Source organism: Ciconia boyciana, chromosome 3 (assembly GCF_034638445.1).
Source record: "Ciconia boyciana chromosome 3, ASM3463844v1, whole genome shotgun sequence".
NCBI classification, from domain to species: Eukaryota; Metazoa; Chordata; class Aves; order Ciconiiformes; family Ciconiidae; genus Ciconia; species Ciconia boyciana.
In genome coordinates, this window is record NC_132936.1 from 122,248,584 (window position 1) to 122,319,918 (window position 71,335).

General features: G+C 43.1%; 2 protein-coding genes across 3 annotated transcripts; both read right to left on the reverse strand.

Annotated features, from left to right (window-relative positions):
* Nucleotides 1-11,437: 11,437 nt before the first annotated feature.
* On the reverse strand, nt 11,438-25,177 carry ANKEF1 (ankyrin repeat and EF-hand domain containing 1). The gene is made up of 10 exons (XM_072858570.1): nt 25,138-25,177; nt 23,372-23,758; nt 22,706-22,905; nt 21,084-21,233; nt 20,221-20,344; nt 18,499-19,321; nt 15,353-15,579; nt 13,905-14,086; nt 12,573-12,716; nt 11,438-11,542 (listed from the first exon to the last, which is right to left on the reverse strand). The coding sequence occupies exons 2-10, from the start codon at nt 23,715-23,717 to the stop codon at nt 11,438-11,440; spliced, it is 2,301 nt and encodes a 766-aa protein (XP_072714671.1). The 5' UTR covers nt 23,718-23,758; nt 25,138-25,177.
* An 8,608-nt stretch (nt 25,178-33,785) lies between these two features.
* Nucleotides 33,786-51,976, reverse strand: LOC140649770 (D-beta-hydroxybutyrate dehydrogenase, mitochondrial-like). 2 transcript variants are annotated; one of them, XM_072857448.1, is made up of 4 exons: nt 51,611-51,976; nt 42,960-43,112; nt 40,012-40,142; nt 35,987-37,192 (listed from the first exon to the last, which is right to left on the reverse strand). In XM_072857448.1, the coding sequence occupies exons 1-4, from the start codon at nt 51,939-51,941 to the stop codon at nt 36,845-36,847; spliced, it is 963 nt and encodes a 320-aa protein (XP_072713549.1). In that variant the 5' UTR covers nt 51,942-51,976; the 3' UTR covers nt 35,987-36,844. The 2 variants fall into 2 exon arrangements, with proteins under 2 accessions (XP_072713551.1, XP_072713549.1); XM_072857450.1 differs by lacking the exon at nt 42,960-43,112 and having other exon boundaries at nt 33,786-37,192.
* Between the last annotated feature and the right edge of the window lie 19,359 nt (nt 51,977-71,335).

The following is a 71,335-nucleotide window of genomic DNA, read 5'->3' on the forward strand; positions in this document are numbered from 1 at the left end:
TACCTCTCTTCGTCCTGCAGCCCAGATGATTAAAATGACCCCTTCTTAAGGATCAAACCTTCTTAAGGATAAAAAACTTACATCAGCTTGGAGAAACCCTCCACTGCACAACCCATAAGCCCTTCCCTGGGGACCACAGAGCAGAGAAGCGCAGGGCAGCAGAGCTCGGCGAGGGGTGTTGAACTGGCCACAAGTCATACAAGCAACAGGACTGATGGGGAATGACCTGCTTTAGGGGCTGCCATCACCCGTTACTTTTCACAGAGCTCATCAGAGAAGGATATCTCATCCTTTTAAGTATCGCATGAGTTACATATGGCATTGGTGGTTGTGTTTTTCACTTGTTGCAAGCACTGGTCCAAGGGGATAGTACAAAAAGAAAGAAACAAGCTTATATTTGAGATCTAATTTAGACTGTAAATCCTCCGGTGATCATGGCCGATGCTCCTCTCTCTGTGCAGCTCTGAGTGCTGGGGTCCTCCTCCAGAAACACAATGTCCAGAAGCTACCGAAGGGCCGGTGTTAGTTAGCCGGTAATAGCGGCAGGAGCCACAGAGTCTGCGAAGCAAAATCAATGGAGCAGGATCTAAAAGCTGTACTAAATAACTCCTCAATAATCATAAACCTTGTTACCAACAGCTCTCAAGCTGCTTTACGGTGGAAATGATGCCCTCACTTTGCGGAGGCGGAAATTCAAGCATCGAGGAATGAAGCGATCGTTCCTAGAGATGCAGGAGAGAAAAAAGGGTCTGGATTTCTGGGTCGGTGTGTTATCTACAGGGCTACATTGCCTCCCTCCCGTGACCAAGCGAATCGGCATGGGAATAGCCTGCTGGCAATTTTCGGCTCTCTGGCTGGCCCTTTAGGGAAGCATTTCCCTCTGGGCTCTGCTGAGCAGCACTGGGCCGTGGAGGTCGGCGAGGATGATGCTAAGCAGCAGCAGAGGAGCAGGTTTGACACAGGGCTCACGGTTTCTTCAGCCAGGAGCCTGCCTAATGGGTTTTGTCTCCTCTAAACTGGTCTCTGCACATGCAGGAGAAGCAGAGCAGTCTATGCATGGTTTAAAGATCTGTTTTGCGGCAGGTGAAGGGAACAGCGGAGCTTGGGAAAAAACAACACCCGTTATACACATGCAGCAGTCTGACTCCATCCTTGCTCGCTTGTCACGGCGTCTATCTCAATTAAAAAAGCAGCTTTTGTCTTAATTTATTTAAAAAACACATCAGGCAGGGCTTAGAGAATATTCCCCCCTCCTCTCTTCCCCCAGAGACCCGCACAGGGTCTGGCCGAGCCCCTGCAAGAGGCCGTCTCTTCCCTGGGTAAGGGACACAGATGCCTGATTGAAATGTGGGGTTGTGAGCAGCAGTGCATGGGCCTGGGCTAAGTTTCCCAGAATGACTTCTGGTACAGGGAGAAATTCAAGTGGAAAATCCTAAGTGCAGGGACCCCATTTCAAGCCAGAGCCTTTAACCCTCACCTTCCACCCCCCCTTTTTTTTTAATATTGAAGTCTGTAAATTGATTAAACCAGTATTTACCTGATATGAGGTAATGAGGACCAATTAACTCCTCCTAAATCATTGTGCTGTGATTAAACAAGAAATCCTTCCCCCACTGACATGCCTCATGGCTTCAGAGTTTGTGTTGGGGACAAAGAAGAGGAAACCATAGGCTGTGACTATGCTGGTGTTTTAATGAGGATGAGGATGAGGGTGAGATTTGCAGCAAAAAACTGAGGCTTTGGCTCATCTCAAGGGCTCTCCTCTCTGCCGTGGCTTTGCATCAGTAGAGGGCAGCAGAGATTGGAAGAAAACATTGTTATGAAAATCCTGCAGCAGTGGCCAGAAAGGGGGAGAAAAATATTCCTCCTATATATTCGCATCAGCAACTTGTGTGTGCTAGGTGGGGGCAGAGGTGGGTGCGTGTCCCCCGGTCCCTCGCCAGCCGAGAAGCACCGGCGAGGGCTCGCCAAGGGCTCGCCCCTGCACTGCTGATGCACTTTGAAGGAATGCAAATGTATTTCTGTCCTTCTGGCCTATGCTTTGCACCAGGATCTCACTCCGGTTAGCTGGCTGGCAGAAGGAAAATAGAGCGGTTAAATATTTGCAAGGAAGGCGAAAAGGAGTTCAGAATGACATCTGAGCCCCAGGTCTTGCTCTGGGCTGTGAAGAAAATAGAGCATGCAAAATGCTCCATTCCTCTTGCCCAGCCGAGGCAAAAGCCTTGTGGAGGGACCTTTCCCCTGACACCAACTTTTATTCATGGCGTGTCGGCAAGCTGCCCCTTTCCCTCCTCCTGCCGCAGCCGCCGCCGTGCCCTCAGCCCCCAGGAGCAGACCTTTGCTTCCCTTACGCCAGCAGACTTGTCTTTCTGCCTCTGACGTTACCGGCGGCTTTCTCTCTGCACCCCTTGCTCTCTTCATGCCTTCCCCTCCATGATTAAAGCCTGTGGGTTATAAAACCAGCCAAGGGACAGCGTGAGCCTGCCCACGCACCAGGTTCCTGCCAAACCCCTGCCCTGTGCTCTCCTGCCCACCCAGGGATCAACATCAGCAGCAAACGCCTGACCTTGATGGTGCCAGGAAGCTTTACTTTGCCTCCTTAGATCGATCTTGGGCAAATTTGCAATTGAGGGCCAAGTTTTCACAGCAGGGTTAAACACGTAGCAACAGTGGGTGCCAAAGCGCATCACCATCATCCCATTTCTCAGGCTGCTGGGGAGAAGTAGACTCTGCGCATTGCTTTCTGGGGGCATCGCCCAGCAAAACAGTCCGATTTTACCAGAAACCAAAATGAAGGGGCTGGGTAGAGATTGCCCCCGGCTCCGCTCCACTAGCTGCCTGCTACCGCAAATACGGGGCCTTTCCTCATCGAGTACTTCAGCTTTATGGATGGGGAAAGCTACTTGCTGGATCGTGGCTCTCCAAAACAGAATTATTAGGGATCCAATTATTTGTGTTGTATTGCAATTATTATTAATTACTTAAATAAGTATAAGTTGTTATTATTAGGAGCTCCAGCAGAAGGAAGGCACCAACATTTGCTTTTCTTTGGAGTGAACCTCTCACTGAAGCAAAGCTGCCTGCTGAGGACTTGCAGGTACATATTCGGCGTATATTTGAAGGATTAAACAGTCTAAAATATCCACCGGGCTGCTGACTTCTTTGGCACGTGTCTTGCCTGTTCAGATGTGACTTTCAATTGTGCCTTTCACTTGTGCTTTATTTTTTTGGCTTAGTTTATTGCTTCCAGGCAAAATTCTGACTGTTGTCAGTACCCCAGGCAGAAAAGCCAGTGAAAAAGTACTGATGTCTCAGCTGCTGTAGCGTAAGCCTTTTTAAATTATAAGGCATTTTTTACTACAAAAGGAAGGAGCAGGGTGTTTCTTGCCTCGCTGTGCTGTGATGGTGTATACCAGGGTAGCATCCTTCCTCCTCCTCCTCCTCCCAGGCTCACCAGGAGGCCTTTGCACTGGTCCTGGTGAGACGAGAACGCACTTTATGTGGGGAGGGAACCGGCAGCCCATCGAAGCGTGAAGGAAAGTTGGGTGATTAGATGTGGTGCTAATGCATGCTGGCATGGTCCAAATCCTTACCTGCAGGGATTTTTATTTTTTTCCTAGTGTCTCTAATGCAAGATTCACAAGCAGTCCCTAGATACAGACCTCCATACAAGAAGTGGGCTCAGCACCTTCTTTACCACGGTTTCTTGCTGCAGCTGAGTTTCAGACTGAAAATGTCGGCAGCTGAAGACATACTGAAGACAGGGGAGCTGGAGAGCTTCTCAGGCATGTTCTCTACTTGGTACCAAGCTGGGCCCCAAGGCGTGGAGCGTGAGATAAACAACCTGCTCTGCTAGATGGGGAGGCACATGGGGTTGAATGGTGCTTACTGACATCTTAGAAAAGTTTTTGAAGGTTTGGGGTAGGTTTTTAAATCTAGGAGTCTAGCAAGGATCTTGCTTTACACCTCTTCCAGCACATGTAAGCGGCATAATTGTACACCAAGGCTTCCCAGCTAGCACCAGGACCAAAACCAATAGAGCTCATCAGTGCGGCATTACACACAAACCCGCTCTTCTGCCAAGGGCTCAGTCATTGCTTGGAGGGATCTGACCTCTCCCAAGCCCCTGAGACTGCTGCAAACTCTCCCTGTAAACAGGCAGTAGTTAACATTCAGCTTTGCAACTGAGGCGTTCGATGGTGATGGGTCAGACGTGTCATGAGCAATTGTTTGTCTTCCCTGACGGGATAAGCATGCAAAGAGAGTCAAGTAAACAGAACCGTCCAAAGTCCATGGATTTTTTTGTTATTTATTTTAGTGAAAACTATTAATGGCAATTCTGAAAAGCCTGTTAGAACAGAGACATTAAGGATAGATTTTCTTTTCTTTTCTTTTTTTTTATTTGCAACCCTATCTGGAGCTTGAAGGAAAATGGTCAGTTTTGAAGTTTTCATTACAAGCTTCATCAAAATTTTATTTAAGAGGAAAATATTTCAACATTTTTCAATGTTCCCCCAGCAGATCTTGCTGTGAATGCTCAAGGCTCATTTTAAAATTGGTTTCTGTAAATAAAGCAACATGCATCTCTGAAATTAATTTTCGCTGAATATTTTTTGTATTCAGGAAAAGTTCCCTCCCACAGTTGTTCACCGAAAGCACACAGCACAAGGTTAGGAGCCTGGCCTCAGCAAATTCATTTTTAAAAAGCTGCAAATCAGTGTTTCCAATGCAGATGGTGCCTTTCAGTACACAGAAAGAGGTTTCACTGTCAGAAGGTGGTTTACTGATTTATTAAAATCAGTAAACCTTGTTTACTGATAAATTTCCTTGTTTACTGATAAATTAAAATCTGTTTGCCCAGGTAGGCTTTAAGAGTCACACAGCGACTACAAGAAACCATTGAACTATCAGGCTGGGAAGGGAAAAGCCCAGCTGTTGGCAACTAATGGCCAATTCAAGTCTGTTGGGGGTGGGCGGGCTGTGCACTTTATAAATGCGATCCCCTCAGCTGGGATGGGAGAAGTTGGTGGGGGAAGTAAAGGGATGAGCAGCTCTAGCAAGCTCAGAGGGGAGTGCTACCAGGAGGAATAAGGTATTGTGAAGAGTGGGGGGGTAAAAGGCATGAGGGGATGAAAGTCATGATGAAATGATTCTTTAGCTCTTTCTTTTAAGTAATGGTTATATTTGAGTTCTTCCTTTTCTCTTTAGCAGATGCCAGGTTGCTCTGGCCCCTCAGATAATAACTGCTGATAGACATTCAGAATTAATAGGCAATCTGAAGCTACTTCTAGCTCATGTGAATGTTTCTGGTTGTCCCTCTGTAATGGTTGTGCGGCTCAACAGCAATTCCCTGTGATGTGCTAGGCTTCTTTTGTCTTCTTTAGTCACTAGGTAGGAGCTGGGCTGCACAAAATTAGCAGGTTCCCATTTTTATAGTCTGCTTTTGGGCTTTCTACAGCTCTCCCATCTTTTCCTTCTGGGGTACCTGGACTCCACTTCTCCTGTAAGCAGCATATCATACACTGTAGTAATTGGACAGATGTGGCAGCTCCGTAGTGTTTGATTTCCCTGCAAGTCCTGTGCTACAGAAGAGCTGTTGGGTTGTACAAGCGCTGCTGGTAGTAGAAGACTTACTTGCCCCATCCTTTCAGTAAGATCACACTCAGCAATGCTCTGTTGTTTTATTTTACTATTTCTTTTTTTTTCTTCTGGGGGTCTCTAAGGCTTATAATAACAACATACCATGACTTAGCCTTGTCCCAGTCAAGTTTATTTGCAGGGGAAGAACTGGAGCCCTTACTTGGGGATGAGGAAATCCTCCTTCCTCTGGCCCTTTAAAGCCAATTCAATTCCTCTTGCTGGAACTCTTCCCTGATTTGTTACTACAAATGAGATGTTCCTTGGAGTTTTGGCAAGGGATTTGTAGCAGTAGTAAGGCTAAATGAAATTTCCTGGGGTTCAGTCTCAAACAATTGATAAGCTGGGCTATTCAGGAGCCATTCAAAGGTCCTAAGCTGTAACCATATTTACTACATCTGCTGCACTTACAGCAGCTCAAGAATTCCACTTTGTACCACCTGTTCTGCATTAGCATAAGAACATAGATTGCTGTGACTAGAACAATATTTGTGTTGCAATTCACCTTCCAAAAAAATCAATTGTGAATGGTAAATGCATTAAAAATGGGGAGAAAAAGCATGCTCTTGTATTTCAGTTCATAAATATGTATTTCATGGAACATAGGGTAAATTGGAAAAAAAATATGTGTACTAGATGTAGGAAGTCTGTAAGATAATCCAAGGGCAGAGGTGAGAGGACTTCTTGTCAAATGTATCTTATTTTGTGGCCTTTACTGAAGCTGTATTAGCGTCGTCATATCAAAGTGATGATTTGTTGAACTGTTTGCTTAGCATAAGATAACTCTGATCATGTCTTCCTCCTAGATTAACAGTGACAGTAGGGGCAAGCTGGTGAAACTATATAGTGGCTTAGAGAAGCCTCAGGGACAGAGGAACTGCACAAAGGGATGCATCGTGCATGGTTGCATTTTGGGTAGAAATATGTGGGGTGCATGGATAATAATGGGGAATTAGGTGTGCATGAATCCAGCTGTCCCCATATGTGAGAAGAAAGGAACCCAATGGTGAGGTGAGTTTTTAAAAAAAAAAAAATCAGTTCAATATAGGCCTGAAGCAGTTGATCATTCACTGAGGTCTTTTCCATCAAGTATCTCTTGGTACACAGTTTCTATCATGTTTTGTAGTATTTGATAAATTTTGAGTCTGTTGTTCAGCACTGAGGCTTCCTGCATAATGAGGAGCCTTTGAAAGACACTCTGAAGTTAAAAAACTGAGGTTTGAGCACATAAATGTGTGCCAATGGTATCTACAACAGCAATACCCAGCCCCAACTAATTTCATGTGTTTTGCAAGTGAACTTAAAATAGCACATGTTAGAAATAGGGGGATGAGAAATACAATCACCTATGTTCTGCAATGGAGTGGTACGTGAAGCACTTCTGGGTACCAACCGCAGCTAGACTGAGGTACCTGCATTAGTTTGAAACAATACTTGAAGAGCTCACAAGTGTCTCGAACTTTAAAGGCAAACAGCAAAGGGTGACTAAGGCTAGATTACAGCCTGATTGTGAACCAAAACTAGTATACAACTCATCTAGTCTTAGGTTGTGTAGATGTGCAGAGTTCATCTTTCCTTTTCCTTTCAGTGTTGCTGCCCTCTGTCTGCTTAATTTTTCTGCATTGGCTTCCCCCTTTATTTTTCACTTGTGCTACCTGTCCCAAGAGATTGAGTCACAGTCATAACCCATTTGAGCTCCCACCTGCAAATTTCCTTGTTCTCAGTACATTTTCTGACATGCAGCCGATAGCCTTCTGGAAAGTTGTCTCTCACTTGGGAGAGTGTGCTTTGCTCTCTATTACCAAGGTGTGTCTCTGACTATCACTTGGTACCTTTTAACGCTGTCTACTGAATATCACTCAGCTTTTCTATGACCAGTCCATCAGCGCAGACTCTTTCCCTCCCTCACAGCTTGTTCCCAGCTCTTTACTCAATACCCTTCCTTCAGCTGATGTCAATTTTAAACTCTGGAGCTTTATCCCTTGACTCCCCTCGTGGCATCTGCTTTCACATCCCTAAAAAATTCCTGTGCTGCTAGCGCTGCTTCATGCAACAGACTCTCCTAGTCCACGTCTGGTGTACAAGTGGGGAGTCTCTCAACACATACTCATCACCATGCTTGAGGTGGGCAATCTTGAAATGTGCTCCTTGACTCCAGCCAAACCCCTCAGTTTGCTCTGATATCTGCCTCTGTGCCACTGGGACCTGAATGAATTGACTACTCATGCAAAAATGTCTTCTGAGCACTGGATTTTTTGATTGGGTGTTAGGTATCAAAACATGATTAAAGATGGTGTTAGGTGATTATTCTCTGAAAATGCCACAAGGTAGTTAGTTTTTCAATATGTAAATATGCACACAAATACCACTGCCTTTCTCTCACTAAAATGAATATAGGAACTGTAGGGAAGGCTCAGACATACAAGAGTGACACCATTTATCGTTTGATACCCTCAACAGACAGCACTAAGGCCACTCAGTTGATAAGATCTTAATGCTAAGACAGACTTTGAAAGCCCAAAACAATACCATAGCCCCATAATAGCAGCAAAAAGCACTAAGGAAGCTAGCCTGAGAAAAATGATTGGGGGTGGGGACAGAAATCCCTGGGACAGGGAGTCCTGCGTAATGTTCCTCATGTACTTTTGGTAGAAGTTTCCTCTCTTGCACGAAATGAGACATCTTCACAACTACATGTAATTGAGTGGCTAACCTTGTGCTGTGTGTGATGACGCTGTGTCTCACCTCTTCTGTTGGTTTGCACTGAGCTTCTGCAGAAAGCCAGTCCCAGGCTGAGGGCTGGATGAGAGGTGGGGTGGTAGCTTGTGAGACAAGTCTGCCAACTCTTTGGGCAGCCTGCTATGGAGAAGACCAGGGAGCTATGGAGAAGCCAGCAGGCCAAAGGAGTGCAAATATTTCTTTTTAGTCGGCCATCATGTTGTGTACAGCTGAGGCACAACTCTTCACCCTCTCTTTTTGTGGGATAACATGTTGTGAAGACTGTGGGAGTCTGCAGCCCATTCTGGCTGAGATGAAAAAAGCACATGGGTGATGTTCATAGGGATTTCCTATGGGAACAGAAAATGGCCCCCTCTCAGTGCTCTCTTCTCTGAACCACCTTTTTAGAGACTACTCGCCAACAAGCCTAATTCTACAATGTGATCCAAACTGATGCAGGAGACAGCCCCTTCTGCTGGCCAGGTTAGCTTGTTTCCTTTCCATTCAAGTTCTTGTCAATTTGCTTAGTTACCCTAATGAACAGAGCCAGCAGAAAATAGTCCATACCCTAATGCAGCAGTAGTTACCCAAGTGAGGAGTACTTCCATGGTACTTTCAGAGAGGACAGCTGAGCAACTGGCTCTAACAGCGAACTCTCCTAGCTCATCTCTGTCATGTAACTCTGCCAGAAACACAGTTTTGCCTTACAGGATGAGTTAGGAGTTTCTGACTGTGCTGCTTGATTTTTATTTTGATGGCTACTGTTTTGCAAATTGACCCTTTGCCTCTCCTTCTTTTAGAGATGCAGTTTTACTTGCAACTGTTCATGGGCATCCTGCTCCTTGCCTGCACTGCCTTCTGTGACTAACTTTAACACTATTATTTTTGTTGTTTACAATTGTCTGCAGCCAGCAGAAGTTTTATGCTGACAGGCAAAGATGATATGCTGATATTAAGAATTCCAAGACAGCTGGTATTTGAAATGGTATCTCGCTTGCCTGTAAAGTCTTTCTTTATACTGAACTATTAAAATGCTAAACATATCAGGATATTTTCTCAATGTAAGCAACTTGTCATAAGCTACTTGTGCACAACCACATTCATACAAATAAGTTCAGTAGCGGTATTTGAAAATAGTATCTCACTAGATATATCTACTTGCTTTGCATTTGTCTCGGTTATCTACTAAATATCACATTTACATTTGGATGTGCAGCTAGAGTTAAAAAGGGATCACTGCATGCAGTGTCGTGCAGGCAGTGGTGGTGTCTTTAAGAATGTGATGGCGCAGGCTTTCCCCAACAATCTTCCACTCTGCTCCCTTCATACCTAGGCAAATCCAGGCATGGAAATGCTACATCACACACATCAACAAGGGAAAAACTTGGTTCTTATTACAAGAAATGATGAACCAGAAGGAAAGAACCTAGTTTGAAGCTCGGATTCTGGAGTCCAAGACTTGCGGAGTCCAAAAAAAAGAAGAGTATGTTTGAAAATAAATTTTCACAAGTAGCTGTACTCTTGAGCCAGACAGGTCTTGAAGTCTCACAACATCAAAATAAATCTGAAGAATGGGTACTATCAAACCAGAAGCTGATTGATTTCATTTACAATGTTTGTCTAGGCCAGTGTCATCTTCTCTCCTAAGGGACACACACATCACCACACTGGGCAATCAGGGAGTGAACTGCATTGCTAGAAAACTTTCTCTGTCATGTGCCAACAGTAATTAGCTGAGGTCCTGAAACACAAGGGATTTTTATCCCTTATGCATTAGCTAACTAGACTCTTCTCTCAATCTATGTAAATATTTTTTTTAAGTTTCCAAGCATAATTGGGCTAGAGGGTTCCACAGGGTATTTGCACATTGTAGAGTATTTAATATCTGTGTGATGCTTTCTCTCTTCTTTTTGGTAATCTGAATGTTCTTGTATCCCATGAAAGAATAGATACGAGGTTTCAGTTCACTTCTCCACGCTTTTTGCTTCTTTAGATCTATTTTATGGCATTCCCTAATACTTCTTTGCTCTCTAAGCTAAACATTCCCAGTATTTCCAGCCTCTGCTTACCCAAAACTTATCACCTGTTACTGCCTTTTTGAAACTCCAAACTGGGCTCACTTCTCTGCTGCTAACCATTTTCCAGAGGTAATCAACAGAACTCAGAGGCACTGAGCCTCTCAGCAAAACACAGGCTGGTTTGGCCTGGTCCTATCATACAAATCTGGACATTATACACTTCCTATAATGAACTTTCAGTACCTTTTCTTCATACTAAATTGATGCAGCCTGGTCAGGTCACTTCTAAGACACCAATTCCTTCCCACCCAAAGAACTCATTTCAATGGCAGGGACAATATCTGTTGACTTCACTGTTGTTGGGGCAAGCACTGATTTGGGTTAGCTGTGGATGTAGCTCTTAATACAAGAACCTGCATTCACAAAATCTCTAAATATTTAAGTTTGCCAAAAGTATCTAAAGGTCTTGATAACAGCTTTGTAACACTGCAGTTGGGGAATACATGCACAGTGAGTGAGGAGAAAGGTTTCTGCTCTCTCGAGTGTATGAGAGAGAACATGAAAGCAGTAAGCTAGACAGTAGTAGTCCTGGCTGGAAATTCTATAATTTCTGTTGCCTCTGCAGACAACCAAGAACACTGGTGTCTTAAATAATTTCTGAATTCTATCTTTATATTTAATACCCTTTTAATAGGAAGGGTAACACTTATATCTTCCAGGAAGAAGTTTTATGTTGAGGTGAAAAATAGCCTCATAAAGCCATACCTTTTACAAAGAAAAAGGATGTGTGTGTGTCGCAACTACACTGAGCCAGCTCCAAGACTTAGAATCACATGAGGATAAACCTTTTTCCAAACTAAGCCCTTAACAGAAGATTGTGTGTGAGCAATATAATCCACAGAGGAAAAACTTGCTACATTTTTTTATCATAACTGAGATACATTTACTGAGCACTGCATGATTCCTTGCTTACAGAGGAGTAGCCTTTTAGATTTTTTTGTCCTGTCAAAATAAGTGCTGAAGTAGCTTCTTCTGGCTGGTGTGCTTATTCCATAACTTTTCTATTAAAGGGGTTTGTGAAGCTTTGAGTGGCCATCAAGGGTAAAGCGTTCACGGAGCAATTCTTGCTTCCTTACTAGCTCCTCTGTTGCAGCTTCAGGGACCCAAATCTAGAAAGTAAAGGTATTTGTTGTTAATTTGGACACAACTTCTGCAACTGAAGCATTAAGAAGATACTGTTAGCCAAATAGAGCCATGTTCTAGCACTCCTGTCCATCCTGAGACATAGAAGAAAACCAGTGTGGCCTCCCAGTGGAAGATACCACCACAATTTGTGTATGTAAAGTGCAGCATTCTCTTGTTGTCACTTCCAATCTGTAATATGCCATGGGCTCAGATTAGGGATAATGTGGGAAAGAAGATCCAAAGCTAATTGTTTAGAATGACTGACTCAGGCCCAAGATCCTCAGAGTGGAAAATAGTAATTAGCTGTAGAGTCACTGGCAACATAGCCTTATTCCCCTGAGACCATTGCAGAAACTAGCACAAATTGGGTTAGGGAAATGGTAAACAAACTCCAAACAAAACCTTTCAGTCAGCAATGGTGGTATTCTCCTTTTTAAGGGGGGGGGGGGGAATTACTTCTCTGATCTTCTTTTTCTGTTTCTCGGTTATTTGCAAATGAGTATTAACAAGTCCCTGACATAAAAATTATATTTCCAGTATTCTAACTCTAGGAAGCAAATATTTAGTGTATTGTGATCCATTTAGTTCAGTAACTGTCACTGACATAAGTAATCATGTGATAACTAATTGAGAAGGCAAGTTAGAAGTTGGAGCCAGTACCATGCACAAGGACTCCTGTCCTTTAAGTGCAAGAATGTAAAAATCCATGCCATGAATGTAGCTGCATTTGTATTTTACTGTGGGTCCACTTTAATCCTATTTTAAAACCCGATAAGAGCTTGATTTCCATGATAATTTGTTTTATAGAAATATAAGTGTATATAATCCATAATCACATATATATGAACCCTTTAGTTTACTGTTTTGTGGCAATCTCTCTAGCCTGTGTCATGTCATCTATAAACCAGTTGAATTGTGAAGTAATTTCATCAGATTGTTCTGGTTTTTGATCTACAGCAAGGTCTACCTTTAAGTTAATGTGACACTGTGCTCACGTTTTGCTACTGTACGTACTTTTCTGGGTTTGAATGTGATGTCATCTCTCTTGGTAGCACCACTGGTTATCAAAGAGTTCAGATAAATAACACTGTCCTTAAGGGAATGTGTTGTCTTTTCAAGAGTGGATTTTTCTACAAGTGGCAGAAATATCTGTGAAGGCTGAAAGAGAAGAAACTATCAGTTATATGAATACATCACCTTCAGAATCAAGGCACACATCCTGCATCTTCTGACACTTCTTTTGCTATTTACTGTGTGTGTATTTTTCTTAATCTGTTCAGAATCTGGTTTTTCTTAAAGCTGATAACTTTTTCATAACCAAAATTTGTGAGGGAAACCCTTTAAAAAGGTAGGTGATGACACTCCTTCTTGGACACTAAAACATTAACTGCTCTTTAAGACTCACAAGACAATCACCTAGTAACACTGGTGATCCCATCCTGTGCCAGCTGATAAATAAATAAGCACCTAAGGTTGTCATCTTCCTGCCTATGAAAGTTCTATACTATCCCTGACAAATTCAAAACCTTTTTGAAAGGGGGAAACCAACATTTTGCTACTGGGACATATTTACTACACTGTTCAGGGCAGGACTACTAAAGGATACTCCCAGCGATGCTGATACAATTGCATTTTCTCTCTAAATAGCATCCCAGGTCTGACTAACAAGTACCACTGGTAAATTGGGAAGATCTCATGCACAATAAGACAACCAGGATGTGGTCACAGAGGCTGATGTCAGCTTGGGAACTAGAGCGTACTCAAGGCTCCCAGGGGGTGCAGGAAAGGCATTCAGAAGTACAACAGCCAAACATCAGTGTGGGATTTGAGAAACAGGACTCGGGTCAACAGTAGAAGAGGAAGGACGTGAGGCAAGCTGGGAAATGAGAAGTCAGCAAGCCTGATATCGCCTCAGTGAGTTCGATTAGCAGAATAAAAAGACCTTTCTACTAACTTGAAGGGCCTTGGTCTTATCCTGTGAAGAAAGAGGTGCTCCCTTTAAGAAATTACAGTTGTTCAGTATTTACCACAACAGAGCTGGATGATCATAAACTTCAGGAGGAGGGGGAAAAGAAGAGAAAATATTTTTCTGTCCTGACAGTGATATAGGACATAATTCTTAAGTGGGACTAGGGAAGACATGATGTTCATATAATTAACAAGTCAAAATTTCCACCAACAAACAAGTACTAGTACTGGCAAGAACAAGTATGGCTTCTGAAAATACGCACTTTAACAAAACTGCCTGATTTATAGCTTGAGAGAGACATGGATGGCAAATAAATGAAAGAAAGAAGCACTCTACTAACTATTAGCAAATCAATCCTTTGTTACCGTCTCTCATACCTCTTCTTTCACAGCTTGTACCTCTACAGGTACCAGTGGAGAAGATGACTTTGGCTTCACAACTTTTTCTTTCTCTGCTTCTTTCTTTTCTGATACTTTTGGCAAATTTTCCAGTTTATTTTGGAGCAGATCAATTATTCTAGAATCTGCAAATACTTTAGCAATATCAAGAGCATTCTTTCCTGTATTTAAAAGAAAAAAAACCTGTATAAGCTATGAAAATGAACCTTTGCACTTGTTGCAACTGGATAATGACACTACAGTCAACTGAATTTAATTAGGCCTCTATTTTATTAACCATTCAGTGTGCCAGCAGCATGCCTGACACTGGTGTTAAGACTGGCAGTCATCAGCACTGCTTGCAGAAATAAGGCCTTGCAGAAATAAGCCTTGAAAGCAAATATTGCAGGAATTCTTGGAGTGGTTGCTTTGCTCTTGATGTTTGCAGCTTAATATAGTGGTCCTGCAGGTTGTAATTTTGATCTTTGAGAGCTGAGAGCATTTAGCACTAGGAGATGGCTAGCGTAGTACAAGGTTAGGAATGTAGACCAAGTTATTGTAGGTATCTACCTCTTCCAGTACTTGCTCTGGGGCTGGCAAGGAGTCAAGGGAAAGCCCAATGGTTTAAATGGGGCTGAACACCTTCAGTGCTTAATAAAGGAAAAACTATTCTGGATCTTATGAGATGAGACCCTGTGGCTGTAAAGTAGTTGTGAGACTAAACTGCTGTGTGAATTAGACCTTCACGTGGTAACAGCAATGGAGAATACACATCCCTTCTGCAAGCAGGGTTTCACCTATAAGGCATTATGGGAAGGAAAGTCTCATTATGTAGCATTGTTGCTTCCTATGTTAGAGCAAGAGCTTAAAAATGTGATAAATGTTAACTGTTTAAATTACTCTGAAAATAGAAGAAATAACACTGAATGAGGGATCTGCTGTGAGGACGTAGCACTTCAGTATCAGTTCAGATTTGGTTTTCTGTTAAGTATTTTTTTCTCAGGGAGTAATATTTACATGCTAAGCAGCAAGAAATTTTTTTAACCAGTGCTGCCTGTGCATAAAAAAAGTGATTTAAATGGGTGGCAGAGTATACACTGGCTGCAACTACAATCTAATTTTCTATCAATTAATATTAATAACTAGATAGAATTTTCTTAATAAAGCCTCTTATAACTCTGTATGTATCTTGTGAGGAGCAACAGTCTCCTTAACCATGTAATTAATCATGTTACTTTATTTTCTAGATGTATAAAACCCAGGAAAGCTGACTACTTACAATGGTGATTCCACACTGTAGAAAACTAATTGAACCTAACTCTTACCTTCATCCTGATAGCAATCATAAATTCAGAACACTTCTCAAAGTGTTCCAAGAACTTAGTTTTTTTAATAAAGCATGCATACACATAAGGAAACAGGCCTTTTTTGGAGACATTAATATTTACCATTGCTGTTTGTAGTTTGGATGTCAGCACCCGCATTGATTAAAAAATAGACTATATCCAATCTGCAGATCTCAATGGCTCTCATTAGTGGGGTTGCATTGCCTATTGTAGGTGCATCTACTGCTGCTCCAGCCTTCACTATCAGTTCAGCAATATCTAGGTGTCCGTTATAGCAAGCGTGATGGAGAGGAGTCCACATGAAATTGTCTGTTGCATTTACATCAGCCCTACAAAAGAATACAAGAAGTGGCAGATGGAGCTACCCACTAGATACAGTAACATCCACAGCTTCAAGTACAATCCGTGTTAACTGCCCACTGCAATGGCATACTCGGTGTAAATAAATATTTTTCATATTGCTACTGCTACTATGAAACCATTTTAGTATCTGATATATAGTTTGTCATGGAGTATTAATTTTAAGAGTGTGCCTGGGTGGTGATCATATCCCCCTCTAAGCCAACGCAGCATCCTCTACATGGAGGTTTCCACAGGTACAGAGAAAAATGGGCATTCAAACAGCTTAGTCCTCTAAAATACTGCTGGTGTTTGTGCTCCAGCTTCACTGAGAATGGCAAAAAGCAGATTAAGGAATTTGAAAAAGAATGCTTCTGGGCCAAGAACAGGTGCTCTAAAACATGTGGGGAAATTGCCTACTGTCCAACTTACAAATGAGTTAGAGAAGGTCTGTCTCAGAAAATCTGAGGATTTAAAAGTTTTTCAGCCACTGTATCGCTCGACTAGATCTGTTTCTGCTCCCAGGTTAATGGTGACACGTTCTGAAGGATGCAAGGGCTAGTTTAGGGGAGACATTAGCAATATGCTGCCTTCTGATGAAGCTGAGGGGAAAAGCATTATCAGCCCTTTAGCAACCGGCTGCCTTGGGAGCTTTTGGGCTGGAGTCATACAAAAGCAAGGCTTGGGGAGCAAGAGCCACTAGAGCCCCTTAATGGTGTTAAAAGGGAAGAAGTATGGTTCCCCTGTATCTCTGAAAAAAGCACAGTCCATGACCATGCCCAGATCTGTGATGTCCCATGTGTGCTATGTGTGGGTTCAGAAGGGGTCGAAAAATCAGAGTGAATTACTTTCCATTGTATTTAGGACAGCCTAGAGGTCCTGAACTGAATTAGGGTCCCTGTCCTATTTACTCCAGGGACAAAGAGCTGATGTCTTGCCAAAAGATGTGGGGGGAGGGAGGGAGAAGGAAGAAAAAATTAGGAAGGAAGCTGCTTCCAGGGATAGCTTTTTTGCTCTTTTGGTCAGATGGTTAATATTAAACTCTAGATCAAAAGAACAGATTCATCTGTTAATCTTTTCTTGTTTAAATATTTAATCTCTTTCAGAATTGTACCTTTGAGATCTTATCGCTGTAAATTCCCCAGACCTACCAGTTTTACCTTTGTTATCTGTCAGTTGCTTAGCTGTTACGGTTTATTTGTATGCAGTTTTAATTTCCTCTATATTTCTCATTAAAATAAGTGGTTCCAGTTATTCCACTCTTTCTCTCAACCCAACCTCCATGCCTGTACTGATACTCTGCCTGCCCCTGAATCCCTTTCGCTAACTGCATTCTATCAGAAACAAACCAATCGAAGGGAACAGGGACAACACAGCACTGACTTAAAAATTCTTCAGCATTTTCTCCTGATCAAACATTGAATTTGCCTTTAACACAAATTTAATTTACTTCTGAGTCTTTCTGGAACAAGATAGAAAGTGGATACCACCAATTTATGTTTAAACCTCAGAATTTTCTATAGCTCTGAATAAATGTTTTGTTTTCTATTCGATATGGATTTGTGATACTGTACTGAAAAGGTTATATTGTAAAAAGTATTTGAACTCCCATGCCAAATGGAAAGTACCTGAAAGTCCATGCTGTTGGAAGACACAAAGCTAAACACTGTACTGATAACTTTTCTCTCCACTTTCTGATTTCTGTCAATTTAAAAATCTCAAAATTGGTACTATCTTTTTAAACTAAGTTATTACATTTCTAGGTCTAACTGTTAAATATGAGGACATGTAACTCTAGTGCTGTCTAGTGAGGCTTGATGAAAGCAGTGGGGATTGATTTGCTAGATTAATTTGCGAACTCCTGCATCCTTATGTTTGGAAGACCTGAATATACACATTTACACAACTTTCCATATGTGCCAGGAATGTCAGTTTAATTAGCAGGGTGTGTAAAGATCCATGTGCTGTTAAGTCTTTGCAGGAATTGGAGGAATGAATACAGCCACTTTATCCTTAGAAATGAATGTTAAAATGAATTCTAGCTATAGTTAGAGAACAAAGCTAGATGTAATGTAAATGTAAATTTATTTGAAATTTACTAAATTTACATTTGCTATATGTAAATATCTTTGAAAAATGTTTATTTAAGTGTTCATGTGAATGACTGTAGGACTACAGCACTGATAATAAAGATTACACTATTACACAAATGACTGAATCTTTCTTAAATAGCTTTCATTTTAAGCTGACATTGAGATTTTTCACAAGTGTGCCTGTAGGCTACAAAATTGCTGAAGCACTTCTAAAGTGAGGAACATACTAAATAGCAGCACATACTTCTAGTGTAAATCCTGCTGCCTCAGCCTGCTGAGGCTGCAGAGGAAAGTGATTATAAGGCTCATCCTCTTAAAATGTTTGCATGCAAAGGCCCTGGCATGTGGAACAGGCAAGTCCAGGATTGCTTTGATGACTTGGCTAAGAGTACCTTGATGATTTCAGGCAAGTCACTTGAGCCATATTTCCCCAAAATCACTCATCTGATTTTGAGAGTTCAGTTTTGAGGATGTGCTATTTGAGACGTGGCTATGAACTAACTGCAGTTCCAACAGACTGGATTTGTAGGTACTCTGCATGTGACCAAAATGGCAACAGCCTAGACACCAAAAATTTCAGACCTGGGGAACTTACCTCTTGGGTGTTTCTATTTCCCTGTTACTAAAATGTGAGAAATAATAAACTAACCCTCTGTAACTCAGGATCTTATGGAACTAACTTTTAATATTAAAGTTATGTAAATAGAAAACAAACCATAGTCTGTTGCATCCAAACATTTCCAGTAAATTTATGCTTTTGAAAGCCCTTCCAAAATAGCAATTTAAAAAAAAAAAACAACTCTGAAATTATCTTACCCCTTTTCAAGAAGATACTGCACAACATCTATGTTCCCACTTGCACATGCAGTCATCAAAGGTGTTTTGTAATATTTATCTTTTATGTCTACTGGTACACCCTCCTCAAATGCCTTCTGTAGAGACAGAATGTCTCCTGCTCTGACAAGGTAGTTAATATTCATGTATATTTTCCTTGGCTCATCTATATACCAGGCACGGTCATCGTGCACGGGATGGGCAGGTGGGTGGTCTTGGTTAAAATGGTAGCCAGCAGCAATGCTCTGAATAGCCTCAATCATGTACATAGGGAAGCCATCTTCCCTACGTGGACACGCGCTCTTTGGAATAACACAAATTGGTACAGGGATGGCGATGCCTCTTTTGCCTCTTCGTTTCTTCCCTTTCTTCCCCTTCTTCCGTTTGGGTCCAAAGGATGTTATAAGACAGCTTTTCTGCAGGTATTTAGAGCCTTTAAAAAATTCTTCAGTGTTGATTCCCTCGGGGTGAGATCCCTCATGCATTTTGGCAATAGTTTGTATTTGTTCAATGTCCACAAAGGCACACTGCTCCTGAATAACTGATATAAAATCATCTTTAGCTACTGTCCCATCTCCTTGGTCAACGGCCTCAAATGCCTTGCGGAGGGCAGCCTGGTGCTCTAAGGACCAGTCGTATAGCCTCAGTGCCCAGCAGGGGTTGTCCTCCTTAGCCCCAGGCTTGGACTGTTTTATAAAAGTATTTTCAATTTTACGCAATTCTGCTGCTGCTGCTTTAAAACCGCCTCCCTTGGCAATGGCTCGTGGGGTCTTTGTTAACAAGTTTGTCCACGTAGGATCACAGCCTAAAAATATGGACACAATTTGCTGATAATGCAGTGGAATTTAGTAATTAGTGATTACATAATGTAAGAGACTTGTAATATACATGCAACTAATTGCCACAGGTCTACAATTTTGTACTGTCTTAACTATAAATAGCAACAGTAGATGGAACCACATCATTATCTCAGACTGGAAGGTTAGCCATGTGTCTGTATTTGTTTCCCAAAGGGAGATTCACTGCGGAACCCATGCTCTACTTATCCATCCACTCAAGAATATGTATAGAAAGGCAGAAGTTTAGTTAAAATTTTACATCTTTTACTTAAAGTGGTGAGCAATGTTAAGAAGAAACAAAGATTAAAATGTCTCTCACTGTTCTATACCCCAACCTTGCAATTTGGTGATGGGCCACTAGTTAAATGTTTGAATCGCAAGAATAGAATGTAGGATTTTGCATGGTGCTCTTGAATCAAAGCTTGAAGTGATAAAATTATCTGATTAAGTTAGAAAATGATCGTAGCTTTTTTGGAATATGTTTCAATGCCCATGGGCACCAAGTTTTCTCCATGACAACACTGAGATTTTTTTTAATTATCAGCAAAACAAAAATTAATTTTCTATTGGAAGATTCCATATGATACTTCTAAAAACAACTAAAACCAGAACAACTTAATACAGTCCAGTTCTAAATTCTACAAACCCATGATGTTTCTGCTGCTTTCTTTAAGGAATGTTTTATCTCAGCCACATTAGTAGAAATAAGTCATAATAGCCTATGTTATGCACTTCTTAATGAGAATTACGTATGCTACATGATACCTCAGTCAAATCTTTCATAAATCTTTCCAAGTGAAATCTTTCCTTTAGCACAGAAAAAGAATATACATGATAGTTGCAAAGTAACTTATTTTTCATGTACCTCTTTGCCCTATAAACTTGCAGCAATTTGCAAATCCTCCCTCTGCAGCGTAATGAAGTGGTGTGTTACCATTCATAGCAATCAGGCCCAAGTCTCCATTATAAGCTGAAATAATCCTCAAAATCTAGAAAAACAAAGACAGATTAAAAAATCTCGTCTGTTTCTTAAGATGGGGAAGTGTGAGAATGATTTACAAATAAATGCAATATCATATATTCCCAGCTTATATAGAGAACTTCTCTCCCATGCCCAGCTGATCAATGTGCACATAACATTCAAGTTTTCTATAGTACTGTGCTTACTTAACTGAAGAAATAGTTCAGTTGTAGACATCAAGGACAGTCTTCACTCCTGCCAGCCTACTCCAGGCCACTGTCTTAAAGTAACGCTGATGTTACATGCACAATCAAAACTCCGCAATTCTGTATACTTTGAAGATGATATGGGGAATAAGGAAGAAAGTGCCTACCTGCAGCTGTTTGCATCTGCCCTTCTTATAATGGTAATGTTTCATCCAAGGCACACAGCTGTGACATGCTACACATTGAGAGAAACAAGCTCTCCAATGGAGCTGCTCACACCAGACAGCCACAGTAGCACACACACTCAGAGGTACCTTGGCAAAAAAGGCTCTGCAGTTATGAGAGAGATTCTATCACTGCTGGATTCCCTTTGATACTTAAAAAGAAGTTGCTTTTGATTGCTGATTATTATGCTTTGATCAGCTGAGCTACTGGACTCAAAAAAAAAAAAAAAAAAAAAAAAAACCAACCAAACAAAAAACCAAACCAAACACCCAACCCCCAAAAACCTACCCCAGGTTTGGCTTTGCAGCAATGCTCTAATGCCATAAATGATGATACCTCAAAAAAGCCTCCTTTGGCTGCGAAATGTGCAGCACTGTGTCTTTCAAGGTCAAATAGGTTAACATCGACTCCTCTCTCAAGTAGACCACGCACCAGCTCAAGAACACCTTCTCTTGCGGCTTCCATTAAGGCTGTGCGACCTGTAGCCTGCAAGGTAGCAAGAAAACAATTCAGAATTTGTTTCATATGCTAATTCAGGTTGGCACAATATGATCTGATTGTTGCAAGGTGGCATAAAACTGAAGGTCTCCTTTTAGCTATTACTGAAAAAAGGAGACAAGTCTAATAGTTTGAAAGATACTTGTAGGTAAACTTTAAGAATCTAGTCATAATGCTGCTAAGATAGTCGTAGTCAAATCCCAGTGACTCAAGTACATTAGTAGCTTGAGTCCCTTGAATAGTCCCCATGAAAATCAATTCCTTAGTTAAGGAATTCTTTATTCTGTGCGCATGCTGTCATGCATGTTTACAAAATTTAACACAAAATACCACCTCTATCATGAAAGAGCATAAGGAGCTATGGCTGGAGGAGTGCTACAGGAAGACAGAGCAACTGGGGAATTTCACTACTGCTCTGAGAGGAAAAGTTCACATTCGAATACATTAGTACTGTCTCTTTTTCTAGATCGTAGTGTATGTTTGTGGTTAGCAGTACCTATTTGCTTTATAATGGCTGACTTTGGTAGATCTGGTGACCTTCCCAAGAACAGAGCACATCTTGGATCAGGGCCTGCTATTAACATGTTGGCCCACAGCAATACTTAGAATATCTGACTTGCCACTCTACAGATGGGCAAAGAGAGCAGTGAGCCGTGGATATTGTTCCACTGAACCGTACTTTCTTCACCAATATCTGTCTTTCTCTGGTCCTAGCAAACCATTCCTATTATGTGACCAGGTACATGCCCATCATATTACAAAAAAAAATGCAAGTTTCTCATATTTCAGGTACACTGAGTGCATGAAGCGGACGTGTGTGAGAGGATGGGATAAGGATGTCCAAACATTGGTTTTGCTATAGCTACAAGCTAGGAAGATACTGCAAAACTAGGACCAAAGCAAAAGCCATGGGTAGCTTTAAGGGAAAGCTTGAGCTCCTTGACTTGATCAACAGCACAGAGCTTCAGGTCTTTGTTAAATTAAGAAAGGAAACAAATAAATTACTAAGACACGTACAAAAAAGATAAAGTTTCTTATGTCTCGTCCCTGCCTTGATTCCCCATCAGATTTTTCATGCTCAACTCATGTTTTAGTGTACATTATTTCAATCCTGAAAACCTTAGGGCACATCCAGGCAAAGTACAAATCAGTATTGCTCCACTGAAGTACAGTGAATCACAACTCCTAAGAGCTGGCCCAGTTACATTTTGTTATTGTAAAATATTTGCGATCTAATGTACAAAAATCTAAATCAGGATACGTGGTTCAAGCAGAAGACTTAAATGCCTGCTCCTGCAAAAAAGGGTGGTACAGAAGAAGGGAATAGGTATGGCCACAGAGTTAAGCACTTGTCACTGCTTTATTATTTTAATGTGAGGATTTAAGGTCATACACTCCAGTCGTCTGGTAACTATTCTATACTCCTGTATATATGTTCTTAGTTACAGAAATATTCATACTGGGTTTCTTGCATTGGGATTTGCTCCTCTTTCCAAGAAATTCAGACATATTTCTTTAATATCATGAGCTTGCTCACAGGCTTGTAGAAATACAGGCTTCCCATCAGTAGTACAGTTGTTAACATCTGCACCATAATCCAAGGCAATCTGCATGCAGTGGTAGTGCCGTCTTGTAGGTAAAATGCAGTAAAAGAAAACACCTGCAAAGAAAACCAGCAGAGATTATGGTGAGACACTAAATTATTAGAAAGGTTACTTGGGCTGTAAGCTTCACAGCTGAATGGACAAAATCCTTCAGTAGAGACCCATTAACTTCTCTTAGGGTATATACATGCAAAAAAAGACTTCTAGTTTAGGGCCTTTGAACCTGGGGAGTAAACCAGAATTTAATGTGACACGTCATGGGAGGAACATGATTCTCAATTGCAAGTTATCTTTCAGCTATGTACTGGAGAGACCTATGATTTAAAGGCCTAGACTGTTCAAGGAGAATTATTTTCATTTTCATCAAAAATCTTATGGCCAATAGCTTCTGTTGAGCTGTAAGGATTATCCTCAACCACGGTTCCTCTCTACAGATTGGACACAACATATGTAGCAAGTGTGTAACACAGTAAGAGGTCATTTGATGGTATTTCTGGTCTGATAAGGTTCCCTTTTACTTACCTTTCCCTTCATTATCTACAGCAGTCATGTCTGCTTTAGCTTTTGCTAATAAATCCAAAACCAACTCATGGCCTAGCTCAGCTGCCTTCATTGCTGGAGTACGTCCCATTTTGTCCTGGACATCTGGATGAGCTCCCTGTTCCAGCAAGAAGCTGCACATGTCAGTGTCATTTTTAATGCAGGCCAAATGAAGGGCACTATATCCTTCCATAGGCTCTGTGAAATTAATGAGATTTGGGAATCCATTCTGGACCAGCTTTTCTATTTGCTTCTTGTCTTTCTGGTGAACGCACTGAAGAAGTTTGTAGGTCTGTAAGTTTAGAAGTCTGTTATCTACCGGTAACATCCTGGAATAAGAAATAATGGCTTCTTTCAAGGAAGTAATTTCTGCATGGGGAGAGAAGAAAACATGTAAACTCAGAGATGACATTATAATTACATGCCAGTAAGAACAGGAATCCAACTATGTTCAAGACATGAAAATGTCCACTTTAACTTGACAGAGCACTAAGCTTTGAATGAATTTACCTCATTTAGTATATACAGTATATATAGAGACTATATAAACACATGTAGCACCTTGCAAAATTGTTCTTTCTAGTCTTCAAACTGTTCTGAAGAAGTCTCATTCAAGGTGAAAATTAAGTTAAGAAACTGTAAGGTAACTGCTTTCCATTCAAGGAACTGTTATAATCTACAATTACTTGGAAGCCTAAGGGGAGGCTGATCATCTGTCACTTTAGTACTTCAAAGGGGAAAAAAAAAATCACAAGTCACAGTGTCCTCTGCACTTGCTGAAACATAAAATTGATACTAGCATCACCTCATCAGTACCTGAGCACCTTATTTTTTTGGGTAGCTGATGCATGAACTTCCTGCTGGGCTATGTACGTAAGAGTAAATTGCATTTCTCTGCAGCAAAACCCTTGGGGGAAAAAAGATGCAGACAGTGGGGCACTGGCCTGGAAAAAGGTTCCCCCAGGTGATGCAACACATGCTTCTTGAGAAAAGTGCAGTGCAGGAAACCAGCTTTGCATTTGCCTCAATTCTGATTTTTTTTTTTAGGCTTGTTAGCCTCTTTTAGCTAGTCTCAGCACTTGTGGCTGGAGGGCCAAGCAAGGGTCAGACATTATAAGGACCATTTCTGAAGCTTGCTTAAGTGGATGGGAAGCTTCCTATCAGCTTCAGCAAGCCTTGGGTCAGCCTCTCCTCCAAAAATGACAGTGTGCTTACAGGACATGCAACAAAAAAATGTGGAGAAACAGTGTCCTGTTAGGGAATACCTGGGTTTTGTGGGGGTTTTTTCATTAGCAATATAGCCTCTATAAATGGGACCACTCAGCAATCTGCCTGGCTACTGCTGGGTGCTTTGTGGACGTCCAAGAAAAGGTGAGTTTTGAGAGAGAGATGCAGAAGGATACACAATTCCAACAGACTTTTTTGAGGCAACGCCTCCCATTCTGGAAACAAAGCCTGAGAGAAAACCGCAGGAAAAGTAGAAAAAAATGAATGAAGGCTACTCATGTTAGGAATGGATAGAGAGCGGTAATTTTTTGTACCACAGGTACAACATGCCAGTTGTCATTCCTGTAACTACTGTCTTTAATTTCTTTTGAAGTTCTGTGGCCAGCCTACTTTTGGAACAACAGAGACAGGTCAAATTTACTGTTGACAGATTTCTGAGAACTGTCCCTCTTGTGTTTTCCCCTGCTAAACAAGCTACTTAGCACTCTCCCTGTGCATCTAGCCATGCAGTCTAAAGATACCTGCAGTCCTGAGTCAGGCGCTATGCACAAAACAACCCTGTTACACCATCCGGCACATCTGACTGCAGCTGATGGCTCCTCCCCTGTAACAGAGTTAAAATAGCAGAGGTGTTTCAGGAGAGGAGTAAGGAAAAGGTAGGGGAGGGCTGTACAACACCTGGAGCCACTTAAAAGCTGCCCTTTCTAGTCTATGGAGCATTGCAAAAATATTGTAAAATGTTAATGTTTTGCTAGAAAAACTGTTTGTCGTTGTAACAGTTTTGACCAGCTCTACACCATGTTTTATTTGACTGGCATTATTACTAGAAGCTGTTCATTTGCCCAAGTGTTTAAGTGGGCACTAAAACGCAAAGATTTTCTCTTTGCAATGAAATCTTGTCAGAACAGGTCAGCTGCTCCCAGAGTTTGGGGGCTTTCTCTATTTAAATATGACATTGCTTAAATGCTAAATTCTTTTCTGTGTAGATCTTACACAACCCTTATTCTGATCATATACAAAGTATATTCTTACATTGAATGATTAAATCATTAAGTAGTAATAACTTAAATCTGTTGCCTGTGGCTTGTTTATTCTCATCCCTACCATGTCGTGCTTCTTGTGGCATATTGTTCTGTGAAAGGGAATAAATGCAGAGATTTTTTTTCTACTGACAGGGGTTACAACTATAGCAGCACTCTAGTCCTAAAGTTTAGAGTTGAGAAATAAGGCTACTTCTGGGTAATGCCCCGGCAGAAGCGAAAACTAGAGTCCCCTATGGAGTCTAGCTTTTAGAGCCTGAAACGTTAGGAAGTAATTTCTGAGCAAATCCTCAATACAGGAAGTTTTTCCTGGCTTCTGAGCACAGAGGAAGAAGTGCTGTAAACTCTGCAGGGGCTGTGGTGAGGAGCAGCAAGAAGGTACTCCAGGGAAGGCTCTTACAGTACTTACACCACTGAAATTCAGCAAAAGAAATGTTTCTAAAGATACTTAGATGGAGCTGACAAGCTTAAATGTTCTCTCATGCTCTTGTTCCACTTCCCACCACCGTGCAGCAGTAAGGAACTTGGGTTTACTTCCAAAAACTGGATCCTTTCTTCCCGCTGTTATTCATTATTTGCACCTGGAATTTGCACAGCATTTTTTCAGGAACTCATTTAAGATCAAAATTTGCCTTTTCTTCCCTCCTTTCTCCCCCCTCAAGCTGCAAACACTGAAGAAATTACATTCTCCATGGAAATAGGTTAGTAATGCTACAGAACATGAGCAGCAATGCAGTTGGTAAAAATCTGTTAGTAACATTCGATGAAGGCACAAATGGATATAATATTCAATGCATATGGATTTGGATTTATTTTATGGATTATCCTTGCTATTCAGCACAGTGCTAGTGCTACCTCTTGCACAAACATTACACTCAGTCTCTGAAGTACAAGCATCCAGAATAGGCACGTCCCAGAATGCCTTGTTTTCCAGCGGGTGAGATGACACACTTGCAAAGCAAGTCTGAACCTAAAGTGCACCTTACACACCCAAGCAACTACTAGTTGTAAGTAAACACCTGCCATCACTAATGTTCCTGTTCTTGCCAGCGTCCACAGAAGTGACACAGCAAAGGGGCAGGAGCACAAGCGGCACAGGCTGTTGCAGGAACAGCTGTGGCTTTGAGAGGCAACAGGAGAATCAGCAGCCCTGGTGGAAAAGGCGGATGTGTGCTGCATGTATTAGACACCACAGAATAGGGTTGAAAAACAACAAACCACACAGTATTCTTGCAATGTCCCTCTATATATGTCCAATGATAATTTTTAACTACGTGATTAGGTATTACTTGCTCCCTACAACCTTTGCCTCATGCAGGACATGAGATTGACAGCACACCTTACACTTACTGCACACTTTCCTTTTTGCTCACAGGGTAATGCATTACACTCCATTACAATTTTATCCCCAGTTCAGTCTGATCAGTTTTTCCTGATGCTTTTGAGACGCTTATCACGGTATTCTTTTAATACTTCACACACCGTAACAAAATTATTTCCATAAACATAAGTGAAATTATTTTCATCACGATGGTGAAGTATGTTGTTATCTCAATTCAACCACCAGTGAGATCCTACCAAGTTTAAAGTCTTTGCCTCAAAGCAGTAAGAACCAACAATTTACATGAAAACAACCATAACATTTTAACTGTGACAGTTAATATTTCTTTGCAGTATTTCTTGAAAGTGACTGGATCAAGTTTTATTAGAAGTTTCTACAGTAACAGAATCGAAGTAAGACAGGTGGGATAGAAAACTCTACCTAGACTCAAGCAAAGTTACAAGCAAATGAAACAGGCTTCTATAATGAAAATATAACTACAGCATTCTGCAAATTTTCATTAAGAAAATACTACCAACCACACGTACTTGGTCGAGTTTTTATCACTTAACCCGTAACAGATCTTCTAATGGAAAATGAGGGATTGTTAACGTGGCTTTGAGACAGTCATGCTCTGGGGAGGACTTTATGAAGCTATAATCATAAATCCCAAGCTTGTAACATCTGCTAGGCAACAATTTTATCTGTTGACAAACAACAGAATCGCTACCTTCATTCTGCCAGCTTGTATCATCATTTTGGTTGAGAGCATGAACTCATTTCAAATTCGGATTAATCCTTTTCCCGGTACACCCAGTATTAAGAAAATAATTTTAATCAGATTATTGTTTTCTCACAAAGCTTTCCAAGCTGTGATCGAGGTACACTGATAGAGAGGGAAGGTCTGGTGGCCAGGGCTCTCACTCACTGACTCTCTGTCGAAGCCTGGAGCCTGACTGCTGCTGGAAGCGCTTGTGACTCCTTTTTCAAAGTTGTCAACATTTTTCAGTTTCAAGATTTCAAGTTGAAAACATCCCTTTAATTATCACTATTCACAAACCAGTAAACAAAATTTTCATGTGTTTTATCTTTACTGAGAGAAAATAGCTTAGCACTTTCTAAATTTAATCCATTTGCATGCTGGCCATAGAGATAAGCATGAGCCCTATATGCTAGTATAAAAGAAACCAATATGGTAACAGTGCCACACTATATTTACAGCTTTATACAAATAATTGCACTGGATTTTTGGCTGTGACTAATGTTTAATAGGAGTGATGCAGCAAAATCCTCTTAAAACTGAATTCCAGTATAATGAGTAGCCTATAATGCTGGGTTTTCTCTTCGAGCCCTTCTTGGTGTTAACTCTCAAGAAATGCTTTGCCTTGGGCTGAGGCATAGCTTAGCACTGAGTGATGGTTGCTTCCTTGGCGCTTCCTGTCTGAACTGAGCAGGTTTCAATCTCGTGTTGAGATCTCGGCCCAGATACAGCCCTCTGGGAAACTGGGCCCAGTCCTGAGCACTGTAAAGACAGTCCTGAGGTCATGGCTGGATTAGATCAGAAGATGTGTATTCTTTTGTCTTTGGTTTGCCTTGCAACTTCTAGTCACTTTAGCGTTCATCCAAAATGGAATGTAACAGAAAGTGGCCAGCCTGCTTCAGGGAGGGCAAGCAGCCCTGGGGGCCAGCCAGCACCTGGCAATCACGTATATGAGTAACGCCTGCTGGGGACAGGGGCTGAGAGGCGGTTGCTCCTCAGCTAGGAGGAGAGCTTGGGCTCTCTCCAAACCTCTGGACTGCTGAGGAGTTGGTGATGAGGTACCCAGCAGTGAGGAACAGGGTGTGCAACCATGTCCACAGAGCCTGAAGTGCTGAGGGCCCTGGAGAAGCCAGGTGAGGGATAAATCTGGTGTTAGTTGATTTTCCTTGGGTTGTGACTCAGAGGAATGGGTGGCCTGTAGAGGAGACTGGCTTTAATGGGAGAGAAACTGCTGGAAAGGGAATACGTTGCAGAGCTGGCGTTGACCCACACTGTACTTAAGTGGTAAGGACTTGCTTGTCTGACAATGCAGAAAGACAAACTGAGGTAACTTCCAGTCCGCCCTCCTCTGAGAGAGGTGCCAGGCATAAGGGGGGTGCCGATGTCTAGCGTGGAGTGTTTCTTTTAGAAATCTGATGCACGGCAGCTCTGTGCTGCCGCTCCTGCTGTATCCCCCGTCCCCCCGCCCTTAGGTGGGCCCGCATCACATGCAGCACCCTACACTTGCGTTTCTTGCCCAGGCGTGCTGAGAGGCCGGATTAAGCCCTCACAACCCGCCGGCTCTACCCCAACCCCTCCTAAGCAGCTAGGGAGGCACCGCCCCGCCCCGCCCCGCCCCGCCTCACCCGGCCTCCCTCGCACCACCGGGCCCGGCCGCGGCGGCCTAAGGCTGCCCGCCGCGCCGCAGCCCCGGCGCGCCCCTCACTGGGCACTCACCTGAAGAACCACGGGCCCCCGAGGGCCCGGCGGCCGCGGCCGGGGTCCCCCCGCCTCAGCGCCGCGCCGCCCCGGCGGCCCGCGCCGCGCCCGCCATTGCCGCGCGCCGCCTCCTTGGCAACGGGGCGCCGCCGCGCGCCTGTCCTGGCAACGGCGTCGCGCGGCGGGCGGTTGGGAGGGGAGAGCGGCGTGAGGCGGCAGCTCCCCTCAGCGCCCCGGCCCGGCGTGCTCGGTACGGACGAGCGCCTTGCCGCCCTCTGAACGGCGGGCTGAGGCGGGGCACACAGTCAGGCCGCTGGTTTACGGGAGGAGGTTGGTGATGAGTGTCGGCGGGGAGGGAGAGAGCGGCCGCCGGGCTTGGTATAGCGATCACCTGAGTGGGTGCGGGGGCCTGGTCAGCCCTGAGGGTCACTGGGCTGTGTCGGCCACGCTGGGTGCGCCAGCTTCCCCGTGTCGCCTCTTGCCTTCGTGGGGGGAAAAGTATTTGCTGTCTTTATCTTCTGTGGTGCCACGGGGAAAGAGTTGGATGTCATGGCCTTTGACATTTTCTTATTGTTGACTTGCTTTCTTGCCAAACCTCCTTTTCCTCTCGTGGAAAGCAGTACAGTATAGTTGTTTTACCTCTAAATCTTACTAGAATCACTGGCCACAAAACTGGAATAACAAGATCTGTGTATAACCCAACTTTGTAGCCGTCCCCAGAGGGTTTGTGTAGCACTACAATATAAATGAGGTGTTAGACTTGAATTGATACATAACTGTTCATAGACCTGACTGGAAGGAGAAACCTATTTACAGAGAAAAATGTCAGTGCCAACGAATGGGGAAAAATGCTCAAAACTGTTTAAGCCAGTTGAAGCATAAGTCATTCTAGAAGGCAAACACCACTAACACTGGGACTACCCAAGCTCTCTGTATTTCTTTTCTGTCCATTTCCTTTAGTGTCTGATTTCAGCCTCTGCGTGCTGCAAACCAACTGGCCCTTGGTGCTCTTGTTGGGCTCAGTAATCCTGTATGGGATAATGGCAGAGAGGCTGGCTGCTGCAGTGAGACTCTTTGTCTTGCACCTAGCCAAGACTGGCTATTGAATTATTTGCAGAATACCTCTAGCATTAGGAAGTTCAACAACAGAGTTGTTTTTTGATGTGAAATCTCTTCTGCTAGGGAAGTGGTGAAGCGCAGCTGGATGCACGTCTAACAGCAGGGAAAGGCAGGTTGATGCAAGACATGGGACTGTGTGGTGAGTCACAACAAGAGGTAACATTATTTTAGCATAAAGCATTTCATTATTTCCCCTGCAAGGAGTGCCATTTGTACAGTAGCTATTTCGTGCTAGCACTTTGTAGTGCGAATTGGCTGGATTATTAGTCTTCCACTGTTCTCCCTCAGTGAATTGCTTTCCTCTTTGGAAAATATACCGTCCAGACCCTTCTCCTTTTTCTTCTTGGTCACACTAAATAGATGCTGCAGATATGGCACACCAGAGGTTTCCCTGCCTGTTCTATGTAAGATTTTTTGCTTTTGCTCTTGCCACAAACAAGGAGACACATGTGTTTGGCCTAAGGTCCAGGTGAATTCTTTTTTTTTCACTTTGTAGAGTAGCACACATTAAATGCACATTAGAAAAGCTAGCACATATATTTTGAAATTTAGTCTGATATGAAAATAACTGAAGATTCTGTCCGAAACACCTGCATGTCTTAACTCTGGAAACTGTGGAAACTCTGGAACCAGACCGTAAGAAGTGTGGGTACTTGGTATTTCACCCCAAGTGTGGATGTGTGTATAAGTGCATGTGCGTTTTGGGGGAAATATTTAGATTTTTAAGCTTGATTGATTTTCTCACAGTGATCATCTTTCCGTGAGCTTTTTGAGAGTGATAATGAGGACTCATGATTCAAGAAGCAAAAGATCCTTTGTCAACAGCTGAACATCATACTGGATGTTTCAAAGCAACGTGGCTTGAAGAGCAGAGCATCTCTGCCTTGCTGGCTGCTGCTCTGGTATTAGGGTACTGCAACATCTCCAAAATAAATAGGATCAAAATCCTATTGGAGAAACTCACAGTATTCCCTGCCTTTAGAGATAAATAAAGCTCGCCAGAGAAAATTATTCCAAGGTCTGAAGCCTCAAGCTGTTGGGCTCTTTTTGGCTGACGGCTCAGTTTAGGAGGAGTGCCAAGCTAATGCAGCAATGCAAGTGGGATGGCGGTGGTAAAAATGTAACTGACTGCACTAAGGAAAGAAAGGTGTAAACTGCCCAGAGCTTTGAACATACCCTAGAGCCTTGTAGCTGGAGATTACAGCTTCCAGAGCCGAACCTGGGAAACACGTCACAGCCCCAGTTGAGACGTAGTTTTTGCACGGTTTGGTACAGACCAAGGTGTCTGCGCACCACCTGAGTCTTCATCTGAGGGCAGGGCTGTCCAGAGGTTTGATGTGGTGTAAATTAGAGTGGCCTTGAAGCTGCTCTGTCCTGGATGCTCTAAGCGTGCACCCTCCCCTCGCACACAGGGACATCTCTAGCAGCTCACAGTCAGGAAGGAGCAATGTCTGCTCCTGGGACAATCCCAGAGGTTCTCCACTGGCTTCATGGTTACCTGGATGAATGCAATCTGTGGAGCCCATAGCAGACAGGTTTTGCCCACAGTGTCAGCATCTGATAATGAGATAATCGGTAGTAAGTCATTTCCTAACCAGGACTATTCCAAAGAACATTTATTACTGAGGAGCATATATGTTTTCCCCTGGTTTTACACACTCTTAAACCTTAACCTCAGTTGCTCCCACAACATACATGCTTCATCGTGACAGGTAAAGCCCCCATTACTGATATGCTCACTTTACAGCTCCAAAATGGTCTAATTACACATGAAAAGATTTCACTGCTGAACAGCTGCTTCAAAGTATTTGAAATACAAAGGCTGTGAAGTTTTATTTGGTGCTAGCAGAAGGTGCCAGACTGACAGCACTACGCAGCCCCTGCATAGAACAAGTGAAATAATATAGCTGTCATCCTCAGTATCACTTGCTCTCTTTGTATTGTGCTGGTTTTTACCTGTTGATGTAAAAGCACAAGGATGTACAAACATCCCACAGCTGACCTCTGGAAGGAGGCTGTGCACCATAAGGACTCTCATGCTGGTTGGCTCCAGAGCCCTGCTGATATCAGTGGGAGCTGGGCTAGATGATAGCCTGACTTCTGCTGGAAGGTGTGCTTGGGGATTGCATGGTTTTTCACTTAAGCCTTTTACTGTGCGAGTGATTATTACTGTTACTCATCTCTCTGGATTCTGATGCTCCTGCAAAAGATCTGCTGCATGGTGCATTACACTCAAAAATCTCCTTGTTTAGATTTGCCAGGCTGGGAGAATAACACAAACTTACACATTTGGCTAATTCTGAAGGTCATCTGGACTATTTCAGCTAGCTGTGAGTTACACTGAGGGAGCATGAGATCAAATCAGGGTGTTAATATTGCTAGGTGTCAATAAAACTCTCTGCTTAGCCCATCCATAACACTGCAGTGGGAGTGAAGTACTGTTGCAGCTGCTCAGGGGGTGTGTGTGTAACTGGTGGTGATGCTCACAGCAACACTGACTGCGAGTGCAGAAGTACAGCTCCTCTACCCGCTGGAACAGCCTGCAGCCCAGGCTGGGGAGTTGTCATGGGGGCATTTCTCAAACTGTGCCCTCTCAAGTTAGGGGAATAGTCTCCTTCTGGAAGGAACAATAAACTTCTGGAGACGATCTTTGTTTCACGCAGCAGCACAACCACCTCAAAACTGTGCTGGTATGTAGTACCCTGCTACTCCTTGTGTTATATGTGTATTTTCTGGGCTCTGCTCTGTTTCTTTTTTGATGACGCTGTATGAAGCTGTTAGTATCACTCAGATCAGTGCACAAGTTACTAAACCAATTTAACTTAACTTTTTTGCTCTTCTTTATACTCTTTCTGTAATTGCTTACTGTCAAAAACAATGCTCATTCTTTCTGCCAATTAATATGTGCTCTTAGGAATAAGCCCTTGCATAGAAGAGAAAACCCATGAAATAACTGACGTAAGTGCTTAGTAAGAAAGCCCCACAATGGCTGGAATTTACCTCCTGACTAAACCTCTGTAAAATCCATGTGCATGTTAATACAGCTAGCAGAGAGCTCCATAACCCATGGTGGTATCACGTCTGCTTACATACTTTGTTAGGTCCCTGATACTATGTCCCTGGAGAAGAGACTTGGGAGGAAAGCTGCATCTCTTTTGTGCTGGTTGTTTTCAAGGGAAAAATTATTTTTTTCCCAAACTGTCAGCAGGTCTTATAAAAGATGAGCAGTGATAAAAGCTAATGTGTTCTGCCAAGAAGTTCTCTGTTGAATGCAATCTGAGATGAATGTTATATAGAAAAACAATCTCAGGAAAGTGTCTGCAGCAGGTTAGCTGGGTATTGGGAGAGGAGCATTTCAGATATAAGAGTAGCGTCAATAAAGGGGGTTTTTGTCTTTTATTTTTGTCACCTAAGTTTTTCATAAAACACTGTAACTGTTGCTTATTTTGGATGTTGTAAATACAGGCTTCTTGTATGTGTCTGCACTTTAACTTGACTTGAGGTAAAGGTGATTTCAGGGTTACTGGGTAAGAGGGAGGCACTCCTCACCCAACGATGTGGCAAAGTAACAAAAGGGATGGTGGGGCAGTCCAGCAATTGCGCACTAACCAGCATGTGCTCCCCAGGTACCGCGTGGGCCAGGATGAGGGCTCAGATCCCTAGAGTCGGGTGAGCTTTCCAGTGACACGTAGGTGGGCAGGAGTTCAGCTGAAAAGCTGACAGCTCTGGGGGTCCTCGGAGTTTGTCACTGACTTGGTTAGCAACGTTTGTTCACTAAAGGCTTCTGTAACTACTCCCGCAACTTCTGAACCCTACAAGACCTGTGGAGGAGGGAGTGCTGCACCCCTTTCATCCCCATTTCTTATGAGGGGTCTCTTTCCTATTAAGCCCAGGGACTCTGAAATAATTTCCGCTACTTTTTTTTACATGTACTTGTCTAACGCTGTGCCTTGGAACACATATAACTCAGTGGGAGGATTCCAGATGACTTTCAGTGGGAGTGCATCAGGCCTGTTGATAACTGAAGCTCTGACTCTCTCTTGATTAGTTCTTTATATGCAGATCATAATATTAAAAAGCTGAGGGGAAGACGAAAGATAATAATTTTGTAGCTGTTTTTCAGTTAGCTTCCACACTGACAGGTTAGACAGCAATGAAAATACAAACTGCCTTCATTTGTCCCATCTGTTCCCATCCAGCGTGTCACTGTACCCCATGTGAGATACTACACACTGCACATTCTTAGTTTTCAAGACAAAGGAGTAAATGTTCTGGAGTGTTGCTCATCTGATGTTACATGAGGCTACTGAAATATTGATCACATGCTTCATCACATACACAGCAAATAACTTCCAACTGAATATTCCTCCTTTATTTCATGTCGTCGGTATCTGGGAGGCAGATCTTCTGGTGGTGCTGGCTCTCAGCAACAACTTATCACAGTAGCTTTTAGAAATGCAAATAGGAGGGAGACCACGTAATGGAAAGCGACATTGTCTTTCAGGCAGAGAGAAGCACATGTATCCTAGGCCTGATGGGTAAACATCTGGGTTTCAAAGCTGCTTGTTGAGTTCAGTGCTACTTACTGTAAGGAAGGGTAATCTGCGCAAAGAATGGCTAAGAGCATGAAAGCAACTCTTCCAAAGCCATGTAAGGCTGCTGAAATCCCTGAGGTCAAGCAGGGGGAATTCCTATACAAGAAATCAATTGGTTCCGTTAGAATAAGCCTTGTTCCTATTCCCTTGCTTGGCCTTGCTCAGTTGTGGTTAAATGAGGAGAGTGGATGATAATCATCTGATTATCTTGCTGTTGATAGGCTGTGGAACAGGTGGGGGCCCTGGCTTGTCCTCTTGCCAATGCCAGCTCCAGGGATGGCTCCAGCTTTTGGAAAGAGAAGTAAGACGTTCTACAATCTAAAACAGGTGCAGTAAGATGGCTGTTCCACTGCTGAGTGTATCAGAAGAGGACCTGGAATAGTCAGTCTGTTTGCTCATCTCACCTATGTTTCTGACTCAGACTGCCCAATTACCCACCACGAGAGAGAGTAACTTTTCTCAGTAATTAATTAAATATATTAGGAAAGACTGCCCAAGTATAGGATGCAATTTCTGGTTCAGATCAAAAAGTTAACTAGGTCAACTTACAGCAGAGTCTTCGGTTTGATATGGGAGACCTGGCATGGGGGAGGCTAATGCTCCATGCTGCTGCCCTCTATCTACCAGTGTCACCACAGTTGATCCCAGCTATTCTGGGATCTTTTGGTCCCAGAGTTCTTGTATTTTGTGCCGTGCCACAACCAAGCAAAGTTTAAAACTGTATATGTGTAAACCAGCAATCTTTTCCACAACAGTGAGTAGGAGACTGCTAATGAAGCCACTGTGCTCAATTACTCTCATACATACATGTTACTAAAGTTTTCCTGTTCATGTTAATAGTTTTTTCATCAGACCTTATTCTCTATAACAGTAGCAAAACCCAGGCTCCAGGCTGAATATGTTCTTTCTAAGCTACAGGTTGCTACTGCATACTGGTATCTGTCACCTTGGTGTTTAGCTCTGACTACACTTTAGGTTAATGCATTGATTAATCCAGACATTAGACAAAAGATAAGAGTTTATTTGGGATTGAATATTCATTTTTAAATGGAATATGCTACTTATTTTCCAAAGTCCATGACATATTGGCTTTGTTACAGGTTTATCCAGAACACCTGAAAAAGTACTGAACTGTAGTTAGCCAGACACTGTTTCCATATTATGGCTTTATTATTCAACGTTTCCTAACTTTCTAACAGCCACTTAACTCCATTCAGATTTTTTCAAGGTCTATTGCTCATTCCTAACTTTTCCATTAACCTCTTCCCATCATCCCTAATAAATTACTACTCGGATTCCTACAAATAAGGTATTTTCATCTCTGCTGTAATGATTTCAGGTGTGCAGTTGCCCTGTAGGATATGCTCCATTTTGTCTCCATCATGTCTGTAACACCGTAATCTGGTATTGCATTAGAACAAGCTGCATTAAATTTTCTAGGCAATACCTAAAGCAGCATAAGTGGCCGTATTTTTTTTCCACATGGGAGAAATAAAGTTACCTAGACAAATGTATTAATTTTACATGGGGTCCTGTATGTTTTTTCCCTGTGAATAAGTGACAGTTCTGACTAGGGAGACCCTCCAAAGTTTGTATTGGTGTCATTATACTGATTTCTGGGGCATTAGATTCAGCCCTGGCTTTCACATTTTAAAAACCTGCCCTGCCTGAGTCACTGAATAGTACCAACGTAGGCTACGCAAGTTTTACTTTACTCTGAGCATAAGACAAAATGTAATCCATCACAATGGTTGGGAATAAAGCACACACAAACACCAGTGCTTTTTCCTTCAGCTTTGCTACCATGTAACGCGCCTTGGGTGCAGGAGACATTAAAGCATCTACCATAGCATCTACAACTTCATTGCCATTAGTGCTTCCTTTGCTGAGTATGCTGTTGAAAAAGTTTACCCGCTCTCGAACATACTCCTTATTGTAAACTGCCTTTTCCTCTTCACTGAGTTCATTCCAAATCTCTTCGGCACTGACCGGTGGCTGAATTTTTGTAGAGCGTGCATAATTTCCTGGCTGAATAATGCAAACCTAAAAGCAAGATGTAAAACTTATCAAGATGCAATCAGTCATTCTGAATTCAATTAAATACTATAGTCAGTAAAACAGATCAAAAGCTTTCTGCAGACAGATTTCTTCCAGAAAATGCTGTTTTGTTGAAATTTTAACCTTGAAAACTTGACTGAAATCAAATATATTCCCGTGAATTGTTCAAGATTGCAGAGGTGCTTTATTCTGACTTCCTCATTTCGCTCTGATGTCAATGTTCTTGTTTTGACTACTCAGCTTACCTTCACAGAATGCAATAGTGCATCTTTGATTTTTATAGAATGCTTAATGGTATAAATGTTTTGACAATACTAAGACAAAGCATTTCAGTATGACTTTGATGTCTCCAGAGTGGAACGCTTTGGATTTTTCACTCAGTGGCGAATCTTGCAAGGGGTAATTTCTTGCCCCAATTTGGGACAAAAGGAGATGTCAAAGAAAATTAGAAGGTCCTGGGGAAAGAAGTGCTGTTTTCCCCAAGTAGGTGTAATTAAAAGCAAAATAGGCCTTGTCAGCCAAGTACAGAGGGGACCAAAGGTCCTGGTCTAGCTGTCACTGAAGTTATTAGCAAATTTCCATAGATTTCTGTGCATGTAGATTTAAATTGAAAGCAAAGACATCCTTTGCTGCTCCGCCTGTTTTCTTTGCATGTGTTGTTGCTGCTGTTCTGACTTCTGGGGAATTTCAGGGCAGGCTGAGCACTCACAGTATGCATGCTTTTTCTCAGTTAGCAGCGGGCTTGTTCAAACTATTTGTAGATATGCAACATTAAAAACTCCACGGCATTTAACTGACCTGATTTCTAAAGACTACAACACAAGGTGAGGAAAAAATGGTGCTGAGCTGTGTAAGAGACCTGGGGATCTGACAGGCGTTCTCTGGAAAGTCTGTGGTAATATAAAACCTTAATGTCTCCAATCTGCCACCCAGCCCATCTATCAGAGGCTACCACCTGTGTGTCAGTACCGGCACGTGCCTGCCTCTCGGCCTGCACAGCAATCGGCGCACTGCATACTGGAGGGGTTGCGGTGCTATATGCGGGGAGCAGGAAAGGATGCGGGTAAGCTCCAGCAGAGAGACAGCATGCGTGGCCAGGGGCATCTTATGCTGCCTCAGGTAGGTTTGTCACAGGGCATCTTTTGGAGCCCTCCCTTTGGGTGCTATTTTCAAAAGTGTTTAGTATTAACCAAACTAATGCCAGTAGTAAACTTCCCACATTTATTTTAAACAAAGGAGGTTTGAAAACTTCATGTTTTGGAGCTTTCTGGAGTTGGCTAGGAGAGGAGAGATGATGCTTTTTTCCCTTCCTTGATTTTCTGTAGCCTTCTTTCTATTAGAAGACACATACTTTGTTTCCTGTAGGCAGCCAGCCTGCCTGGCCAGAATTCAGTGGGACAGAGCCATAGCTCCACCTGTTCCTTGCCACCTCTGGGCGACTTTCTCCTGAAAGGACAAAGGGAATGACAGGGCAGGGGAGGGGAGCACAGGGAAGAGGGACCGCGTATTCTGCAGGCTCTCTGCAGGGTAGGTTCCAAGACAAATGCCAGCCAGTGTCTTGCATACGGTGAGAAACAGAAAAGCAACTCTCATAGATATTCTGGAATTATTTGTCAGCCTGGCTCACGGCATTGTGTGTTGGGGCTATTCCGGGGGTGGGGGAACAGTAAAAATCACAAAACGACCAGAGTAGCTAACCTTTTAAATTAAGCTCTTCCATGCATTTGAGATTATCCTCAGCTAATCGGTTCAAATCCTCATCATGCTGTGTGGTATTAGGATGTGTAAAATCACTTGCATTTTATAGCGTTGTATATTTATCCGAGAGAGGTAGTTAATAGATGCATAGCTGTAATTTCTTCCAACACAAAGCTTATAAACAGTACTGTAAATCTGTGTACATAAAGAGTACACCAATGTAAATCCTCTAGGGAAGACTTTTAGTGTTTGAGAAGTGTTTCAGCAGTGGAGTGACTCCAAGGAAGAAGCCTAGTGAAGCTACTTAGTGATCTAAGCTTCAGGTTTGACTATCAGTGTTGCTTAGACAGGGCACTAAGAGCACTCTTAGAGCCTCTTAGGTTAAGAGAATAAAAACATAATTACTCTGTACAATACTGCCTCTTGCAGTGTAGCTGTTCCCACAAAAAAGAAGGAGCTTTTAAGCACTGATGTTGAGAGAAGAGAGAGAGAGAGAAAGAACCCCTCAGGTAGGTGACAAGCCTTCCTTTTCACTGCACATTGCTCACACCTGGGCTCTTTGCTCCCGCAGCCACCCCAGAGAAAGTTTCAGTTACCTGGTACTGTTACGAGCTCTTCACAGAGCATGGCACTGCTCAGACAGGCCCAAGTCAGAAAGTTGCTCCACTGTAGAGAATGTGGAGAAAGGGCGGAAGTTGCAGTGTTGGCACAAAGAGGAGGAGCACTATCCCACAGCTTCTCGGAACTGCAAACATCACTCAGGTCTGCTGTTCTCTGTGATTTCCAGCTCACTGATTAGCCACAGATTAACCACCTCTTTCCAAGGGGAAGCTGCACCCATGGATTCAGCTATGATCTCTATCTTTGTCATTTTGCACAAGATGTTATTTTGCATACACTTGTTCTTGTTCCCTTGGCCAAAATTTCCACCCCCATGCCATTGTCTGGTATTCTTTGTGCAAGTCGCTTGCTTCTTTCCCCACAAAAAGATGCATTTCAGCTCTGTAGGAAGTTTCAGGAGTGAAACTTCTCTCTTTCTCATATGAAAAATCAATGTTAGAAATAGCAGGGAGTTTCACACAACAGCTACTCCTTACATCACTTACCTGGACACCAAACTTCTTCATTTCCAGCCTTAAAGCATCACAAAATTTTTCAATAGCTGCCTTGGTCATAGAATAAATGCCATTTCCCAGAGAAAAATAGGCAATAATGCTGGACATGAAAACAATACGTCCTGGAAAGAAAATAGTGCAAATAACATAACTTCACTCTCAAGTCTTTAACATAGAATTGATTTACCTGAGTCTTCTCAACTACTAATAAGGTGGTATTTAGCATGATGCTGTTTTACTACATAGTATGCCAAAGCTGCACTGTGTAAGTGTGCAGTCCCAGCACAGAAGTGCACTCAGCTCTGTTAAGCAGAGAACTTCACACAAAAATCTTCCTTCCATCTAGTGACAGATGCTGGACTAGACAAAGCGGAACACATTCCCAATGTGCTGCTTATTTCTTCTGAGTCTGAGACAGGATGAAAGAGATGGAAACAAAGCAGTCCCCTAAAAACTTTAGACTGAAAAATAGTAATAAAAGACTATACTAGTAATAGGAGAAGGACTGCAGAGGAGAGGAACAGATTATTTTCCCTGCGGTGGATATATGACTACTAATACCATTTTTTCTGCACTAATGATGTCTCTGCACTGACACCTGGCTTACAACTGGGCATATAAAGTCAAAATCAGACTGTACAGTGATAAGCTTCACCAGAGAAAGGTGACTTGACAAAATGTGTGTGGCCTTACACTGTCTTGCTGTGATTTCCCTGATCTGTGCTGCTTTTTTCCCCTTTATAACTCTGGCCGAGTGCAGGCATGCCTTAAATAGTAGAGATTTCTGATTTGAGGCACTGGGCTGTTGTTCATGTCCATTGTTTACTTATAAACTTCTATCACATAGTCATACCGTAGAGTAAGAAATGTGTGAATGTGGGTATAGATGTACCAGAGGTGAGAGAGAAGATGGCCTTGTCGCTAACAATACAGAGCGCATAGTTGTACTCCTATTGCTGCCACAGATGTAGATAACATCTGGGCCCCAGATCTGACCAAATGGTATAGGCTTGTGGGATATCAAAAGGGTATCGTAGGAATGCAGTGAAATCTGTCATTCTGAATTAGGTTCCATGCCTTCCTACACAGCATCTGGAATAAATCTTATATACAACAATGGGAAGAACAACTACCAGCTTGCTGATCAAGATGCTGCATCAGCTGGCCTGGCCATCTGGAAAAGTTATGGGGAAATGTTGCTGCTCCTCAGAGCAGGATGCTTAATTCCAGGCTGGAGGGCAATACCTCCCTTTACAAGTAATAATCTTGAAGGTTTCTTGGAACAGGTGCTCATCCTAAAACAGCAGTAAGCCCCTTCCTTCAGAAAACAGCTACTGGGTAAGTGATGGTAGGATGACCTCTGCTGCCTTTATCCAGTAGCTAAGTGATTTGGGGCACACACCCAGGATGTGGGACACGTCATTTAACTTCTCTCTTTGCCTAAGGTAATTGAAAACCAGCTGTCCCAGGAGAATGCTCTAACATCCATGATTCAAGCTATTCATTTGGAGAGGCCACTTGCTGCCCCTAAAAACATGAGCGTTAGCTATCCTGGCTGTTCCTGCAAGGAAGGAGATGGGAAACCTAGGATTCTTCCTAGAAGTGCCCTGGTTTCCTCTCTTACATAGATGGGACTTGAAAATGGAGTGCAGGCAAGGAAGCATTGACAGCCAGGAGTAAGATGCAGAACGCCCTTTTGAGATAAGGTACTGTGTATGCACAGCCATCCAGACCCAAATCTTCTAAAAGTTTATGCATGTGTTTAATATCATACACACAATTAGTCCTTTTCACTTCAAAGTAATGCCTTGCAATTCACGAAGTCAGACAAATGCCTCTGGTGGATCAGCATCACTGAGTTTTAGCGGGAAGTAGGACATCACAGAAAAAAAGTGATGTCTCCCCATATAATGGCCACATAACACATCCATTGTTTCTCACTGAGTATATGCAATAGCACATTCTTTTACAAAAACACATCCAGCTTGCAGTATTTAAAAGTTTCTTTCTTCTTGCATCAAAATATCATCAACCGAAGGCAACCAAGCAGAAAGAAGCAGAGTAGCCAAAAAGGGGATGCTTTTATCTTACCAACATTTTGTGTAACGGTGGCATCTGGGGCTTCCAGATGAAACCTAGCCCTTACTGTGCTTGATGCTGTATACACACAGAACAAATCCTCACCTTAAAGAGCTTACAATGTAAATAGACAAGCTAAGCAAAAGAGGGAGAAAGGAAAAGGGTATTTTTGTTTCCCAAATATAGATGGGGACAGGTAGGGAACAAACTGCAAAGCAATTGAGACATGCTGCAATGCTGTACAGGGCTATTTGAACCATTTCTTCTCAGAAGGATAAAGCCCATGCATATGGAGGTCCGTGCAAATGCATTTATCCCATTCGATACCCAGGCATCTCTGTACGGCACTGATTCACATACTTGAAGTTTCCTGCCCAGGGTCATAGAGAGGATCTTGCTAGGCCTGGAATGGGAAGCTGGATGTCTCTAGTTCATCTCTGTAAGATCATCCTTCCTCTCCCAATTGCCAAACAGTAAAACAGTAAAGCCTAAATAATAAAGTTAAGCAGGAGTTTATTGGATCTTTGTGTTTTCTGATTGTCAGTTCTTACAAAGTCTTGCCTGGGCTTAATGATCTACTGTAAGCATTTTTTCTCTCTTTTTGAGTCAAACACTGAGGTAATTCATTATTTGTAAATACTTTTTTCTATATATTGTAAAGACAGAATCTTTAAGGTTTTTTTTCCCCTTAGGACTTTACCCTCTTTTCAGGATCAAGTTGTTCTTTCAGGCCACACAGAAGGAGGCTGTCATTTCAGTTCAATGAGAGACAATTAAGGCTTCTTTTATAGATGCTACATTACCCTGATTATAGTAAGCTAATTATTCTACCACTCTAAATAACAGTGGATTAGCATTACCCTTGTATTTCCTTAGAAGGGGAAGAAATGCCAGGGTTGTCCTGATGCTCCCAAGGAGATTCACATCTGCAAATTTCTCATATTTCTCCATAGACAGCCACCCTGTCTCGCCAAATGTTGATATTCCTGCATTGTTGACAAGCCCCCAGAAACCTATGGAAGAGAAATGTCTCAACAAGCATTTTTCACTGCAAAATAACCACTGTTAGGTGACAAAAAAACTAGTGATTTGGACCCTTGGAAACAACTTTTCAGTTGTGTTATCTTTCTGTCTTTTTCACTTATAAGTGCAGGCGTGTTTTGTTTAATGAAGGAATGTAATTGTGGCCATTACCCGGACTATGTAAGTCTCAGTGCTATTTAATAATCACTCACTTTATAGTCATCTTAAGTTATTTATGAATAACATGATCTAGGAGACTACATCTTACTGCCAGTGCTGTGTGCCATGATATTTTAATTACTTTAATCCCACTGTGTGCTATGAGCGGCTTTGTGAAAATTATATTAAGCAGTCTAAAGGCTAAGGGGTAATATTTTCAAAGTGCCTGACTAATCTAGAAGCCTAAATCTTGGCTCCTTTTCCAGGATTTGAGCTTCGATTCCTTCTGAAATCAGCCAGAATCAGGTACATGGGTGTAGCATTGGGTAACGTAACCAAGTAAGGTCAGTGGCTACAGTATTTTTTTTTATTTTGTACTGTTGGACAACTCTATTCCCCACATAACAACGGGTTTTGGTGCTAAGGAGCCCAGCCCCCTGAAATGCAGTAAGATTCCAGTGTTTACAAGCAGAAATTTATTGGTAGCAAAGCTTGTTCTGACAACTCTCTGCCAGAAAGTGCAAGCCCTTTAGCCCAAAGCCACAGAACACATCATGTGAGCACTGCGCAGTGCTAATAACCTTGACTGTTGGAAATGCTTTTTCATTGAAGCATAGAGTGCTTGCAGTTTGGAGCTGACGTGCTGACTAAATGCTTATTAAGCCATGCTGACTTGCCCTTGCCTTCAGAGCACATATCTGTAGATGTACGGTAAAGCAGTGAGTGACGCGGTACTTTTGAAAGTATTCCCGTTTCTGTCCTCAAATCCTGACTGAGGGTATTTCTAGGGTGACCAGCAGTGTAACTAAGAAGTACATAGGGTAGCCTGACTTGCACTGAAATAGCTAAGTTTGCAACCTGTCTCTGCCAGCCTTAACAATTTTGCTTATGCATTTTTTTTAGGATTTCTTGTACATGTCTGAGGCAAATGATTGTTTTGCCATGCCTTCTAGAGGATCTCCAAGCCTGGGTTTCTGGTGAGGCAGAGTGGGTAACAGTGCCTCTCTCCCTTCCTCTGGACACAGGGTCTGGGGCATGGGTGTGATGTCGACCCAGCTGTAGCCTCCTGTACCCGTGGCGGCAAAGATGTTCTCAGGGGACCTTTGGTCACCCTGGTGAAGGTACTGTAGAAATGCTTGGGCTGAACTCTTTTCTTTCTGATCTTCTCTGACAAAGCTACTGCGATAATTTCATGGTATCTTGGTCCTTCCAGAGCCCTGCCAAGAACTGCTAATACAGGATTTCATTCACAATAGTTAAAGCTGAAACAAACAATTTTTTGAATTAGTTTGTAAAGCAGACCTCTAAGCTTTCCTAACATATATACACTACTTGTACTATGTAATGAAATTGGTGTTTAAACAGAGAAAGAAATTTCTTTCAGTGAATGTATCATTTGCAGAGCAAAACACTCAAATTCAGGGAATTTACTACACAGAATCTAGATAGCTCTGTCCTCCAAAGAGAATAAATCATTATTCAGCAGTCTGGCACACAGCAATCCTTGACACCGGGACCTCTCTTATCACTTTAGATACAGACTGACTGCTGTCCTAGTAATGCAGCAGTTTCCTGTGTACTCACCTCTTTTCTACTGCCCCAAATGTTAGTGGACAGAGGAGAGGAAATGGACAAAAAAATTGGGCACCCTTGACTTCCTTCTTCCTCCTGCCATTGCCCTGTTATTGCAGGCCTTTCCATCATTCTGTGGCTTTATTTCTCCCTCTTAAAATGGAACTAGCCCCATGGGACTGACCTCCTTGTAAAACGCTTCAAGATCAATGGATTAGAGAGTCCTCTGTAAAAGCTAATTATCAATATTTCTGTACTTGCACATGATCTGATCTGCAGATGGACTGAGTAGTTGCACACCCCACCTGTTTCTACTTAAGGCTGGAGGTCTCTGTACTCAGGTTTATTTTTACATAACCTAACTCTAACACAACACAAACTAAAGCCTGGTATCACTGTAAAAGCTGTTCCCTGATCTTCTCAGCTTTACCTTTTCTAACTGAAAAAAAATATGTCATTTTGTTTCTGCCACTGCATCCTGCACAGCACAGCAAGAACACTTGCTCCACATGTTCCTGAATTCATTAGGGCTTCAGAAATACAGCCATTAAACTTTAGACAATTGATTTTCTTCCTCTTTCTCTAAACTGTGAAACACAGAATTTAGCTTGCAAGGCTTCAGTTTTCTCTCCAGCTATTTGCCTCATGCACTTCAAAGACCCCAGGTGGTTAGTGGTGAAGCCAGCCTGTGTGTATAAACAGGCAGAGTTCACAGAATAATGGCTCCTTCTTCCTGTGCAGTGGCCAAATCAAAAGTCAAGAGGAGAAAAACTGGCTTTTTCTCCAGGAGTTAAACTAAAGGAGGAGTTAAACTAAAACAGACTTTTCTGAAGAGAAGATTAAGTAAAACATAAAAAGAGATTTTGCTAAGCATCAGCTCAAAACATTTTGTTTGCCCTCAAGCAAAACATATTGTTTCTTAGAACATTTTGGCATTCCCAAATGGGAAATGTATTTTCCTGCCACTCTGTTCAGTTGAATCAATTTGCAAAATTCTACCCAAATAACGAACAGCTGATTATCCCCTTATGCCACTTTTTCAGAAAATTTCCTACCTCCTGAGAAACAACCTGCCCAGCTATGTACTCAGGGTACTTGAATCTGCTTTGGTCTTCCTTTCCTGAAATGTTTGCGGTAAAAATTAATGCTATAAATGTGCATGCAAAATATATTGTATATTTTCTTAGACAAATGCAACTCAGGTAACCTGAGAAATACAGTCCTTAGAAGGACAAGGCACAAGTAAGAATTGAACAGCAGAAGGAAGAAGACATTGCATTTCCTCAGCGTGTCCATGCACAGACGCATGAGGAAAAAGGAGCTGATGTTTGATCTGGAAGGGAAAAATTACTCAGACTGTCAAAATAGAACTCAGTCCAAGCACAGTTTAGGAAGAGGAGTGTTAGACTATGCTACAGCAGGCAGGGAATAAATAAACTGGAAAGCAGAACTGGATGTCAAAAGAGATTTTTACTGATCTCAGGTTTGGGAAAGTAGATCCTGAGGACAAAGATTAAGAGATATAGCAGGGGATCTAAAGAATCACTTTAGGAAACCTAACTTAAGATTAGTGAGGCTTTCAGGAGAAGAACATTAGCTCTCACATAACCTCCCAGATAATTTCTACTTCAAGAGATGTTGACCAAAAGGCACATATCCAAAGTCCATATTTAGGCCCAAAAGATGCCTGATGTTTTTCTAGAAACTTGTAAAAGTACTCTTCCTATTCAAATCAATCAAGCCGTGTGCTTGCAAAACTTTTTGAAAATCAGGCTGTTTCTATGTAGGTGCCTACACACAGATAATATCTGAATTTGGCCAGATTTTCTGAACTCAAACATGTATTCTTGGTATCGCTGATCTTTGGAGTTTCTCATCTAAACCTGAGCCCATGCAAAAATGACAGGCTTTTTCCTGAAAGATTCCAATCCAATACTAAGGGAAACCAGCCAAAGGAAGGAGAGTGTGATTTGCCATATTCCTCTTGAAAAAATGAAGAGAGGGAACAAGCCAATCTGTCTGTGGCAATGCAGGGTGTCTGTGGTAATATGTCAGCTAAGACTCCTGAGTTTCAGATATGTACCATCCTTTGCTCAGAATATTATGCTGTGGTTGTCTTCATTGCGAGGATGAGTCTATTTGAATAGGAAGTCTGGGCTAAAATATGGTACCACAGGCCTACTGGGTGGATTCCGTGAATAGGAAATCCTAATTAAGCGGAGGAGAGTATTTAATAACTTTGGAGTAGGAAGTAGGACTAAAACTAATATCCCTCCCTTCCAGCTAGCTACAGGTCACCCACACGCAAGAGTCAAGGAGAGGAAGAGAAATTCCTATTTTAAACAGAAGCAGCAAATCAGAAAAAAATTAGGTTTACTGTAGAGCTTAAGAGAGTTGCAAATCAACATGCTGCAAAGTCCCAGTCTACTTCATGTTAGTTTTAATGTGCAAGTGCAAGAAGTTTCTTCTTTCTAAGCAAGAAAGGACTCTCAGTATTTTAGAAAGTCATCTTAATGGGCACACAAGCCATAAAAAACAATAAAGAAAAAGACAGACCTCAGAGCCAGCAGATTTTTGTGGAGAGATGTTAGTTAGCTCTAGAGAATGAGCTACACACCATGGAAATTGATTTGCCATTCTTTTTAGACATAATTTCACAGTCTAGCATAGAACAAATATCTACAAGGAAACAAACTATGTGAAGTGGCAGAATGTCCAGCTAGGTGTGTTACCAGTAGTTTGGGTTTCTACTCTTGCATAACAGAGGGAGAGAAGACAAGGTGGAGCTTGGGTTAGTTATCTCATGGTTACGGCATAACTAGAAGGTGTAGGGAGTACTGTGCTTTATTCCTCAGATTTAGTTGTACATTTTATACTGAATAATCTACTTCAAGCAGAAATTATCCTGGGCACAGGAAAATACCAGAGCATGGTATTCCTCCATCCTGGATGACTTCCCTTGCCACCAGCAACTGCTGAGTGAGGCTTCTTGGATTCATTCTCCCCAGACCCAGGAATTTCTCATGCCTTTCCATGCAGTGAACTGAGTTAGTGGGAGAGTGTGACTCTCACGTCCAGTGAAGTCCACAATTAGGTGGTTAGGTTTTTCATTGGACTCTAGGCAAAAAATACAAGCTTTACAGTGTAGACCTGCAGCCTGTTCAACTTGGGTCTAGGTTTGAAGCAACTAAAATCTGCCGAAGAACAAGATTCAGGAGGGACTTGAGCTCTCTGAGCCTCTGTTCATTGCCAGCTTCTTGTCTGGAGAGCCCTCCGTTGTAAATGGTACACTCTTCAGGACAGAGACTCTCTTACTTTGTCCATATATTGGGTCTAGAACAAAAGAGTATGTGATGCTGACTGGGCTCAACAGGCTTTATGGAAGTACAAGCAGAAACAAGAGCATTCTGCAAGTTTGAAAGGAGGAAAAGAGTGTATAGAGACGTAATAAATGCAAGAAAACATGTATTTTCATCAACTACAAGAGAAGATTTAAGATAAAGGACAAAATTTTGGCTTATCAGTCAGATTAAGATGACTTGGAAGACAGCATATCTGCCAATGTCTGGCATTCAAAAAAGTCATACTTGTCTGAGATGCACAGTCCATGGAAAGGCTGATACTGTAACAATAAAGAATAAATAATTAATCTTTACCAGGATTTACTCTGAGCTATTTAAACACAGCATGCAAAAAGCGATCGTTGTTTAACTGCTTTCTCATTGTTTTGGTCCATATTCTGGGGTTTTAGTTTGGAAGGCATAGCCTTTGCATACTTACCATTAAACCTGGAGATTGCTGAAGTGGTTTCTTTGTGACCATTTTTGGAATGATACAGGAGTGTTTTAGTGATCTGAATTTATAAGTCCAGCACGCTGGTGTGGCGTACGTAAAATCTTTGGTACCTGAGTGAAACTGATTATAGTAAAAATGGCATAAAGTGCAGAGAGGGAACAATCCCTAAGCAAACGTGTAGTGATTCCCAGAGATGGATGCCTCTTCTCAGTTTCTACAGGGTCTTGCTGAATAGAATTATCCTGTTCTGAGGGGGAGGGAGAGACAGAGACAGAACTGTCCAATGGTACTTTCCAGCTAAAAAGGACATCCCGAACACTGTCAGTAACTATTTTAAAGGTGGATGTTTTCACAGCTTTTTAAGTAAGATAATCTATGATCTACTATAACCTTTCAGCACAACCCTGGATTCCTACATCAGTTTGAATTGTTTGTGCAAAACCCAAAAGCAGATTTTCTATCTGTCCAATGCTTATTTAAAACAGTCTACTGGACTCACCACCTGCTCTTTGTTCTCCTTACTACAAATGTCCGACATGTACTAGTTTGGTCAGTCTCCTGGTGTAGGCTGTGGATGCTGCTGTCTGTGATCAGCACAGTTTCACCACGGAGATTTCCTTAACTGGTGGGACACTGAGGCACACGCTCCACTGCCCACCCTTTGGGAACCTTTGGGTAGCGGATAAAATGTTGTGTGCTGTCACACACTTTTCTCATCTTCTACGTACTTTCAGAACATAAATGCAATTACAGATGGCTCAGAATTCTCTTTCCTAATGAAAAAGAATTTCATTTAAAAAAATCTTTGACCCAAATGTAAAAAAATTACAATTTCTATCTTTAACAAATAAATTGGTTAATATGAGAGCTAACCTTCAATTGAATAGTTAAACTGAAATTGTTTTTATGAAGCTAAAATACCAAAGAAAACAACACATCTATTTTCAGAGGCGCCAAGAAGGAACACTCCTACTGAAGTCTCTTGCTTAAAGATTCTACGTAAGTAGAGTATCCTCACAGTTTCATTACGTTTGAGATAAAAATATTTATGCCCCTATATTTTATAAATTATGAAGAAGACTTGTGGCATTCACTCCATTAATATCAGACATTAAAATAACTCTTTTGCTCCTTTTTATTTAATAAACTTAGGAGGACGATTACTTGATAATTGGAAGTTTTCCCAAATGGCAAATGTGCTATCTGGATCTATACAACTACATTTTCTTTTCTGCCTTTGCAGCGTACCCTCAAAATGCTGCAGCAGAAGAGCTGACCGACAATGGAAAAAGTTTTCGTAAAACATGTGCTCTGTCTGTGCATGCCCAGCCCTGTGTCAGAGGTGTAAGGGCCTGACTGACAACTCAAGAAAGCCACTGCCTGTGCACACGCCATGCGCATGCTGCATTTCAACAACGGCTGTGCTCAAGTGTCTTTCCTGGCCCCTCCAGCAAGCCCTGACGTCTCTAGCGTGTTTTGCCTTGATCTGAAGGCATGTCCACACGCCTGTGAGCTAGACACCTTGCTAGACACCCAGCAAGTTAGCACTGAACTGTGGACTCAAGAGTCTACACGATAACGTGAACACGACCATTGCATAAGCTGCCAGAATTACAGGATAAATTATCTGTAACCCAGAGTTTCAGGTGACCCAGTCCCCATTGAGCCTATAAGGGCTTTTGTGAGTCATCTGCATTGTCGCTGCAGCTTGGGAAAGAGCCTGAGAGGGGAAGGCTCTGCCTCTTAATCAGATAAGGTCAAGATCAACCATAAATACATGTACTTAATAAGCAGCATCTAGGCTTTTTCTTACTTCACGTCTCATTTCATCCCTTTCCCAACGTGCTAATGAACCAGGCAGGCAGAGGCCTTGCATTTCGTTATTGTTCTGTGTGCTTTATTCTCCGCTTATACTCCCCGTGTGAGCAGGAAGCATTTGTCTGTAACTGTGAAGGAATCTTACTTCTGAGCCTGAGTAAGCCTGCTCTGCGCCAAGTGTATCCCCCAGTATTACACTGGGTGACTCTCACCCTGCAGCCTAAGTGGGCAAGGAGGTAACTGTGGTCCTACTACCTGCGCCCTGTCATGTGTTCTGAGGGGACAACCCAGGATTTAGGTTGTCTGCAATTATTTGGCAAGCTAAAGTCTATCCATGCTCCTGGCTGTACGCTCCCTGCAGGGCGTATAATTGACAGGTTTCCTTTTAAGTAACCCATCCATGGACTAGCTTGACAAACCTCACGTTGTACCGAGAAGCAGCTGGTTCGGTATGGCAGGGCAGCTGCCCTCTCTGCGTTCCTTTTATACATTCCCCCTTTCACAAATCGTGCCTAGAAATACATCCCTTTCCCGCCGCCTCCTACACGCGCACACTCGTTCTCCTCAGCTTTCCCTGCGGTTTCCTCCTGTCGGACACCTGCACAGGGATCCCGGGGACCCCCGCACTCGGGGGTTTCCTCTTCTGGTAGAAAGGTGACGCTCACCCGTGGCGCGCTCTTCAGCGCGCCCACCTGGATGGGCCCCAGTGTGTGTACCGCTTAGCCAGGCACCAACGCACTTCTAATATAAAAGACTGTTGTTGTTACTGATAGCGGTAATTAGCACCGTTAGTAACAGTGCTCCCTAGCCACAGTGCTGACCCTCTCGGGCAGCTCCCCGTCAGCAGCCCCTCCAAGCCCCGGGCGAACCGCGGGGCCGTTTTCGGGGCTCCGTGTCCGCCGGTCCTGCCGCCGCTGCCCGCCCCTCGCCCTGCCCGTCAGCCGCCTCGCCCAGGCCGGCCGGCAGGTGGGGCGGCGGTGGGGCCGGGGAGAGCGGGCGGGCGCGCCCGGGGCTCCGGCTGGGGGGAGGCCGCTACCGGCCGGTAGCCGAGGGCGGGGCTCGCGCCGCCGCCCGCCCCGCGGCCGCCGCCGGTCCCAACGGCCTCCCCGCTCGCCTCGCCTCGCCTCGCCTCTCCTCTCCTCACCTCGCTCGGGCAGGTGGCTGAGCACCAGCTCCTTAGCGGCCAGCACGTCGCGGGCGCGGGTGACATCGAGCCGCAGGACGCGCAGGCGGCCGCCGGCGGCCTCCCGCTGCAGCCGCCGCGCCCCCTCGCCGTCGGGGCAGAGGCAGCCGGCGAAGACGGTGAAGCCGAGGCGGTGGAGGCGGAGGGCCAGCAGGTGCCCGAAGCCGCTGTCGCAGCCGGTGATGAGCACGGCCCGCCCGGCCGGCTCCAGCGGCGCCGCCCTGCGCCGCCACAGCCGCGCCAGCAGCAGCGGCAGCAGCAGGAGGAGGAGGAGAGGGCCTGCGGCCCACATGGTGCCCGCGTCGCCGCCGCGCCGTGTGGGCGGGAGGGAGGTCGCGGGGAGTGTCTGGCCTGCCCGCCCGCCCGCTATCCCCTCCCCCGGGCAGTGGCGTCCCGCAGGCACCGCCCTCGCCCCGCGGCCTTCCGGAGGCTTGCGCGGGGCTTGGGACCGGGCTCCGGCCCCTCCGAGCAGCGGTGGGGAGGAGAGCCGGCGTCCTAGTGAAGCCTCGGGCTTGGTGGGGGTCTCTGCCCGCCGGGGAGGCGGGACCTTTTTCACCCCATGCTTCTCGTGGCTTGTCTGGAAGAAACAGCACAGGCTGTAAGCATCGTGCGATGGCCTGTCAGCTGGATCTGTGCGGTCCAAAGGGAGCTGGGTTGTGCCGAAATCCAGTGCTGAAGTTATCACGGACAGTTCAGCCTCTCTGCCCACCTGAGTTTCACACGGTCGCGTCGCTACAGACTAGCCACAGGGTACGAACTGAAAGCATCATGAGTATTTCTAGATCCGTGAAATGCAGATTTCTAATACAGCTGCATTATTACGTTATAGTTGTTGTATGTTATGTTATCGTATTAAACTGATGTGGGTTCTTTATGGCCCAGATCTGTATCTGCTATGTTACATCCAGGGTGCCTATAAACACTCCCTGGTGGAGCAAAACGCCTGTTTCTTGTAGGCTAAAATGACAGTATTACATTGCTGAACAAAGATCCCTAAGAGCTAAGATTACAGGAGAAATTTGATTAGGCAGTGTTTTCTTTGCCCTTTCTTTCGCCTGAGAAACTCTCCAAGCAGCTATTGGAAGGGATAGTATGTCATATCTGCCTCATCTGAGTAAAATGAAATGGTTGAAAGAACCAGATGCCTTTATTAATTGCGATTTAAAGTTGGCTTGTGAAAAATACGAAGGGGCCAGAGTCATTCATTGACATATACACAGCAGCAAGAGGAAGGCTGCAGGACTTAACATGCACAGGGATGGTCCTAATTATTTGCTTAATTTGCATGACTGTAGCTCCACACTCAGCCTTGTTCACTTTTAGTGGTTTGTCTTAAATACCCTCTGTATCTGGATGTGGCAGAGGGGTTTCAGAACCAGTGGCACCCTGCTGTCCGTGAGTCTCCAGAAATGGCACTGGTCCCTGCAATCGGCTGTGTTTCGTATTTGTGTGGGGATCCCTTTGCACTGACACACAGTGTTCTGAATGACATTCTAAGGAGAAAGGAAATAATTATTGTTTAAATCTCTTTTCCATGGGCTGAGGCATTCATGTGTCTTTACTCTTGTTGGCTGCCCACCTGTCTAGATTTACTTTAGCTTTAAATTGGTCAGTGCTCTCTCTTCTGCACTGCTCAGGTCTCCTGTAAGCATTGTGTAATAGGACTTAAAGCCTCAAGTGGCTTGGAAAAGGAGGTTATGCTTGGCTGCTGGGAGACAAAGTAGGAAGTGAAATGGTTAAACCCCAAAGAAGATATCCAGATACCTGTCCTCAGGAGGATTTATTTGATCATGCTCCATCACACTGGGAGAAGCTGCCCTTTTTTAGTCTTCAAAAGATCACCGTCTTCTGCAACTACATGAGTCACAAAGCTTTGTCTTTACATTTAAAAAATATTATGCAACCCTCAAAATCATGAGAGTTGGTAACAGCCTGTCCTCCAGCCAGCTTCCCTGTCTGGTTCCCTCCGGCATAAAAAGATGGGGAGGGATTCCAGATTCACCTCCTCCATGCCTCCTACCCACCTCTCCTCCGCGTCTGCCAGTCTCTACTCTCTCAGCTTTCATGTCCCGTTAATAACATGAAGATCACAGGCAGTGACAAAACCATTCTCCTGAAGAATAAAAGGTGACCCAACTAACCTCTGAATCTTATGCTGTCTCTATTCCAAATAAACTTCAAAAGATATTAAAAATGTGGCACACAAATGTGGCACGCTCTCATCTGAGAACAGGAGCAGTATGTTGTCAGAGCAACAGAATAGTTTAGGCTGAAAGTTATGGATTAGAACTGTATCCTTCACAGTTAGAAACAACTTCATGACTACCTAGTCCAGTAAATGAGGCCACTTAGGTCTACAGTGCAGAGTATTTGCAGTAGATTTTCTCTATTTGTTGGAATGATTTTCCTCTGGTTTATATTATTCTGTTCCTAACTCAAATATATACATATACGTGTACACACACACATACACATGCATACGTGTTAATATTCATATTGAATTTATGACTCTATGTTTTGTCTAGTTTCCAAAATCCCTTTTTCATCTTTAGAACTCATTTTAATTAAAAACTACTAAGTTTTTCTCTCTGTCTTAATCTGTTCTACCTCTTATGTAATTCAAGTCAGTTGTGGTTTACCTGTAGCCACTTTAAGCAAAGGTCTGCATTTTGAGGAGGTAGATGAGGAAATGGAAGATGCTTAGAGGCTGGTACTGATGAGGATCTGGACAAGTCTGCACCTAGAACATGCCCAGGGATCTTCCACTCTTCCTGAGAGCCTTTCTGGGAACAGCAACCTGTGAAGCTTATGCTTAAAGCTTTCCTCTAGGTCACCCAGTAAGTTTCACAGTGTGAAATAACAAATTGCTACAGTTAAAAAGCTGAAGAACAAGCTTCCCAGGGCATCATCATCTCTTCTTAGGTGATTAGATAAGCAGATACTCAGAAGTGCTGCATTCCTGAGGACCACAGTGGCTGCAGTTCTTCCACACCTTGGAAAATCGGGCCATTTCCAGAAGTGCCAAACTGTGGATTTAAGGCATTTAAGATTAGGTTCCTCTTGGGAAAAATACTGCTCGGATCTTACCAGCCTCCATTAGTTATTGGTCCAAATCAAATTACATGGAAAAAATGATGCTATAACTTTTTTGTTGAGCAGAGAAGTGTTGCCATGTTGTCCCTACCCTCAAAACACAGAGTGCATTTCTAAAGGACTCTCCGTTTGTTCTCAGGCAATGGCTGGAAAGGACCACAATAAAGGAGACTTGGGATGGGCTGTGCTCCTCCAGTGCACCCCAGGACTTCCAGCCTGACTTCAGGGAATAAAGATCTGCTTTTAACCTAGTTCCTGAGCAGAGGGTCAGTGGCTGTGAGGAGCAGAGCTTGCTTCGGGACATTTAAATAATATGCACAGATCTTTGTCCAGCATAACTCCGGTAGAAATCAAGATACAAGGGAGGGGAGGAGGCAGTGTAGCTTCTCTCTGCCCTTAATTTCCTTCTTATCTTTTTCCTTCTTCTCATGTCTACTCACCTCTGTTTATTTTACCCATTCTCTTGTTCCTGTTCCCTCAGACCCTCATCCCTCTACTCCTCCTGGCAGTCTTACCGCAAATTGGAGTTGTCTCAAAATGTGCCATCTGTCATGCTCAGTGGTACCCACTCTCAGTAGTGGGTAGGAGGAGTAATGATATTTGATGTCTTTCTTACAGCCTCAGCTCTCCAGCGTCGTGTGGAAGTCATTATTATTTTTATTTTCTGAAGCAAAGATGAAACTCTGATGCCTTTTCAGGTAACTGCAGAGCCATCCTTGGTTTTACAGGAGTCACTTTTGGTACAAAGTGTCTCTTTGTCAAAGCTTCAGAAAAATGCTGAGAATGTGACAGAGTGCCTCCTAAAAGCTCCAAATAACCAAGCAAACCTAGGAAACGATAAACACAGACCCCTCTTTTGTTTAACGTTTTTATGCTTTTGAAGCCAGGTTCATGATTTCCAGGGTGCAGGATCAGGATTTCTGACCTGTAGGAGCTGGCTGTGTTACACGCACTTCACCATGAATGCAACTCTTTGCCATCCATTGTGTCTTGCTGGCTCAGAGTCCAGACCATTTAGCTTGCCTCTTGCTATTGTAGAGTGAATAGCATAGCATGCTGCTGACCTTAGCTGGGACTTTTTGATACTGATAGAGTGAAAATGATGCTTATCTAACAGAAAGAAACATGAAACTCATCTTGACCAGCCCATCTGGATAGAAGTTTAGCAAAATATGTTCCTACCTTCTAATGCTAACACGCAAATGACACTGCTTGCTGCAACTATCCAAAAAGCTGAAATCGAATCCGCTTCTGCAGGCAAGCATTTCAGGACTGGGAAAACTAGCTTTCCAGGAAGAAAATTAAAATAGTGTGTTTTTGGTGCAGCTAAACAGCCAAAGACGTTCTGAACAGAAATGCTTGCAGTTTTTAGAGCTGGCAAGCTGTGCGTCCTAGTTCAGGATTCAGCCAGTGAACGCTCTGCTGTGGTGTCAAAGGAAGGGAGCCAATTGAAGGTTGTCATTGCATGTAATTAGATAGGAGCAGTTGCATGTGGGCTGTGCATGGGGAATATCAACTCTTTGAAGACTAAGCAGGATGTCTGGTTCTGTATAATGTGATGAGCTGTATTAAAATCTTATTGCATATTTTAGAAATCCGGGATTCGGTTGACAAAACAGATTTAGGATGCCATTGCTCAGTGTGTCATAAAAGGGAGGTGGCTTCCTTTTAAAGGGCAAGGCAGGAATATCTCTACCCATGAAATATTTTCAAATACCTGTCACTGCGTACGGTGACCAGTCTGTTCCAGAGACAAAGTCTTCCATTTGTCAGAAATTATTTTATTAAGTCCCTAGGATTAAGTCCTTTCTGGCAGTATTGGAGTAGCAGCAAACAAAGAAAGGGAGACAGGAGGGAAATTCTCTTAGAAGCAGGAAAATCCGCCTTCTCCCCTAACCTGAAGTGACTGATCCTCTTTAAACTGGAACACCCCTGGCTCAGGGACATATATGTCATGGTTCAGCTGGTGTATCCTTGTGCATGGACAGTGTAGAAGGTGAAAAGACACCTTATACCTTCAATTATTACGTTCCAGAAACAAACAAAAAATTAAACACTGTTTTGTCTCATTTCTAACTTGCAAGACAAATGTTGGATGATTCTGACTTGAAAATGCTGCCGCAAAATGACCCAAAGGGAGTAAAAATGCTTAAGACTGCTTCTCCACACAGACTAATACCCGTTTCTGTCATGGAAGGATTACCGCAGCGTACCAAATTGAGAGCTTCAAGCGGAGGTGGAGGATAAGGATGAGGGGAGATCAAGTTTCCTTCTCTTCCTGGTGACCAGAGCTAGAAAATGCTGAAATCAAAGTGGTTTCCTCCAGCACATATTTTCACCTTAGCCACGCAGTGCAAACATAGTTAGATTCATCACGTAAACCGTTTTGAACCTGAGGGTTACTGAAAAAGAGGCACAACATTATGAGAGTAGGATTTATCCCTGGTTAAAAGTTAATTCAGTTTGAGAAAGAGCGTGTGTTTGAACACAGTGGCTCTTTCTGAGCATCTCCATATGATGAAAAGCCCTTACACTGTTGGACTATTGGGAAATTCCAGTGGTGTCAGAGTAGATACAAAATCAGCTCAATGGTGATAAACTGATCCAGCATAAACATTAGCAAATTTGAAAAGAATTTTACCCAAGCCCTAAATATCCCACTCCAAATCTGCCCAGAATTAACTTTCAGTAATTTTGATTAATACTGTATAATCAGTGCCTGAAAAAGCAGAGGACACATTTACATTGATTTGACTGCAAATTCTCACAATGCAAGAGGTAGAAATGTGAAATCTGACTCAAGTTGCTATATCCTCAAACATCAGTAAGAAAATACCAGGACCTTCTCTCCTTTCCGAGGGCATAGCTTACCCCTGTAAGGACAGGGTGCTCATGAAAGCACCAGGGTCCATTAACAATTTTTAAGCTAGCTCTGATAGTCTCACATCCGAACTGGAGCCAAAACTTTCTGAAGTCAATACAAAGATTTCTGTTGCTTTTGGATGCCTGATTGCACTGTATCGATGCAATGACGGAACAGCAGTAGCCTGGAGCTCATACGGTGGCATAGGCAGCAGGGTTTTAGCTTTTATGTAAGAAGTATGCTGAGCTTGCTGTTTCTGACCTTAGTATTCCACACCAGCACCTATAGATTTGCCTGTTGAAGCTGTTATTTTTATGGAAAATCTATCCTACCGACCATGTTACAAGCTGAACGACTCCATCATCTGTGCTCCTCTATAATCTTCCAAAGCCGGGGACCTGAAGCTTTGCGGTTTGCTTAGATCAGCAGAGCAAAATATTGACAGTACTGTGTTACTTGCACTTGGGAGCTGTTATTTCCAGGAAAATGCATGTGCCAGACGATGGCCACGAGATGGCAGCCTGTGCAGTAGAAAAATGGGCCCCGTTTACACCTCCAGGAAAAGAGGATTATCCTGTACATGTGCCACCTTCCCTCTGCGGGCAAAAGTGGCCTCTGCTCTGCAGCCCCGGCCAGCACACTCTGCGCACGGTTTAAGCATTTGGGTAATGCTGTGCAGATGTGCCAGCTCTCACCTGCACTGCCAGATCTGATGGGTGGGAAGCAGGTGAGACACGCTGACAAGCAAGGAAATGCCACAGAGAAACCAGACTGGGTTTCAAGCTGGGATGTTTTAGAGGTATAGCAGGAAAGTTACATCCCTGAAAACACGGAGTCTGGAGGGGGGATGCAATGAAAGAGACCTAGGAGGCAGACGGCCAAAAAATACTTGGTGCTGATTAGCGGCAAAAGAGCTCCGAGTCTGCAGTGCAATAAATATACATGAGCACAGGTGGGTGCTGCTCCTTCTCTGACTTTGCATAAAACAGTATCTCTGTTCTCTGTTCCTTGGTGCCATCGACTTACAGGCTTCAGAAGGACATATGTTCGTTCATCCTGGAGAACAACCTAGGTGAGGCTAGCAACTGAATAGCCCCAGATGGCTACATCTTTCTAGGGTAAAGTAACCTTCACACAAAGCACAGATTGTGCTTTTAGGTGATGACCAGCCACAGCCATCAGTCTGCTGGATAAGCACCCATCCAGCAGGTCTGTCAGCAGGCAAAATGGTGTCCTAAGGATTTAATTCTGGTACAGGTGAAGATGCAGATAATTTACTGTCATCCTTCACTAGTTAAGGGCATAAATTAGAGGGCTGATGGTTTAAGGGCCTATTTCCCTTGTGCTTGATCATTCAAGGACAACCCAGAATGTGGCGCATCATTTGCCAGTTGGTCCGAACTGGAGGAGTCTAGACACCGATTTCTACTAGAAATAGCTCTATGGAAATTACTCTGCAATTTTGTATTGAGTATCATTTGCCTCTGCTTAGCAGTATGCCAGCTGGTAGTGAGGGCACAAGGATGGGTGAGGAAGTGGAGGAGAAGTGGCCTACAGCCACAGAGCAAACCAGAGACCAAGTGTGACAGAGAACCCTAGTTTCCTTACTTACAAGTCTGAGTTGCCCCACGTGCAGGGCAAGCTTAATACCTTCCCCCCAAAAAAAAACAAAGGAAAAGCCCAGAGGATGGAAATAGGGGAAGGTTTGCATTTTTAAAAATAGAAGTCAAAAGTCAACTCCATGGTAGAGTTGGAGGGGTGCGAGAGAAGGAGAGATATTGTAGACAGTGGAGGGGCTTTTAATAGAAGAAACAGGGATACTGAAATTTGCTGCTAAGCCCACTGATGCAATTTGAGCCCCGCAGAGAATTATTCAAGAGACAGCAGCTACTACTCACCCACCTGCACCTGGTCCCAAACCTCACTTACATTATGCAGGAGAAATTAATCAATAGGTCTCTTTTCCTTCTGGAATGTAAAAGCCCACAGAAAAAAAGGCTTGGCTTCTCTGATATAGTTCAATCTCCAGCTGCCAGAAGTGCTGTCAAGCATGCCGTTTCTGAGCAACTGTGCAGGGTTACCTTCTTGGCCCTTCAGTAAGTGAGACAACACATACGGCCAGTTTCTGGGCTCAGAGGAGGAGTACGTGGTTGGCAGGACCAGGTCTTTGTAGATAATAGGATGTAAATGTAATTCTTCAGGACAGTTTCTAACCCCTTCTCCCTACCTCCTCATATAATCCTACTCTTATGAGAAAATACAGGACCCATTTTTCAGAAGCTGTGCGTTTACCCATACCCCTCAGCTGAGCAGTTTCCCTGACTCAGGATCTTTGCCTCCTCTAACGGTTGCATCACTGGTAAGAAATTGTAACTGCACTATTACAGAAATACGGGGGCTCATTCTTCCAGCCTAGGCAGTGCGTAGGAGATCATTTGGACTGGCACCCTCCCAAGCATAATGTACTGAAATGTCATTCTGCTCCTGGGTGAAGCTTGGATTCTTCCCAGCTTGTCTTCTCCTTTGGCTTGCAGCATCTGTGCATCTTGCCCTCATCTCTTGGCATGCAGGTGCCCGAAGGTGTAGAAGAAAGTGCTCTTGTTAATGCTGGGAAAGTGAAAATAGATGTATTTTAAATCCTGAAGGACTGGGTTTTGCTTAGGTCCTTGTGCTTTGTTCTTGCCATCGTGCAAATGCCCACTTTTTGAATGAGCCTCCAAATGAAAGGGAGCTGCTTTGGAGAAACACAGTGAATGTTCAAGACCTACTGACAGGACTCCAGCTGCTCGGAGTCACTTTAAACCCGCTCATTTTTAATGCTCCTCATGGGGAGCTAAGAGCATAACTTTAAGCACTTGGGTTTGGAAGTTCAGATTTAAGGTTTTAATGATAAACTTTGCATGTGGATTTTGGCTACTCCCCTCCTCTGGCATTTGTTTTTTATTTTTGGCAGATTTCCAAGGGTGCTAGAAGAACAGGGAACAGGAATTTGACTCAAATTCAGACAACATGCCACAGAACGGCTGAGTTCTGTGATGATGTTTCTACCCTGAAACCAGCTTCCTTTCTAGCAGAGCCCACTGGCATTGCTCTGACAGTGCACAGGGATGTCCACACAGCCATGCTTTCAGATCAGTGAGAACTGAAGGTATTGCTCAGTTAGCAACAGGAACGTTTCGAAGCTGAGTTCTTATCTGGGTTGCTAAAAAATATCGTGTTTCTGAAAGCTATATGTCACAAGGAGCCTGTTAAATAATGAATGCCAGGACGCATAGCTAAGTGTTGACATACAAAAGACGCTGTCTTCTGAGCACCAACTTCTCTGCCTGGCAGCAGCAGCGGGACACAGTTTACCTAAATTTGCTCAGCTACTTTTTTCTTTAAGTCAGTAATAGCTTTTTCTTTTCTTTCATTAAATAGCTTCTGATGAGGATTTATTTTGCTAAGGGAAATAGGAAGGACTTGAAAATTTCTGAAGAAAATTAGAAAGAAAACCCATTATGAACTGTAATTGTGTGTTCTACTTTCCAAAGCATTTCATTTCACCACCTGAACTGTCATTTGACATCCAAGGGAAAGGGGCTGGCAAAACCTGATTAAACCAGGCTTAAGTTTGGGCAGTACAGCCTCAGAACCAACATCTGGCCCTCGTCCTGCAGGGTTTTAATCCTAGACATGGAAGAAATCAAAATCAGTTCTTTACCCTGTCGTGCCCGTACTACAAAGGAAGAGCAGAGACGTGGCAGAGGTCAACAGAGACCCAAATGCAGCTTGTTAAACTGGCTTTGTGCAGCCCTCTCCTGATTAAAAACACTCAGGGAGTGGCTTTAACTTCCATCACAGAGTTTTGTCAGCACGGATGTGGGCAAAGCGGTACCGCTCTATGCCCAACCTGCTCTCCCTGTTCTCTCCTAACAAGCCCTTATCTTCCTTGCTGTGTGGTGCAATTGTAAGAAAAGTGGTTCTGGCCCCTCTGGAGACTGGCCGTCCCTCACCAGGCAGATTCACTAGGCAGAATCGAAGAATTACTCAATGGTGTCCTTAAGTGGGCTGGTTCTTGTAGCAAACACAGAAGAATTAAGCACCAGCACAGAAGTCAGCATCTGCTTAAATACTCAGTATTCAGAATGCAGGTAAGTTTAAAGGTGCTCACTCTTGGAAGTCAAAAGGCATTCTTAATGTTCATGAAGTTAATCATGCATCAAGCGCTTTGTTGCGCAGGGAGCCAAAGAAAAAAAAAAAACAGTTTAATATTGCACAACAGGGTTTTTAGATTTGCTGGTCTCAATTCCACTTTTATTTTGTTGTTCCATAAAATCATGTGTTAGCAATACGATTTATACGAGCCCAGTTCCTTGGAGTCTCTTACTGCCAACTCCTTTTCTCTTTTTTTTTAAGAGGTGAATTTATATACAAATGTAGCCATTTGTAAGCAACCGATATATTCAATAACATTTCCCTCTGTGGTACATTTATGCTAGAAATCCAGAAATTAGAAACTCTGAAATGCCAGAGTCCTTAGAATGCTGTCTCCATTTTATTTCCTTCTAGCCTGAATTTTCTTAACAGTTACATTTGGGTTTCAGTGATATAGTACACTGGCTGATGAATATTAAACAAGGTCTACATACATTTCGAGTTTGCGTTTACAGTCTCTGCTTGTACAGAGGGTTTTTTTTTTGACGGTGCCCTTCTTGGTGCCCTCTATTCCATTCTTTTATTGTTCCCAGGTTGTTCTGAGAGACAAGTGACAGTGCGAGACAGGAGGAGAATGATTACATTTTGCAGGGAAATTATACAGAGTAGAAAATCAATAGTTAGATGCTCCCTGGGACCGCCTAAAACTTCTTTGAAGAATAATTAGCTTGCAAGAGAGCTCTGGTAGCTGGAATTCCTCCCCAATTCTGTATGCATAAGATAAATTTAGTCTGGGATAAGCAGTGTGGTTTGAGGTCTCTTTGCTGGCCTGGGGAAATGGTTTGTGTGGAGTGAATGAAGGAATTAGCTAGAAGAGGTATGGAAGAAAGCCTGGCTGGCCACGTCCATCCTGGGCTCAGAAGCAAGCAACAAGCAGTGACAGAAACAGGGGAAAGTGAGCAGAGTGAAGCATGGATGGGAGTTAGGTGCTGGGGCTCAGCACTTGATTATCCACGTGGCTCTGCTCAAATGGCAATTAGCCACTGGACTGGCAGTCCCATGGAGTAGAGTCAAGTGACTACCGGTGTGGAGAGACAAGCCCACAGGCAGCTCAACAGGTATAAGGGCTTCATTTGATAAAGCAGCATCAGTCAGCTCAAGGGCTGTGTTTAAGCTAAATGCCTGACTCAGAGATCAGCAAAGGCTTCCTGAAGTTGGAGGAGAGGATGGAGAGCAGCAGAGGACTCTTGTTGAGCCCTACCATTGTATGCTGACCCTATCGTACGTTGACCATTGTGCTGCTTCCCCCTGGGATATCGCTACAGGTAATCCTAAAGTTGGGAGATGAAGTGTGGGGTTTAATAGCTTTGTTGGTTTAAACTGATCTGGGCAGAGTTGCCCTAGGAGTGAGATTAGTCTTGCTCTCCAGAGCTGTCAGTACTCTGTCTTTCAGAAGCATAAAAATACACTTGAAATGCACAGAAAGGTGTACTGCTACGAGAGGTGTCAGTAGCAGTTCAGGACAGACTAAGTGACATCTGATCAATTCATTAACCCTCTAGAAAAAAGGACTAATAAGGCTGGAAAACTTGCTGGAGGCATAATGTTACACATACTAAGATAAGGGAGATTTGAGAAAGATATAACAAAGCTAGCTAATAAAGCAGCACAATAGCAAAAGAAGTTATCATAGCAGAGATGATCACAAGGTAACGGAGAATGATTCCTGCTTTTCATTTATCCATGGATATTGATGTTTAATATTTGTTGGTATTTGCATTCTTAAAGTCATAAGCATTGTATGAAAACAGGCCTTTATTTTGCTTGGGTTTGGTGGGGGTTTTTTATGTATCCATTCTTAGGAACTAGAAAAACATCTAAGCACCCGCCTAAGGCTAAGCATGTGACTCATCCCCTCTACAGCCACAGATGTCTCTCACTCTTGCAATTAAATATGTGCTAAAGTGGTCTGTTGGAGCAGAGCCCAGGAGTACTATGTGCAGGTTTGAGCTCATGGGTACGAAAGTGGTGCTAACAAGCAGGTCTAGAATTATAGACCTGTCAGCTTAGCTTCAGTTCCTGGAAAAACACTGGAACAAATAACCAAACAAACTATTCGTGAGCACCTAGAAGAAAATGAGGGGATGAGTAACAGGCAGTGTCAATTTTTTGAGATGCAAGAGATTCAAACCAATCTCCCACTAAAATAGGGCAACCCCCTGAGATTGGTTTGAATTTTGGAGCTGTTTCACATGCACTCTTATAAGGATGGCATGGATGAAAATACCTGGGAGCAAAACTGCTAGAAGGATGTTTTTGAGGGAGGTTCTGAGGGGGCTGTTTTGTGTGCATGTCTTGCATTTCCATAGGTGATCTGGCTGATGGAACAGAGGGTATGCAATTTAAATTTGCCTCTGACACCATGTTGGAAGAGGCTGTGAGCACACCGGGAAGGATTAGAGTTCAGTATGATCTCTGCAAGCTAGAGATGTGGTAAATAAACAAAAGCAGCTTGCCATTCAGCTGGGACAGTGCATCATCCCTCTGCTGAATATAGATTTATGTATTGCAGTAAACTCATAATATAGGTTATTATATAGTTACAACAGGTTGGGGAACAACAACTACATGTGTAGTTGATTTATCAATAAGGATGAAAGATTTTGATGGCTCACAAGCTGATCATGAATAAACAATGCCATGCTGTTGCAGAAAAGGCACATCAAATGCATGAGCAGGACTGTTGCCACTATGGCAAGTGTCATAATCCTTGCAGTGGGCTCTGTGCTAGCAAGCAGGAGCACAGCGCTCGCTTTTGGCCAGCATACTTCAAGACTGAGCTGGACAAGAGTTGAGTACGGAAAGGAAAGCAGTAAGACTGATTAAAGGTCTAGAAGACATGATCTGCCAGGAAAGATTGAGGGGGTTTCATCCTCAGGAGAGGGAGACTGAGGGGGAGACTAAATCTCTTCCAAAACATTGTCAGCTGCTGCAAAGGAAAAAGGGAATGATTTGGTCTTTCTCACCCTGGCAGTTAAGAAGCTGTGGGCTAAACTGCTTCAAGGGAAAATGAGGCAGTGCCACTAAAAGGGCACTTTATTTTTAGTAATTAATCTGATATGAAGGGAGTGTGAAGGACTGGAACAGACTCCCTGTGAGAGGTGAGTCTCTGACATGTTGAAAACAAGTTAGAGCTCTGTCTGTCAGGAACAACCTGTGCAAGTCCTCCCTTGCACAGGTGGTTGGACTAAATGACCTCTGGAAATCCCTTCTAGACCTCTGGTTCTACTATGGTTAATTTACACTAATCTACTAGTGTAAATGCAGGTTAATTTAACTAAGTTAGTGCCAATAATCTGGTATTGATGGAAAGGGAATCTTGTCTTCTCAGCAATACAGCTATAGAGGTTTTCCACTTTGGGACTGAGAAGTACTAAATATGTAAGCACAGTGAGGAACAGAGTAGGAGAGTGCATGAAGCAACTAGTAAATCACAAGATTTAACTTGAAACTCACACTGTTAGTGTGTTAACTAAATGTCATTGATTTCATCCCACTTTGCCTCAGCCCCTAAATGTTGGTGGTTTCAGAGGCTGATAGAGGGAAGTAATGCAGAGCAGGCTTCTTACAGCTCTCCAGACAGCAGAAGATGACAGCCTTATATACTGCGGACAAGTTGACTATACAGATATTTTCAGCATTTAATGGTCCACTGAATGCTATTAGTGTTGCTAGCATTTGAGCTCCTCTTTCCTTTCATCTACACTTCTTTATAGAGTCTGCTTAGTATTTTGCTTTTTTTTTTCCCCTCCTGTAGTTAATTTCTGGATCCTCAAGCTCCCTTTTTATTTTTACTCAAAGGTTGTTTCTTTCTTACAGCTGTCTGCACATAACAGCTCCATTAAATGTGCAAGTAGGAAACCAGTACGTGATGTTTTGCTTCACATGTGATTCTGTAATCATGGTGATTGTGTTCTCTTTGAAAGCTCCATTCCTGTTACCTGCAGGAACTGGGAATTCTCTTCATCTAGTCACTTGTTTATTTTTAAGAAAAGAGCTATTAAAAGCTACCAGGACATTTTAAGTCACCTACTTCTTCCTTCATTCCTTTATTTATTTATCATAGAGCACTTCTTAGTCTTTTGACTAAGAAAATGCATTCTTGCATTCAAAAAGAGGAGTACTGAAAATGTGGAAGAACAAGGATAACTGACTTTTTGCTCAGCTTCTGAAAGTGCTTTATGGACAAACTCCTGAGAGACCAGTTCCCTCAAATTCTCCTTGTTAGGAGAATGGACTAATTGATGAAATAACCCACATCTGATGGGCTTGACCTCAGCTTCCTCAATCCAAACTCAGCCAGACTCTTGAAAAGGTTCAGGTCTGTATGCAAGCCTTGATGGATATATTAGAGTTAAATATTGTGAGATGGTAAGTCAGCAGAGTTTGTCTGGCACATAAATGGCTCCCAGGACACCAGAGATTTCTCTTTCCCATGGCACACTCTGTAAGGCTCCCATCAGTTTAACTGTGCTGTCTATACAGGGGGGCAGGTTCTTGCATCAGCTGGAAAAGAGCCAAAGGAGACACCTCTATTCCTAACACAAAGATTCAGCCATAGCAGTGGATATTTAAGGTTTTGATCAGTGATTGAGGTTTGTTGCTCTGGTGCGACCCTAGGCAGGATGTAATTGTTCTTATTCAAATTCTAGTTAGAAGCATATAACTTTTTCTGTATTGCTGAGTTCTCAGTATTTGCATCTGTTTGAATATGTTTGGTGACAATCTCAAAGCTCCGATGGGAAACGATATTTTGGGCTGTGCCTTGGGCATGAGTTGACCTGTGATACTGTACAGTACAAAGTGCATCCAAATGACATAATGGAAAGTGTGTGTTGCTTCCTATTTAAAAAAGGCCAAAAAAACCCACTCACCCAAAAGACGTTTCTTGCAATTGTGTTTTTTCATGCTTCTCAGCGCTGATACAGCAGCATTGCCCATAGTTGGTTTTTGCTATTTTTTTGTCCCTAGGAAATGTCAAAATAAATTAGACACATTATAGCAAACTAATCTTGCGACTACGCATTTCAGAGTTCCTGTGTTCTGGAACATCCTGGTATCTGTGCTCCTTGGACAGATGCTGCCTGTGGCATTCGCTGTTACAGCAACGCATGTCTGCTCACAGACTAGCATCTATAAATGGCACAACTTCCCCCGCCGTGAGGTCGAGTGGACAGGCTTTTGGATGGGGGAAAGTGCCACCCCCTCCCCTCAAGCTCTGCGATAGGGAGGGCCATTCTGCAGGGAAATCTGCCTTTAGTAGATTTTTTTTTTCTTCCCCCTTGCAGATGTCAATTTGGGGATTCTGTCAGCTTATTTCACAGCCAGTTTTGAGCCTTTTAAATTAGCTTTATACTGATACACCAATAGGATGTTTTTACATGCTTTTAGCACTATCTAGAGACAGGAAAGCAAAACGTAAGGCAATATCTCTCTCTGCTTAAAATCAAGCTAAAGCATAAGGACTGTAAGAAAGGCCTGTGGCTCCTTACAACATATGCTATGTCCTGTGGTATGATACTGATAATATATCATAAATGCCATGGTATGGAATATGAAATAGCAGATACAACTGCTCTAGGGCAAAACCAAGCAAAGCCACTTGTGGCACCACCAACCTCACCATGGTGAGCTCTGTGGCATTGCTGCTGTCCCACCCTGTCACCAGTTGTGCCTTGTCCCCCCACATATGGCTGCTTTTATATCTTTTCAGTATTTAATTAATGAACTCTCAAAGCGGGGGCTGCTAATAAGTCACTCATTCAAATAAAGACTCTGTGGGAAGTGCAGGATCCAGCTGTGTGTGATCTGCAAAGCTTCAGAAGTGTTGGGCCATCTCCAGTGCAGGTGAGAAGCACATGTGGTTCTATTTGTAGGTCTGATGCAAGTGGTGCCTTGGACCATGGCACCTATGCAATTAACTTGCTCATATAGAGCAAGTCCCATGTATCCTGAGACCTGTCGTCTCCATATTGTGTGTCTGGTGTATCCAGCCCAACGAGGACACACACTGTGGCACGTGGCTGAGGAGGCCCCTTGTGCATGGCTTGGTTCTTAGGCATTGGGAAATCCCGATCCTGGTGCTAGGCTTCACCACTTGCTTTTTTGTTGCAGAAGTAAGTGGGTAGTAGCGATGCAGATGATGCTAACCAGGGCTTATGAGTGTTAAGCTAAATATAAAGCGACTTGATCATGGCAAGTGCATAAGAGGGTTCAGTAAATGTTTATATTGATTAAACTATTAACAAGAATAGCAAATCCCATTACACTAATCATTATTATATTGCCTTCCTGCCCTCTCCTCCCCGAGTGTTTTTCCTAGAATACAGTAAACACATATAGGGAAATTTCTCACCTCGGGCTCTGGCTGTCTGAAACAGCTCCCAGGCATTCGCTGTGGAGGTGAATAGTACCTGCACGCTGGGCTCTGGCTTCAGTGGAGCTGTCTGTGTGGCTAACCTCTGCTCAGGAGAGGAAAGTCTGGAGAAAAGTGCCCCCAAAAAGGGAGAGAGACTGCTAGTAAGAGAATGACAATGCTGAGGAGCATTTAACCCAGGGGGATGCTGTTTTAGTATCTTTTTGACAGGCATACAGACATCCAGGAAGGAATAGTACCAGCTCGTAGATTCGTTATTAACATATTTTCGAATGGTGAAAGGATGTGTTCATGTAACCAGCATCCCTCTGTTTCTCCATCATCACTAACATTTCACTTCTGACGGGGAAATAATTTTGCAATGTTACCCAAGCAAAACTGTTATATTTGAAGTCCAATTCTGTGCATTCTTAAAAAGGTTAAAAAACCACTGAAGTATTGCAGTTGGGGTCAGGAAGGAAGAGCAGGTCTTGGGTCATCAGTTGTTTCTGTTCTGAGTTGTAGGGCAAAGGATTTGGTGCTAAAGTGTGTTTTCTTTAAACAGGCTTATAGCCCGATTACTTTTTTTTTTTTTTAAATAGCTCAAAGTGATCTATTGAAAAACGTTTATTTGAATTGTTTTTTCTGAAAATTTTCATCAAAACTTGGAATATTTTCAGGGATTTCTGAAAATCTCTAATTTTAATGGCAGGGGGGGTGTCCCAAAAGATGTTGGCAAAACCTTTTGGCTAAGTTTGTAGGCTTTAAGAGCAAGTTACTTTATTATTATTATTATACATTAGTGATGAAACATTCAAGGCTATTTCAGGAATTCAAATCCCTTGTTCCCACTCAAATTAAAAGCAACTGGGCATTCAGATCTCTTAGTCAGCTTCAGCAGTCTATAACTTGAGTGTTGGTTTGATATAGCTAATTTGTGTTAAACACACTTTTAAGTGCAGTTATATTATAATTTATCTCATAGTGGTATTGCCTCACAGACATAACTTTATGCTTGTGTGCAGTAGTTCTCTGTATCCCAATGGACCAGAAAGCTTTATAAAGAAATGTAGGCCATCCCCAAGTCCTCGGGCAAGCAAAACTTCTGCTGAAGTCTTCAGGAGCTTTGCTCACATAATGTCTCTAATTTCAGACCATGAATACTACTGTGTATAACAAGCAGGCACCATCCTTTGAGTGAAGGTCACTTTGGGGGAAAAGCAATAGCCATGCAGCAGCCCACACGTGTCCTCTGCAATAGTCTGGAGGAGAAAATTATGGCTATCAGCTGAAATTGCACAAGGTTTATATGCACAGAATAGGATTATGCACCAAGGGAGTTGACAAGTCTGACTCAAAACAGCGTTCTGGCTAAAGGAAACCTTTCCTGAGACATTCTGCAGAATATAAGGGTTTGGCATTATTCATATAACAGGTTACTTGCCAAATACTTAAAGACTAAAATCCCAAGCTTTTCATTCAGGAATTTTCTGCTTTAGCATGTTCTCTCCCAGTGCTTTGATGTTCTGGAATTAAAATGTTTGTTTTCAGTCTGGCTTGATATTAAGCTGCTTTAGTGTCTTATAGAAGCTGTTTTGAAAGCTTTCCTTTTTCTCTCTGGACCCAGCTCCCTGGGTGGGTGACATCTCTTATCATCAGTCGGACAGTTCTGAGTTGTGGCTTTAGATAATGAAAACCAAGCCCTAGCATTTTTCTTCTCAGCAGAGTTCTTCCTTTATTTCCTTTCACCTCAGATGTTTTTTTCTCTGTATGTGCATATCCCCATGTGTACAGTACAGCATTGTACTGTACAACCCAAAATTTCAGTGTCTTGGTGTCCTTTTCCTTATGGATTAGACCTGCAGGGGAGTTGGAAACCTGTCTCATGGTTCTTTCTGTCTTCATCTGCAGTTTTTCATTGTCCTGCGACTGAAGTCACCGCTCGTAATCCTCCCCTGCCAGGAGTTTGTCACTTCTGATCCCAGCTATGTTCCTTCCTCTAGCATCTTTTCATTGTGGCATGACAGTATTCATGTGTAGCGCTCTGTGGGTTTCCTTCCTGGCTGAAAGACATCGGGAGAGTTGTAGCTCTTCAGTGCTGTTCAATCATTTCAACTGCCTTCATTCAGACTCTGCCATTTTACTGCACTGTATCACTGCTGCTACAGCAGCCACTGGTGAACACATTGCAGTGGGGGACAGACTTTATTTTCACCAATATGTTCAACATAGCATCTACAGCATGCTTTCTGGCCCTGATTCAAAACTCAGAAAGGTCAAAGCAAAGATGCTACTGAGAACTAGACACCTGAAGGTAGAGTGTTAGATGAAGAGCCAGGGCCTCTCCCCTGTAGCATGAAAAGATCAGGCCAACCAGTGGGGAAACCTGGGGATCCATCTCATCTGCTGTCTTACTCTTCCCCCCGCCGCGTGCTAAAGCCTGGATCAATAAATAAGGTGAATCGCAGCAGGCTCTGGGTGCTTTGTCTTGAGCAGGGATGTTGGGGAATACACCATTTCAGTTGTTCTCCAAGCCATGTGCTGAAGTAAATGTAATTCAAGAGTCATCACAGCCTGCAGCAGGGAAAATACAGGAATGGGGGAGAGATGATCCAGCAATGAACAAGCTACAGGATATTTTTGGGTTTGCCCTTTAAAAGCAACTACCATGCCTCTTAAATTCCAGTGAGGTGCCAGAGAGCAGCTAATGCTCTGCCTCAGTGCTGGAGACTGAGCTGGCTGGTCTTGTGTTTGCTGCTGATCTAAACCTGCTGCAGCTCTGGCTGCAGAGCTCAGAGGAAGATTTACTCACATAGTAGCAGGCTCTAAAGCACTGCCCATGTCTCCTTGCTGGGAGAGCCTGTCCCTTTGCACTCCCTGTGATTTTGGAGGCAGTGCTTGCAGGGCAGAACTGAGCTCTGGGTAAACATCCACCACTGAAGCCAATGACAGACCCTGCATGAGGTTTTATGTCAGTATTTGTGTTAGTTATTTAATGCACATTCGGGTCACATCACTTGATCTGACATGAGATTTGTATATATGTGAACATGCACCACTATCGACAGCTGTGGTTTTATAGCTGGTTAGGATAGTATAGGACAGCATTTACCAGTTAAGGGAGTACAAGCCAAATTTGGCTTGTCTTTGCCCCTCAGGTGGCTGGTTGCATGTAGCT

What these genes read in the sequence shown, in the direction of transcription:
- ANKEF1 (XM_072858570.1), bottom strand. Translation starts at nt 23,717, where the DNA reads ATGTTACCGGTAGATAACAGACTTCTAAACTTACAGACCTACAAACTT. An exon ending in CAGTATCTTCTTGAAAAGGG is followed by an intron (nt 15,580 to 18,498) that starts GTAAGATAATTT and finishes ATTCTTTTGTAG; the next exon opens with GGCTGATGTAAATGCAACAG. An exon ending in TACAAGCTGTGAAAGAAGAG is followed by an intron (nt 12,717 to 13,904) that starts GTATGAGAGACG and finishes CTTCTCTTTCAG; the next exon opens with CCTTCACAGATATTTCTGCC.
- LOC140649770 (XM_072857448.1), bottom strand. Translation starts at nt 51,941, where the DNA reads ATGTGGGCCGCAGGCCCTCTCCTCCTCCTCCTGCTGCTGCCGCTGCTG. An exon ending in CAGCCACCTGCCCGAGCGAG is followed by an intron (nt 43,113 to 51,610) that starts GTGAGGAGAGGA and finishes TCTCTTCCATAG; the next exon opens with GTTTCTGGGGGCTTGTCAAC. An exon ending in CCTTCTAAGGAAATACAAGG is followed by an intron (nt 40,143 to 42,959) that starts GTAATGCTAATC and finishes TTTTCTTTCCAG; the next exon opens with GACGTATTGTTTTCATGTCC.